The sequence below is a fragment of the Ctenopharyngodon idella genome, chromosome 15 (genome assembly GCF_019924925.1).
Source record: "Ctenopharyngodon idella isolate HZGC_01 chromosome 15, HZGC01, whole genome shotgun sequence".
NCBI lineage: Eukaryota > Metazoa > Chordata > Actinopteri > Cypriniformes > Xenocyprididae > Ctenopharyngodon > Ctenopharyngodon idella.
Window position 1 is genome coordinate 5,966,210 of NC_067234.1, and position 72,089 is coordinate 6,038,298.

Here is a 72,089-nt window from a genome sequence, read left to right on the forward strand (position 1 = left end):
ACACAATATTGCACAAAATAAAGCGCTCACGAAGAAGTAAGGTCTTCACTCTGTCCTAAACTCGTACAATCTGAACTACAGTAAGGTGGATATAGACCTCACCCCATTAAGTTATATTTGGTACTATACTGCCACCTGTTGGCACATTTGTGTAACTTAGAGCAGAGATTAAGTCGTGATCACGAGAAAATTAAGTATGTGATCACGAGAAAACAAAAAAAAGAAAAATAATTATAATACATGGCCTCTTAGGGCTTTCGTAATTTTGAAGGGTTAATAGGTGAATGTATTTTAAAATGACATTTCAGCATTTTAGTGGTGGTTGTGAACACTAGGCGGCGCAATTAGGCTTATAAAGCAACAGAAACGCCAGGTCGATGCTGATGTGCGATGCATTCGATCCTCATATGACTTAAATGTCATTAAACGATTGTTAGTCTTCAGATTTGCTTAATTTTAACACAGCAATCCGAAATAAATGTGAGTGAACGATTCAGTCCCCTATCTGTAATAGCAGAAAGTCAAGATGACTGTACACTCCTGTCACTAGGAAATAGTTTCAACAACGCGTTGGTGGTATAGTGGTAAGCATAGCTGCCTTCCAAGCAGTTGACCCGGGTTCGATTCCCGGCCAACGCAAGACATGTTTTTTCATAATCTTATACACTCTACACTAGAACTTCAATAGCTACACAAATCAATTATGTACAAAGGTAGCCTAACTTCTAAAGCATTCAGAGCTCTATTAACATACGCTATTACAAACAGCTTTACTTTCTACACTGTTCTGAATCCCACTGGGCTTGAAAGATCACGTTTAAAGAGACTATCTGCAGCCCCGCCTCTCTCCCAACTCGAGACTAGTGTTCACAAACAGCTGATCGTGCGAGGCAGAGCATCACAGTCCGCAATGTCATCCGAGGAGCTCGCACGGAAGCTGCAGCGCAGGCTGGACGCCGAGCAGCGTGACACCAAACCCGGCTCACCGGTGCAAACAGGAGCGGACGAGGAGGATCCGCCGCCGGTGAAACCTGCCACTGCCGTGAACGGCGACACCACCTCTGAACTGACGGAGAAACTCAACCGCAGGCTGGACATCCACGACGGCACGGCGAAACCCAAACAGATGAAGGTTTTCAATCCCTACACCGAGTTTAAAGAGTTCTCCCGCAAACAGATCAAAGACATGGAGAAAATGTTCAAGAGGTCAGTTTATCAGCGCCATTCTAAAACTCAACCGCTATTAAAAATATTTATGTATATTAAGATTTATTCAGGTGAATCAAGTTATGGATGTATTGAACATTAGACAATAGCAAGAGTGAAGTTTGTGTGCGACAGTGACAGAGAGAGTTTTGGGATCATTGTGTTCTTGGAGCAGAAGGAATGTCGATGCATCACTTAAATTAAATCCCTGATTGATTATTTTTGATCTTTTGTTTATCATTTTCTTGATTAGTTGTTTTCTGAATCATCTTATTAAATTTATATTCCAATTTACTGTGCTTTAGTGACAATTGTATTTCTAAATAGTATAAAATGAAATGGTAACATAAAATAAAATAGTGTAAATTAAACAGATAGTATTTGCATAGTAAAAAAAAATCTATGCATGGTTCAAAATCAGAAATTAACAATATGAATTAAAAAAATAGTTATGAATGTAACATTAAATAAGTAAAAAAGAATTATCTCTCTTTCAGCTTTAGTGGCATTTGTATTACAAAAACACACAAAAAAATAAGTTAAATAATAGAATATTATTTAAAAAAAAAAACAAGAAATAAACATTCTGAAGCTCATATTAAAATAACAAGAATTCTCTCTCTGAGCATCCTCATACAGTGCCAAAATAATGTTTTTCTCTGGGGTCTCTCTCTGAACAGCCATTGTCCTGATTTCCCTCATTATTTCAGTACAAGGGTCCACTCACAAACTCCACGTCCCCATGGAACCCACTCCATGAGCAACAATGCCATCTTTGTCTGTTTGTGCGTGTGTTTACGGGGACTTGGAGGAGTCTATGATGAGAGAGTCTCTTTGGTTTTCAATGCATTAAAGTTGAAAAATAAATTCCTATCATTAATTTTCATCATATTATTGGATATTTTTATTCAATCACATCAAATTCGAACCGTATCTCTAGTAGTGCAACAAAACCAAACAATAACAAATAGCAAACTATCCAGTGTTTGATATGAGGAGAATCCTGGGATGTGCGTTTCACCTCAAAGACTTTGTTTCTGCATGTCAACCTCTGCTGCCAGATCATGGTTTTGCCAGAAATATGCACATATAAGGATGATCCCAAAGTTAATGTTGCCTTACCGTAACTGTAAGATCAGGGAGATGATTTATTGTACATAAAACAGATTTAGAATCTTGCACTAGAAGCTTCATTAACTGTGAGGTTCAGTCGAGACTGTTAGATTATATTGTGTTAAAGGAAACCAACCCAAAGTGTGTTTTGTATAAAACAATGATAACAAAGTGTGGATGTCCCATAGAACTAGGTTACGTCAGGACTGCAAGATGTGTCTGTTTAAGAAGTGCGTACTCTGGCCCACTTCAGATCAGTTCAGCCCAGTTTCATGAGAGATGAAAAAAGATGTCATGTATAAGAGGAAAATGGGTCAAAAGAAGGATACAGCAGAGTTAACACGTTCATAAACACAACTCACGCCTACTTATGAATGAGCACAGTGTGATGGATGGATGGATGGATGGATGGATAGATAGATAGATAGATCGATAGTCTTTATGAGCCTTCAAATCAAACTTTGACTGCTTTGTAATTTATGGAAGCTTGTTTCCGTCACAGAAAAAAAAATAATAAAGGTAATTGTGACTTTTTATCTCACAATTCTGGCTTTTTCTCAGAATTGAGAGTTTATATCTTGCAATTCTGACTTTATAACTAACAATGGCAAGTTTATCTCATAAATTTAAGAAAAAAAAGCCAGAATTGTGATTTAAAAAGTCTTTTTAATTTTATATATATATATATATATATATATATAAATTTAAAAAACTTTTATATATATATATATATATATATATATGGTTCAAAAGGACTTTTTAAAGAAATGAATCATTTTATTCAGCGAGGACAAATTAAATTGATTTGATCAAAAGTGACAGTAGAGACATTTCTAACATTACAAAAACATTTAAAATGTTTCCAATAAATGCTTATCTTGAATAAACTGATCACAGTTTCCACAAAAATATGAAGCAGCACAGCTGTTTTCAAAATGTATAATAAGAAATGTTTCTTGCGCAGCAAAATATCATATCAGAATGATTTCTGAAGTATCATGTGACGCGGAGTAATGATGCTGATAATACAGCTTTATCATTACAGGGATAAATTACGTTTTACAATTTTTTTCAAATAGAAAACGGTTAATTAAAATCATAATAATATTTCACAATATTACTGTTTTCATTCTATTTTTAATTAAATAAATGCAGTCTTGGTAAACAGAAGGGACTTCTTTAAAAAAAAAAAAAAAATCTTACCATCCCCAAACATTTGAACAGTAGTGTATGTGATGTATTATTTCTATGTATAAGTGTGCATATTTTTTTATCCTCTCCATCCGTGCCACTTTAGCACAGGGAGGGGTGCTGACCTGGAATGTGGCCGGCATGCAGGGGGCAGGACCAACATGCCAATCTCATCCTCCTCTTTCTGTTTGTTATTCTCTCCTTCTCTTTCTCTCTCATACACCAGGTCAGTCTTTTTAACCCTGACCTGCTTCAAGTAGTTCATAATGACAGTTCTAAGCACATCTGCAGTTACCAACAGATCCAGGATCAGCCTGAGCCCTGTTACTGGACTGCAGCATTCTGAATGCCAGGCTCTATAGTTGAATCTCTGCCCTGAGCCTTGGCATCTATAAATACCACAGCAGGAAACCAGAGAGGACAAAGAAAACGTCCACACACAAACACATGCGAAGCACCCGCAATTACGTCAGGGCAGTTTGTGTTTTCATGCATCCACACACATTTTTGAGCTGTGTGTGTAGGAGTGTGTTCTGCCAGTTGCTGAAAGCAGTTGCTGTCCTGGTCAGCAGATTCCCAGTTGTCTTTTAATCAGGGCAGGCAAGTGTAAGCATGTCTTGGTGGGGGCTGTTAAAACAACATCCAACAAAGAAAGAAAGTGAGGATATTGCATGAAATGGTTAAATTGAAGGGCTTTTATGCAGTACTTTAATGATGAAGGTTGAGCTGTTAATGACCTTTCAAAAACAATGTGTGAAGGAGACAAGATTAGACAGCCATTCAGAGCAACAATATGAAACAGCCTGATAAACATTCACATCATCTCAGATGTTTCTCTCTAAAACACCGTAGGAAAAATGAAAACATATGAGAAATACATAGAGTAATGTAATAGTATAGAGCTCTAAAATGAATGTGGATTGCAGCTCAGATAGCATTACAATAAGGTTCCTTTAGTTAACGTTATTTAATGCGTTAACCCAGTTTGACCCAGTTAACAAACATACAGTATGTTCTAAGAACGTTTTGCTAACGCTCTGCTAAAATTATGAAAGTTCAACACAACCAGATTTTAAAAATGTTTGAAAAATTTATTTTTTGGGTTATACGAACAATAATGATCAAATATTCCCTATTTGATCATTTTGCATACATTGTGGGAACGTTACTTCTGAATATTCTCTGAACATTCTGAAAACAAGTCGTAACATTTAAAAACATTAGATGAATTAACAAGTAGAAGTTCCATGAACGATGTATAAATAACTTTTTTGTGCTAACGTTTTGAGAACATTATTAGAGACCATATAACTTTGAACAATGATTCTATTAATGTTACTAGTAAAATGTTTGTTCATAACTTTAAGAAAACCTTGCCAGAACATAAGCCAAAGTTCAGAGAGCATTTCTTGTTAGCTGGAATGTTAGCTCTGAAGTCCATTAAATAAATGTATAGGATACAACTTTTTATTGTAATACACTCTTAAAAATAAAGTTTCCAAATATTTTTTTATTTTTTATTATTATTATTATTTTTAACCAAATGATTTTTGGTTCTCCAAAGTACCTTTCAGTGAACAGTTCTTGTGTTTTTTTCTTAAAGGTGGGGTAAGCCATTTTTCAAAAACGCTGTTAGACATTGTTGATATTTGAAATCAACCCAAACAAACCCACCCCTCTCTTCATTGCTCTGCCTCCAAAACTCACCTTCCAATCCTAACCTGCTATGAGTCGGTCTCAATATCTTAATTTGCTGCTGGCATGCGAGGTGAGTGCACTAACAATGATGCTGCATTCTCTAGCAGTCATCAGTGTGCAGTGGTTTACCTGCACAACTCTCACTAGCTGGCCACTGTTACACACGCAATGTGAGAGTGGGTGTCTGTTTATCACAGCTGATGATGAATGAACAACAAGGAAGCACAAAAAAATTAATGTACAGTACACAAGAGTAAATACAAACAAGAGTTTGTTGTTAGTCGCAAACAACACAGCAGCTCCAGAAAATCAATGACACTCAAACCCAGTGTTACTCACGTGTGGAGCGGAATCAAAGCAGCCTCCGCATCTGTTTTCAGGTCTTCCCGCTTAGCTCTCTCCAGCGCTGGAAAGTTTTTCTAATATTAATGCAGGTCCTAAAGTGCTCGCCCAGTCATAAACCTTCATTCCAGAGATATTCTTTTTAGCTCTTTTATATTGTGTCTTATCTCTCTTTCTGCAGTTTTTCTTCAAATCTCTCTCTTGCTCTTTCTCTCTCCTCGCTGTCATATGCCCCCTAATGCTCACTGGTTACACGTTCGTTGTTGGTGTCAGCCCGACTAACTTCCAAACAATGTTTTTGAAAAATGACTTCACCCACCTTTAAGAACATCTTAATAATCTAAGGAAATTTTATAAAGAACCATTTGTGCATTGGGAAGGTTTTGTGGATGCCAGTATAGAACCTTTATTTTAAAGGGTTATTTCACCCAAAAATGAAAATTCTGTCATTAATTACACACCCTCAAGTCATTCTACACCCGCAAGACCTTCGTTCATCTTCGGAACACAAATTAAGATATTTTTTGATAAAATCAGATGGCTCAGTGAGGCCTCCATTGACAGCAAGATAATTAACACTTTCAAATGCCCAGAAAGCTACTAAAGACATATTTAAAACAGGTCATGTGACTACAGTGGTTCAACCTTAATGTTATGAAGCGACGAGAATACTTTTTGTCTGCCAAAAAAACTAAACAAAATAATGACTTTATTTAACAATATCTAGTGATAGGCGATTTCAAAACACTGCTTCATGAAGCTTCGAAGGTTTACGAATCTTTTGTTTCAAATCAGTGTGTATCAAACTGCCAAAGTCATGTGATTTCAGTAAACGAGGCTTCGTTACGTCATAAGTGTTTCGAAATTTTAATGGTTCACCACTGGGAGGCTTGACTTTGGCAGTTTGATACGTGCTCCAAACCACTTATTCGAAACAAAACATTCGTAAAGCTTCAGAGCTTCATGAAGAAGTGTTTTGAAATCGCTCATCACTAGATATTGTTGAATAAAGTCGTTATTTTTTTTTTTTTAGTGCACAAGAAGTATTCTCGTCGCTTCAGAACATTAAGGTTGAACCACTGTAGTCACATGAACTGTTTTAAATATGTCTTTAGTACCTTTCTGGGCATCTGAAAGTGTTAATTACCTTGCTGGCAATGGAGGCCTCACTGAGCCATCGGATTTTATCAAAAATATCTTAATTTGTGTTCTGAAGATGAACGAAGGTCTTATGGGTGTGGAACGACATGAGGGTGAGTAATTAATGACAGAATTTTCATTTTTGGGTGAACTAACCCTTTAAGATTGCAATGTATTTGTAAATATTGAAATTAACATTAGCTAAGATTAATAAATGCTAAATAAATACAAAGTTCTGTCATGAAACTCTAGATGGCGCTGGCTGATAGCTCCTTAACTCATGCTTGCAATCACGTCATTATCTATAGGGCACAGCTTCGGTCCTGCTGTATCAGTAGCCAATGAGATCGCTGCTCAATCTTTAAATACTGGTCAACATTTGCTGTAGCAGTTTGCAGCATGCTTTCAGAAACCCTGCACCTTCCCCAGCTCCACCTGTATAGTTCTGCTACGGGTAATTCATGTACACTATATTGCTCACAGCAGCATGTTGTGTATGTATTGGCAGTAGCAAGTCCAATATTTGCTCTGCAGCAGCGTAGCAGATCTATTCCGCCAAGACCAAACATATCAACATTGTCATATCTATTACCATGCCAAACAATCTGATAGTTGTCATAACAGAAGTATTTTTAATTATTTGTTCATGTAAACTATATACAGTGCATCAATGCAGTTAACTAATGTTAACAAATGGAACCTTATTGTAAAGTATAAGATAATTAAGTCTGAAGATTTTCAGAGAAATGAGTTCATAATGACATTTGACTTGATTTCATACTTAAATATCTTGAGCCCAGTTTGAAATGTCATTATCACTTCTAATAATCGTGAAGTTTTGATTTTTTTTTTTTTTTTTAGGAGGAAAATCTGAGACGCATGAAACTCTCTCTATTTTGCTGTCTAGGAGAATAAAATGGCATCTCATTCATGATTTTCTTTTTCTATGTTGTGAGGGAGAGAAGTAGAGATGAGACGATGCTCACCTGTACTTTTCTGCCACCACGAGCCTGTTCTTTCTAAAAGCATCACTCAAACCAAAATAGAAACACGTGCCCACTCCTTCAATCTCAGCCTCTCCACTTTCACACAATGTTCAAGACAAACACTCTCTCTCTCTTGCACACACATGCGATCCTGCTGGTTGGTGTGGCAACAGCTGGGTGAGACTCTATAAATACTCTCCTCCGTTAGAATCTCTTTTTCCTGCTGTTTCTGCCGTCACTCTCCACCTGCTGTTCTGCTGCCCTCCCTCTGCTGCGGCTGTATAAATCTCATGTCAACAGGCACTTCTAAGTGTCAGTAGTAGCTTGACATGATCCATATGATGCTAGAATGCAGTTAGCACTGATAAAAGTTCAAACGTTTGGGGTTGATAACATTTTTAAGGATTTTGAAAGAAGTCTTTTATGCTCCCCAAAGCTGCATTCATTTGATCAAAAATACAGGGGGAAAACAGTAATATTGTGAAGTATTTGTCTATTTGAATATATTTTAAAATGCAATTTATTCCTGTGATTAAAGCTGAATTTTCAGCATCATTACTCCAGGTCTTCAGTGTCACAGGATCCTTCAGAAATCATTCTAATATGATGATTTGATGCTCAAAAAAAATTCTGATTATTATTATTATCAATGTTTAAAATGTTTTGCTGCTTCATATTTGTGTGGAAACTGTGATAAATGTTTTTAGGATTCTTTGCTGAATAGAAAGTTCAAAAGAATAGCATTTCTGAAATAGAAATCTTTTGCAACATTATAAATATATTTACTGTCATTTTTGGTCAAATTAATGCAACCTTGCTCATTAAAATTGTTATTTACCAATAATGGTGAGATGAATTGTCGTCATAATGGAAAAACAATACAAAATGTCTGTAATTAATAACAGAACTTTAATTTTAGGTGAACTACTCCTTTAAAGCTGTTTGTATATGTATTTGTGTGTAGATTTGACTCTGGTAAAGATGGCTTCATCGATCTGATGGAGCTGAAGCTGATGATGGAGAAACTTGGAGCTCCACAGACTCATCTGGGGTTGAAGAACATGATCAAGGAGGTGGATGAAGATTATGACGGCAAACTCAGCTACAGAGAGGTATGCATGTGTGTCTTTTTCATGCTTACAGCTTTGTTAGGTCTATCATCATCCTTGATGACTGATTTGATTAAATCTTTTCAGAGATTACCCTCCATGGAAACCACTTTAGACTCTTACTCAAATGATCCTATCACAGCACATTTTTGAGAGGTCTGTAAGAGATAACGTCTCAGACTTGTTTTATCTCTGAATGCAGCTCTGATGTGGCTTCACATTTAAATTGCAATCAGATTTAATCACCTTAGTCAATTTTCACCTGGCGGGTGATAAAATGAGCCAAAACAATCCTATAGACTTACACGGAAAAGGGGCCACAAACGTATAGCAATCAGAATATCATAGGCCCTTTTTACACCTGGTAAACTTGGTGTCGTTTTGTTCGATCAGATCACAGGTAGATGAGGGAGACATTCCCGTTTACACCTGGTGTTTCTTCGAGGGAAGGGTCTATGGGTGGGTAAAGCTGCTTTTCCACCGAAATTACCTGGAACAATTTGTCCCAGGAACTTTTTACCCCCAGACCTGTTGCTGTCTGCGTTTCCATCGCAATCTAAAGTACCTAGTGGACTCTTCTTTCTTGCTTGCGCATGCGCTGTTGCACGCGCACCGTCCGTGCGGTCTCGAAATTTGGGCTGCATGCGGATGGGGTGTGTGGCCGGGCGCAAGCCCTCCGTATGACGAAAATTACATCATGCGGACGGTGCACGAACGCGGACGGCCGAAGTATACCTGGGGCTTAAGGACACTGGGCTCGTTTGCAGTGGTCCGAGCCCGGGCGCGATTGTTCCCGGTACCCCTGCAGCAAAATGCATGCCGGTTAGAAATGTGTCCGAGGGTGGGCCGCCTTGCTCTGATGTCATGCCGACGTGTGTCAAAAACCTCTCGCGAGGGCAAGGCGGACGTGTCGGATTCTGCAGTCAAGCGCAGTTGCTCCAAAGCCACTGGAAGACAAGCCTGCAACCTTTAGCCAAAAAAGCGTAACAGCTAATGCTAACGCTCAGTCTCTGGCGGTACACAGTGAAGGAGACCAGAGGCTGTTTTTTGAATGGATGTCAATGGATGAGGGGCTTCACTATGCTGATTAAACAGCTTTTGTGGGGAAATAGCTAATCATTTAATTAATCGACAGCCTGTTTGCAAATCTTTAGCATGTTTTACACTAAACAATACTTTAGTTGGGAACTATATGTAGATTTTAGCTTGATAAAAACATATTTTTTAAGAGAAGGCAGACTAGGGAATGTTGCGACTGGTGTCACTGCCATTACACGATAGACTGAGAGGTGAGCACATGATTAAGTTAGCCGCTACGCTTTCTCCAATGGTAACCCACACAGCAGGAGACTCCTAGGCGGATCCGCATTCAAGTCGCCAAACCCGCGTGACTGTCACATTCGTTTTGGTGCCGCCCAGAGGATCAGCTCCGCCTCCGGGCAGCGCCGTAAATTCTACTGTCAATCAGCGGATCCTGAGCGGACCCATGTCGGATCCGTGGACGCGCACGCGCCTTTACTGTAACGGTTGTATCAATTTGCGGGTCCGTCGCGGAGGTAAGGTTTTAATCGTGGATGCGGAGTGGATGCAGCGCGGAGCCATGGGCGGGTCCGCGATCCGCCTTCGTTGCAGATCCGTCAATGCGCGCAAGTGGACGCCGATACGGGTCCGTTCGCGGATACGTTCCGGAAGCCGCGATACCTCCGCGGCCGATCCGCCGTGGAATACTTTTGCTGTGTGGGAAGAGATACAGACAGACAGATACAGAGATACCGTCCCTAGTTCCTGCAGTGGAAGCGCAGCTTAAATCTATAGGCTTTTTCAGATCTTTTTTATGTAATGGACGAAATAAACTCAGGCAATTTACATATGAACACAAAAAAAGACAACACAATACATACGGACAGCATCAGCTTTCGTTTCTGCTCTGAAAGCCGCAAGACTATTCCCAACACTGTGAGCGCATGTTAGAAATCAGGAATAGTTAGAGAACATTGTGCTTGGTATGTTTTTCGTCTTCAAACCAAACTTGGGTCTTCAGTCCATAAAAGTTTAAGGGCCCTATCATACAACCGATGCAATGTGGCGCCAGGCGTGACGCAAGTGATTTTTGCTAGTTTCAGCCTGAAGCAGTTATCATTTTCACGTCCTGCGCCACGTTGTTTAAATAGCAAATGCATTTGCACCCATTTGTGTGCCCATGGGCGTGCTGGTCTGAAAACGAGGTGTGTTCAGGGGCATTGTTGGTGTGTTGCTATTTTGAGGCAACTGAAATAAACTGCACAATATTCAATGGTGCAATATTTGTTTTGTTATTTAAAGGGCATGTCAGTAATATGCACCTATATGTGGGTGCACAATGCGCATACACTCTGCTTATTACACACACACAGGGACGCACAGCAGCACACAAACATGCCAAATATTAAAAATAAAAGGATTACAATGTAAAAGATTATTATTGTGTGCATAAAGGTAAATGCTTTGGTGGAATCCGGCCTGTCATGTTTCCTTGCTAGAGAAGCGTTCGTTTTTTCCGGTTTCAAATTCCGCCATGTAAATAGCGAGCGCAACTGGCTTTTAAAGGAAATGGGAGATGAGACTCTGATTGGTTTATTGCACGTTATGCCAAAAACACACCCATGACTCATAAAGAGAATAGGGACAACTGTTTTAGACCATGCGCCGGGCGCGCCGACCATTATTCTTGTCGTTAAATTAGCAAAAGTGGATTCAGACACGCCCTAAGTGCACCTGCACCATGCGCTTTAGACCATGCGCTTAGATTATTAAAATAAGGCCCATAATCTCGTTTGGCTAGCGCACTTCCCATAATGTTTACGCATTAGGTCAGTAGGTGGAGAGAAAGCGGTCTTTTGCACTGTTTGAATGCATTCAACCACATGAGCGTTTACACTTCTAAAGCAATCCGGTCTAATGCGTTTTCGACTACCTCTGGAAGTGGTCGAAAGTGGACAAGCTCAAAACGTTTTAGACTCCATTTACATCTGTATTTCGAGTCATCTACTTGTGATCCGATTAGGCGTATGATATTCTGATATATTCTGATATATTTTTAAGAATTTAAGTAATTACTTAAAAAATTTAAGTAATATTTACCAATGCAAAACTGACTTCCGTAGATTAAAAAATTAAAAAAATCTTCAAAATTATATATGATTTGTTGGAATCAGACAAAAAAAAAAAGAATGAGCTACAACTGTTTGAAGTCGATAGAGTCAGCAAAGTCAATTTTGAGTTTTCTGAAGGCTATATGAAAAATATAAAACTTTGTTCCCATGGTACCACAATTGTTTGATTAACATTAATGAAACAGAAAGCCTATATATTAAGGCCTACTGTACCGCACGGATTTTATATTACGCATCAGAAACTAATTACTTTAAGCTAATTAGAATTGCTACAGGCTAACCCTAATCGACAAATACACCTTCTAACTTTTGTAAAAGTGACCTAAAATGGGTTTTCAAACTAGGGCCCGCAAGGGATTGACAGGGGGTCTGTGGAAAAGTCTAGAGAAAAACTATATATAAATAAAGAAGATTAAAATAAATAAGCACATAAATAAATTAGATTAAAATAAATAATTGCATACATAAAATCATTTAAAATAAATAAATTAATATAAAAGTGATTAAAATAAAAAAATAGTTATTAATCTATTAAATAGATTATATTGGATTAAAATAAATAAATAAATAAATGATTAATATAAATAGATAAATTAGCTTAAAATTAAATAAAATTAAATAAACAAATATATAAATAATATATTTAACTGTACATTACTATAGTGAGTAGAAAAAATATATATGTTACTTTATAGACACTAATTTTAAATTTGCAATACTAATTTTTCAGTGTATAAATTTGGTGTTTATAAAAGTTTTAAGATGGGGGCCCCTCACATGAGGATGCTCACATTTGGGGCCTGTGGCATCTAAAATATTGAAAACCCCTTACGACTTTATTTAGTTCCATTTTGATTTTTTTTAACTTGTGGGGCTGTCATATCCCCACACACACACACACACACACACACACACACACACACACACACAAACAGGTGATAGTGCAGCTGTGTCTTAAGCACAGTGAGTCTGTTGTGTGCCAGATGCTGCTCTGACTCTTGTGATTGGACAGATATTCCACATGGATAAGATTACACACACACACAAACACACACACAAACACACACACAAAGATTGTGCAGCGAAAGGGGGGAACCCCATATAAGGTCATTCTTTTGACCTCCCCTTGCCCTCAATGAAATCAGTTGTGTTTGGATATGATCAATTAAATAAAAAGGTCTCTTCAGTATATACTGCATATAATTTAAAGGGAAAATATCTGCAGTGCCTTTCAGTTTGAAATAAAAACAGCTGAACGTTTAGTTTATGTGCTGACATGCCAACTAAAGTCAGATGCTTTTGTATTTATTTTTAGAATTGCATAGAAATGCACCCTGACATGAATTGCTGATAACCTTTAAAGCTATTGAAACTTCTCTGTTATTCAAATCTCACAATCTCTGTGTCAGTTCCTGCTGATCTTCCGGAGGGCCGCAGCAGGTGAGTTGCAGGAAGAGAGCGGGCTGATGGCTCTGGCTCGACTTTCAGAGATCGATGTCTCGACTGAAGGCGTTCTTGGAGCGAGGGACTTCTTTGAGGCCAAGGTTTGTGGGTTTTTATATCTTTTCATGTGAAAGAGTTTTGATGCATGGAAAAGCACTACTCCCACGTGCTTCAGAAAATGTTTTTTGGCCTTAGTCTCCCCCTTGTGGTCATATAGTGTAAATACAGGCTGGCATCTACAAAGAACACATCAGCAATGTTACAGAGGAATATTTTTTCACAATTGAATCCCTATGTCCTAAATTTTTTTACTTAAGAAATTCTGATATTTTAATTTATGCTAACCTTTTAAAATATTATTATTTATTGTATTAAATCTAATGGAAAATTTGTGCAATGTTTTACATGTTCACATTAAATTTTTAGTTACATTTTACATTACATTTCAGTGTACTTTTTATTTATTTTTTTGTTATATTTTAATATTATTATGTATTCTTTATTATATTATATTATCTTTGTTTTTATTGTTTTATTTTTAATACTATTCTATACTTTATATTCTATATACTTTTATATTATATGTACATTTACATTATATTAATTATAATATATTATCTTTATTCAGCATTTGCATTTCTCATAATTATTATTTTAGTGATTTTTGTGTATTATTATAGTATTAATATTCTTAAACTAGATTTTATTTTTATATTTTCAGTTTTCATTTTTATTTTAGTTTAAGTTTTAGTAATTTTCTCATGTACTTTTGTCATTTTCATCTGTTTTTTATTTTCTATTTAGCTTTAATTAATATTCATTTCAGTTTTAGTTTCAGTAATTTTAATATTTTAAACTTATTCATTTCAGTTAATTCCCAAGGCAGCACTTCTCATTTAGTTTTTTTTTTTTTTTTTTTTTTTTTTAAGTTTGTCTTTCATATATTTTTATTTAAGCTTCATTTCAGTTCATTAATTTTTTTTTTTTAATAGTTTTAGTTTTCATTTGTCAGCTTCAGGTTTGGGACACACCTAAAAAATTATTAAAAACCCCCAAAAAATAAGCCTGCACTACACAGTTGCCATTTAACTGATTTTTAAAGTCTTTTAGCAGGACTACAGCAATCGTAATGCATTTATTTTTATGAAGACATATAATTAAAATGTGTTTTATTGATGTGTTTGTGGTAGGTTCAGGCTCTGTCTGTGCGCAGTAAGTTTGAGGCAGAGATACGAGAGGAACAAGAAGAGAAGAAGAGGGTGGAACTTGAAAGAAAACAACGGCGTGCTGCATTTAAAGAGCTGCAGTCTACATTCTGTTCATAAAGCACATGCACACACTACAGTTTAGCAAATTTATGCCTTTTAAAGAGCACATTTGACTTGCACACAAGCACAAACACGCATGCTCAAACACTGCTTCTTGTACCTCACACCTATGTGTAATCAAAACCACAGCGTAACACTGAACAAGTAGCATTAGCGTTATTAGTCACTTACAGCTATCCTGAAATATGCATGAGGAATTTGTTTCGCTGGTGACGGCTGACGCGAGAGATGAAGCGAGTGAAATTTCAGGAGACTTGTAACGTAGGACTTAAACAGCATGAACTCTAATATACTAGATTGTGCTTCTATTTTAATCATCTAAGCAACTATATATTTTTTAGAAACAAGAAGTTTATTGTAAAATGTTAATCATAATTTTAAATAGTTGGTGTTGTGGACTAAATATTGATTATGACCAACAGTGGAAACAATGGAAACAAAGGGTCAAGAAATCTGTTTATTTTTTATAGATTTAAATCATGCATTTTGTTTCTTTTTTTTTTTTACTTTTTTTTCCTACATATTTGCCACCTAAATATATGTTTGTTGTTAAGTTTTGGTAGATTGTGTTTGATCAGATGTTCATAATATGCCAATTACATAAATCCTATTAAATCACTGTATTTTTTCAAAGAAATATTTTTTGTAGCTGCTTTATGTGTCTGTTTTATTCCATATGTGCAAAATGGAATAATTGTTGTTATATATCTGTGACATTTATTCTGTCTGAAATGTCTAGTGTATGCCAGTAGGTGGCAACACTGGAATGGGCCAACAAAACAAGCACAATAAAGTATTTTGCTGAAATAAGTTGCATTTAACTATCTAAGATTTATTGTTAAAGAGACATAAAATGTTTTGTATGAAGGGATAAAAGGCATAAAATGTTCTTTAAGGATAAAAAAACACAACCACAGTCTACACAGATATTTTAATCCAGTTTTTGTGCTCCACATATCAAAATAAATGCATTTCTTTTACAGATCAGTTGCCACTCAGTGTAGCTTGTATTCAGAAAACTAAATTACTACACAATTCTTTTCCAGCCTTCCACAGTTTAATAATCAAGCTTTATACATATAATAATCAGCCTTTCCTGATTGATTGACAGACAGTACATGTGCTATATAATCACCTACACAGGAAAAATCATACAGTGTTGTGCCACCAATGCGATTGTGCTAATGTATTTTGTTTTATTGCATAGATTGCATTGCACTGATAATATTGAGAATTTTCTTTCCCAGAAGTAATCTAGTAAATAATCTATTTATTTATCTATATACTTTATTATTTACATCATTGTTAATGTTCAGTACAGTATTCAGTCTCTTGAGCTAAAAGTCCATTTCATGACTTGTTTTGAAAGTTGACTTTTTGAAATTTGTCATTAGGCACTTAATAGGGGTGTTAATGAACACTTTAAAAGTACAGTTCAACAACAACAAAATGTATTTTTTTCAGTGACTAATGTATAATATTAGTAATGTGTTTATCTACTTCTGTTGTATGGAGAAAAAAAAAAAAAACACATGAAACAAGAGTTTTCATTTTTTGGGAGAATTATCTCTACCATTCATATATTTTGATAAAAAATACTTTGTAGACAAGGAGGAAACCTGTCCATATAGGGCTTTAATAATTTATCATTTAAAAATGGGCCCCTCTGACTCGGATGCAGATGGATAACACAATGAAAATGTCCAGGTGCCGAATAAATAAGGGCTCAAACATGATGGTGTCAGTGGATTCAGGGTGAAGATGGTCAGTAAAATTTCTCATAATAAAACACTGGAGATTCCTCTTATTTCCAGATGAAAACAAGGCCTTAAACATCAGTCATTGTGTGTTCAGCAGTACTGAAGGATGCAAGTGTGAATCATTGTGTCCATTTAGCAGCAAAAATGGTTTCCTAATGGGACGAGATGACATAACAGATCATAACTAACTGAGGTTGTCTTTTGGGATAAAAAAGTCATACATTGGAGGTTGTGTCATGAAATGAAATGCCCTTTTTATGAACGGAGAATTCATATGAAATCATACACCCTTGCATAAAAATACAACCACTGCTACTCCACCCGGTCACTGCCTTCCCCGTTAATCTGGACCACCACGTGTTCTTTCTCCAGTGCGTCAGTGGTGTGTGTGTTGGGGAGTGTGAGCGGACAGGGCTGTGTGTCAAAATAGCGCATGCTTTCGGTTTTGTTCCGGCCTTTTCCATGCAGGGACGTCACCCTGGCAAAGCAGCTGCCATACTGGATCTCGTCAGGCAGGTAGGACGTCCTCTTGTGGTAGCCAGAACCCGTGCTCTCCTGAGAGGCGGTGAGAAACACCACTAATTCAAAGTGTGATTGGCTGGTTGGGGCATTGTTTAGGGGGCTGGATGCAGTTATGGGGTGATAAAAGGTCAAAGGTGACAAAAAGAGGGGGCAAGGTCGTGACCCCAGGTTATCAATGGTGAAATCCATTGCGGTTTGATGGAGTTCATGATCGTCACGTTCTTCGTAGAGAATGGCACTCACGCACACGTCCACCAGAGGCCTTGGAAGCAGGTTACACACGCGGAACATCAAACAGCGTTGACCTCTGACCTCGCATACTACAGCATGGGGGCTGAACAGGATCCCACCACAGCGCTTCTGAGGGCGGGAGAACTTTGCCACAAATGCACCTGATGGAACAAACAAAGAATATATGAATCTGAGGAAATAGAATGAAAAGGAACTGAAATAAATAAAACATTTAAAAAAACTAAATAAAGCTGCAAAATATATATTTTAGTAAATTAATAATAATAATAAAACCACAAATGCACATGTGAAGTGACAGAAAAAAATATATATAATAATTTAAGGAAATAGAGTAAAAACTGAAATACAAAATAAACAAAATAAATAATTTAGTAAATAAAGTAAATAATTTAATGACAATAATTGAACATGTGTACATATATATTTAATTCATTAATAATAATAATAATAATAACAACAAAACCACAAATGCAGAAGTGAAGTGTGAAGTGAAGTGGCAGAAAAAAATATTTTTTAATTTAAAGAAATAGAATAAAAAATAAACAAATTAATAATTTAGCAAATAAGTGAATAATGTAATGATATAATAATAATAGAACATGTGTATTATTAATAAATTAAATAATTAATTTATTAATAATAATCATAACAATAATAATTTATTTAAAAAGCCAAGACAAACTGCGCCACAAATGCACATGAGAAGTGACAAAAAATAATTTTGAATAGAAAAAGGTAAAATAAAACTGCAAAATAAATAATTTATTAAAGTTAAAAAATAATTAATTAAAAATTATTATTATTGTTATTTTGGAAAAGGTACAGTGGGTACGGAAAGTATTCAGACCCCCTTACATTTTCACTCTTTGTTATATTGCAGCCATTTGCTAAAATCATTTAAGTTCTTTTTTTTTTCCTCATTAATGTACACACAGCACCCCATATTGACAGAAAAACACAGAATTGTTGACATTTTTGCAGATTTATTAAAAAAGAAAAACTGAAATATCACATGGTCCTAAGTATTCAGACCCTTTGCTGTGACACTCATATATTTAACTCAGGTGCTGTCCATTTCTTCTGATCATCCTTGAGATGGTTCTACACCTTCATTTGAGTCCAGCTATGTTTGATTATACTGATTGGACTTGATTAGGAAAGCCACACACCTGTCTATATAAGACCTTACAGCTCACAGTGCATGTCAGAGCAAATGAGAATCATGAGGTCAAAGGAACTGCCTGAAGAGCTCAGAGACAGATTTGTGGCAAGGCACAGATCTGGCCAAGGTTACAAAAACATTTCTGCTGCACTTAAGGTTCCTAAGAGCACAGTGGCCTCCATAATCCTTAAATGGAAGACGTTTGGGATGACCAGAACCCTTCCTAGAGCTGGCCGTCCGGCCAAACTGAGCTATCGGGGGAGAAGAGCCTTGGTGAGAGAGGTAAAGAAGAACCCAAAGATCACTGTGGCTGAGCTCCAGAGATGCAGTCGGGAGATGGGAGAAAGTTGTAGAAAGTCAACCATCACTGCAGCCCTCCACCAGTCGGGGCTTTATGGCAGAGTGGCCCGACGGAAGCCTCTCCTCAGTGCAAGACACATAAAAGCCCGCATGGAGTTTGCTAAAGATGGTGAGAAATAAGATTCTCTGGTCTGATGAGACCAAGATAGAACTTTTTGGCCTTAATTCTAAGCGGTATGTGTGGAGAAAACCAGGCACTGCTCATCACCTGTCCAATACAGTCCCAACAGTGAAGCATGGTGGTGGCAGCATCATGCTAGGGGGGTGTTTTTCAGCTGCAGGGACAGGATGACTGGTTGCAATCGAGGGAAAGATGAATGCAGCCAAGAACAGGGATATCCTGGACGAAAACCTTCTCCAGAGTGCTCAGGACCTCAGACTGGGCCGAAGGTTTACCTTCCAACAAGACAATGACCCTAAGCACACAGCTAAAATAACGAAGGAGTGGCTTCACAACAACTCCGTGACTGTTCTTGAATGGCCCAGCCAGAGCCCTGACTTAAACCCAATTGAGCATGGCTGTATTAGATCAAAAGGGTGCTTCTACTAAATACTGAGCAAAGGGTCTGAATACTTAGGACCATGTGATATTTCAGTTTTTCTTTTTTAATAAATCTGCAAAAATGTCAACAATTCTGTGTTTTTCTGTCAATATGGGGTGCTGTGTGTACATTAATGAAGAAAAAAAATGAACGTAAATGATTTTAGCAAATGGCTGCAATATAACAAAGAGTGAAAAATTTAAGGGGGTCTGAATACTTTCCACTGTAAGTTCGTGGGTACCACTGTAAGTTCGTCAAGACAAAGTTTGAATGATGCTTGAATGAAGTCTTGTGTGATAGTTTAAAGGTGTTTAAAAAGTCCTTACAGACAGATAGATCTGTTAGAAGTCACCTTTAGAAATTTGTATCTATGTTTTATTTATTTATTTCTAATACATTTATGGTTGACGATGAGAAAAACACTTAATTTCAATTCCATTAGCTGTGAGGCAGTTCATTTCAAATTCACACTCATAATTCTTAAATTCAGAATTTTGCTTAATCCTGGTCAGAAGTCATGGTTTGATGGCTTACATGAAAAATCAGCCCCTGCTGGTAGATTTTGTAACTACACCAGTATGGGGGCAAAGGCATCTTTTTCGAGACAGGGATAGCTGCAGGTCGGAGTAATGGGCGTGTCGAAAGGAGGCATGCCAAAAGGTGAATTGCTACAACAGAAACTAACTCCTAACCCTACCCCCACACCCTGACAGACAGCATTCACGACCAATGAGAAAGACACGCCCCTACCTTTTGGCACGCCTCAACCTTTCTTCACGCCCATTACTCAAACCTGCAGATACCCACACTTGTCTTTCTCCATTGACAGTCAATACTTTTCTTTTTTCTTTTTTTTTGAAAGAAAATATAATATTTTATTATAGTAAATGTTTTAGAAAGTGTATATAGACTACCCTCCCTGTCTGCTGTTTTTGATGACAAATCACAGGATAGTTGAGTCACATGAATCACATGGCATTTACAGCTCAGCTGATTGGCTAGCTCACAAAATCTGTATTCAGAACTGAGTGCCTTTGAGCCAAGATGACGGCATGCAGATTGTGTTCTTTACCCCTGGGCCACCAGTCAAGCAACAGTCATCAAGAGGAATATTTTAGGAAGTGTGTTCCTCCATTTCCCAGGTTTTTGACACCTGAGGACACACATGACCAGTGCGTTTATTGCTTGGGAGATGGGTATGCATGAGCGTGCATGAGAGTTCTGAATGTGCCCATTGTGAGAAATTCACAATGACAAAACTCTATTTATTTTAATCCCTATTCTCGAGGGATGTGGGACAAGCATCTGCGCCTCGAGGCTCAGGCCACACTATTCCCTTTGGTCATGGGAATAGCAGGTCAATCTGGCTGAGAAGTTCGAGAAACAGTTTGCTCTTTCTTGCGCCTCAATTGCAGACTCAAGCGATCTATTAGAGCAGGATGTGCTGTCTATCAAGTCATCCGATCCAGTTTATAGCATGTTGTTGGCACCATTCAGACATGGATGGCAGATGTGGTTTAAGAAGGTGAGGAAAGTGTGTGTACTGAGTCTTCTCAATCTGCCAGCCCTGCATATGGGGAATTGCTGGATGTCATGGTGCCATGCTACAGCCAGAATGGATCTGGCTTGGGGGCCTGAAAAACGGGAAGTCGCTTGTAGAAGGCTGGAAGAGTGCTTCCTGTTATGTTTCGCCTTTCCCCCATGAGCCTTGCATTCCTTCCCGACCTCCACACTGAAGTGGAGAAGTCATTGAAGAAGCAATATTCAGCCCAGATTTATCCGTTTCATCATTCAAACTACATGAATCTGGTGTTACATGAAAGGAGGTGTTGCAGGCCTACCAGGCAGATCTGCTAAAAGATCTGGATGAGGGCCAGGGACTGTCCCCTGAAGCGTTGCTGAACTGCTCCGCACCATGGATCTAGCTCTCCGGGCCACTAAACAAACAGCTGCTGCTATCAGTCGCTTGAAGACAGTGATGATGGTCACAGAAAGGCATCTGTGGCTGAACTTGGTGGACATCAGGGAGAAAGAAAATTATTTTCTTTTTGGCGCATCTGTTGAGACAGTGGTCGAAAAGTTTAGAGAGTCAAGGGCGCAGTCGGCAAGGAAATACATCCCGCACCAAACCAGATCCCCACCTAAAGCCTCTGTGGGTTCATAAAGCCTCTGTGGGTTCTGGCCTGCCATAGTCCGAGGACCGGAGGCAGGGCCAGAGGGAGAGCATGGCCACTCGCTTCTCCTCCCTTAAGGAGTCAAGTGCAGAGGAGGTGAGGCGCCAGGAAGACAAGACAAGATCTCAGGGAAATGTTTAATAAGAAGCGCTTCGGTAAAGAACAGAATAAAGAAATAACATCTCTCCTGTGTGGGGCACAAGAGGTTGTTCCAAGCTGAATAAAATCTTCCGCTCATGGCACGTGTCTTATGCAAATCTTAGGTCCTGTTTACATTTGGTATTAAGATGTGTTTTGTTTGATCGGATCGTCCATTTATGAACAAAAATGCTTCTTAATACCAGGTGTAAACAGGGACTTAGTAACAGTTCCCTCTTCATGAATTACGGCTCCGAGGTCTGTAGCCTTAGTGATTTGGCTCCCTCTGGTGGCCCGCCTACACATTCTGATGTGTAGAGTAGATGATGCAGGTTGATATATATACAGGACACTGTTTGTCATCCCCTCTCCATCTAAAGGTTCAGTGCTCCCCTATGGTGGCACAATTAATGTTTTCCCCTTGGGTTGAGTATACTGAACCAATTGCTATTTTCTAAACAAAGTTGGGTTCTAAAATAGGGTTCGTTCCCCTGTTTGATTTCTCTCTTAGGGGGAATGCAAAAGGAAACTAATTAGATCATGGCAATTTGTATTCCTGCTATTTAGTTTACTCCCCCTCACCAACTACTGAAATGGGTTTCTAAGTAGGGGTTTGCTTCCCTGAAAAGTGGGTTATGAAATGCCTGACTGACCTATTTATCTCTCATGTGAGTTGACAATGCTAACAAGTCGAAAAAGTTTGCCTAGGGAGCGTCCCTCCTTGTTATCTGTCACTCACTATGATCCAGTGCTGTATATAGCAGCCATTGTAGCTCTAGCTAGCTTTTTTCTTCTAATTCAGCAATGTTAACGAGTTGAGGAAGTTCACAAGGAAAGGTGATTCTCCTTGTTATTTTGCACCATTTGCATTTGAATGAATAAAATGGTGTAAATCTGCCTTGGTTCTGAGAATAGTGTCAAGCAGTGTGTCCCTAACCCTTCTTGTATAGGGTAATTTAATAGAGCTGCAGCTCCCCTGTGGTTGCCTGAGGGATAAGTTTATTATAAGAAACTGTTGCATTAAAGTATTTTGCCATTCTTGTGTTACAGCCTACTATATGAAAATTAAGATTCATTTTCCCCACAAGAAGTGGTAATGCCTTAGTTAATAGTGGAATATTGAAAGAAAAAAAGCCTGGCCCTTTTTTCCGTAGAGCTCTGCCTTTGGGGCTGCAGTAGCCCACTGGGGAGGGAGGAAGGTTCTATTGAGGACGGGACTTCTGCTATAGAGGCATAGAAGCTAAAGGATCTTCTATTTTTGTGGGAGATAATGACTTAGGGAATGATACCACTAGACAGTCTGTGTATGTACATGGTTGACTCTGTATGACTCTGGCTAAGTAATCTGTTGAGTCAATGTATGCTATGCCCACTATCTTTGTGTATCTTTGTGAGTATTTGTTCCCCATAGCGTCCATCCAAGACGCAGTGTATAGTTCCCATTCGAAAGAGATCATCTCACGTTCCGACTGTAACAGTGGTTCAATGAGAAGGGGAACAAGACACTGCATCTTGTTGCCATGCCATTGGATCTGCCTGGATGTCTCCTTCGGACAAAGAAGTTGATGACATTTATTACGGGTGCCCTATTTTACTTCCGGGTGCTCTGCTAATGACGTCATGGACTGTAGCCAATCACTCAGACTGGAGTGTTTTGGCTCATTCTAAGGTAATAAATATATAACGGTTCATTATGTAAGGTCTTTATACACCACTCAAAACATAGTTCTGTCAGGATCACTATCGTCAAAGATGACTGGCAGTTAGCATACAGTTTGGAATGGCGGTATGGTTCTGTTCTGGGCAAAAACTCCCTGCCCATCCATGCAGCCTAGCATGGATAAGAGAGGGGAGAGCAGCAATAACCCCCCTTAGGGTAAACAGAACAGAACCAAGTATTGCAATATCATTAATTTTCTTAATGACAATAATTAATGTAACATAATTGAAGAAATGAGTTTGATCAAAAGAAATATCAGAAGGTCAAGTCCTGACTGGACAAAGAAGGAGCTAGGGATGGAGGAGGGTAATTAGCTCCTGAGCAATGAGATAAAGCTGCTGATAATACTGAATGGACCATATATACGAATGCGGTGATAGGTGTCATATTCCTATAGGTCAATGTGAATCAGCTGAGTGTCAGCTGATGCGAGCTTGACTAATGTGACCCGCCAGAACTAACACTATACGCTTGATTTATATATATTATTTTGCATTTTTGTCCTAAATTTTACACACTGCACCTTTAACGTTTCCAATATGGCAGATATGTTGATGTACTGTTGCTAATGAACTGCAATCTAGGTATTTAATATCTACAGTATGAACTTAAAAAGCTGAACTTAGAACTGAACACAAGTACCCCTGATTTCAGTGCATACTGTTAAATCCATTTATATTTTAGTTCAATAGCAAGACATCTACAGATCATTCTACATTTCCTCTGAGGCCTGGACCAGGATCATCTGCTCAGTACAAAGCCAGAATTGTGATGCATTTACATTCATTACTCCATAGTTCAGAGGCAATACTCGTGATGAGTTTTATTTTAAATATATTCATCAATGAGACTTTTATTGGCATTTCTGTCTGACCTTAAAGCATGTGAACTCAGGATTCACATGGCTTACTGTACATACACCTTAAGTCTTTATCTAAGTCTTTGTGAGATTCTTGGAGGTAACCAATTGATGTCTTTCCAAGATACATGTTGATTTTAAGTTACAGTTCAGTTTACCCATAAATAGGGGAACGTGCTGAAATGGTCAACAGATATACAGTATGATGACATCTGGTTTAAGCATTAATGTAAATGTGTGATTTATGTGTTTATTCTGTATGTATATATTTACACAAATCTTGGTAAACATTTACACACACACACACACACACACATGCATACACACACACATATATATATATATATACACATACACATGCATACACACACACACACACACACACACATATATATATATATATATATATATATATATATGTTAACATGATTTAGTGGTAGTGGGCAAAAAATGTTTGCCCATCTTTCTGTGTAATGTTATATTTAACCAGCAATGTCAAGTGCTTCTTTTTTTTTAATTAGTAGCTTCATAAAAAAGAATTTTGGAATAAAAGGCACAAAATTAAAAAAGCTGCAAAATAAAACTGCTAAAGAAATTATTTAGTAAATAATAATAATAATAATTAATTAGTACTTAAATATATTTTATTAACCTCTGTTTTTTATTTATTTATTTATTTTTTATGCAGCCTTAATTTTTATTATAAAATTATCCCAGATATTTGTTGATTGAGCTTAACTTGTATTGAACCTTGAATATTCCTTTAAACCTAACCTAAACTTGAGTCATTTAAAATCTTCATTTCCAAAGGAAATGTATATCTCTTACATAGACCTGGTGCAAATTTCTACAGCAAAGTAGAAGACTGTGGTGTGTACCGGTGATGAAGGCCTCCAGCATGAGGCCCAGCAGCATCTGCAGGGCGAGCAGCACTATGGCAGTTGGACAGTCAGCGTTGGGGTACATGGTGCCGTACCCGATGGTCAGCTGCGTCTCCAGGGCAAAAGAGAAGGCGGCGGTGAAGCCCGTCACGTGTTTGACGCACAGCACGTGGCCAGGCGGTGGGGAGTCGTGGTTGGGCACATCCAGGTCTCCATTGACACGGGCGAGCAGGTACCACAACACTGCGAACAGCAACCAGTGAAGCAGGAAGGAGCCACAGAAAGCCAACACCACCCATCGCCACCGCAACGCCAGCCATGTCCCCCACATGTCCCGCAGGGCACCGAACCACGTCTCTCTGTAGCCTGGGGCATTGCCTCGCATCAGGCTCCGCCCGTCCTTGCTGACCAGTCGCTGACGTTGAGGTTTGGTCATCAGAGGGCAGGAGACAGCCTTTTGGTCACTGGTGGTGCTTGTCATGATGATGAAAAGTTGGCAAGCGGCTGACACCTGGAAAGTTATGCAAAGAACAGCTGATATCAGCTACACATTTCCATACATGTACATATGAATATCTGATGTTCTTCAAGAGATAGTTCAACCTCTAAAAAATTCCAATTCCTCTGTGAAAATTAAAACACATCATTCCTTATAGTCTTTTCTCACAGCAGCCACAATAATTAAACTCATCATTTTGATGGCGGATTGTCCAAATGACAATCATCAGTGACAACTGGAGATTCACCCGTAGTCAGAAGCAAAAGACTTCGGACTGCGGAGTGCCTACAGAAATTGAAATCTACAGGTAACACTAATACCCACTAAATACACATAGTCACGCAATGCTGATGTTGTTAACATTAACAATTTGAGGAAAAAGTATAACAATAATAATAATTTGCAGGGTTTGACATGATTCGAGCTAAGCGATTGTTATTTAATTATCATCGGCAGCGTGATTTATTGTAATGCTTTTTTCTCAGTTGGTCAAATCAAAAGTGGCAGACATGTTACTTACTCGTTCAGATTACATTTTCCGGTGAAAATTCTTATTTTGGTCATATTTATAAGATGTAGAATCTGTGATTCTGAAGTACAGTATCCACACCGATGTGGTGACTGACAGCAAATAGCAAATTAGATTAATCCACGCTGAGGAGCCATCCCAATGCACAACCCACGTAAAGATGATAATTACGCAAATAACTGCAATTGCAGGTTTCAAACAGAGATGGCGACAAAGAGAAAAAACGTACGCACTGCAGCTTTAACTAAAAGTGTTTTCATTTTTGGTATGTGAAATAGGGCTAAAATAAATTGAAATATAAATATTAGATGGAAAAACTTTAAAAATGACTTAAACTGAAATAAACATGAATTAAAGCTTACAGAATAATTATAAATATAATATAATTTTATATTATAAATCTTATAATATAAAGAACTAATAAAATTGACAAAAGCACACTTACCTAAAGTTTACTATAACTCAAACTAAAATTAAAATAACTGAACATATAAAAATAAAAGCAAAATATAAACAAATACTATAATAGTATATAAATAATGCTGAAATAACACTGTTCAGTTCATACAAAGCTGTTGTATTGCTTCAAGAAACTTATAGTGCATAAGTTGTGAATGGTAACACCATAGCTACTTTGTATTTTATTTATTTATTTTACACTTCTTTGGCACTTGACAGCTGTCATAATGAAAAAAGAATTTCTTTTTAGGTTTAGAACTACATGAGGCATAATGACAGATTTTCGGGTGAACTATTCCTTTAAAATTTCAATAAAAAATCTGCCATTTCAACTGCCAGGTGATTTAATTGGTGATGTTTCTCAGTGGGGTGTGTGTGTGGAAGGGACAGCAGGAATGTGTGTTTAATCCACTCTTTTTTTTCGCTGTCTCTCTCTCTACCAGACAACTGCGAGTAATTAGTCTGACACTAAAAAGCAAAGCACTGAAATAATAATAAAAAAGAAAAAAAGAACTCCAGTAGCACAATGTTTTTTTCATCGTGTCACATTGCTTAATGATATTACTTTGTGTGCTAGAGAACCTGACTAACAAGTAAAATGTGTCTATAAATATTATGCAGGCACACGAAATGAAAGTGCTTGAGCGTGTTTGGATGCCAGCGCTTGAGGTTAAACTGTAATAAAGAGGAGAGTGTCACATTTTAATTTAACAAATGTTAACTTGCCCTCCGGGTTCTCTTGCGGTGAGGAGAGGGAATGTTCCAATTCAGGATGTTTTCATGATGGGGGAAAATTCCCTTGGTAAAGATGGGTAAAATTTGCTTTAAATCTTTTTAAATTCTAGCATATTGACAACCTACTAGAATAGATCTTATAGCCTGACCTGACCTTGGTCTCTCCCTTGGGCTTGGGATTTCGAAACTAGGGAATCCCTAAGATTTATATATATTTTTATATATATATATATATATATATATATATATACACACACTATGGGGGCACGTTTGGTTATAAATGTTATTAGATTGACAAAATTATTATTTTTTTTCATACTTTAATTGAAGGTGCCAGAACATCCTGACCCAATTTAACCCCGGGTCCCTCTTCATAAAGTACTCTTTTGATTAGACAAGACCCTGAATATTGCCTGTACATCTAAACCTAAACTTCATGAGAGAATTCATCACATGATAAATCACGGTAGACCGTGAAGTAGATCTTGTAACTGTGTGCGTGCTTGCAGCGCATGTTATTCATGTGACCGCGTCTGGCCGCAGGGCGATAAAAACACATCTCTCTTTATGTATTGGGTTCCACAGATTAACTCCTAGCTGATCATATCAGCGCTACATTTAGCGTAGCACTTTCTGTGGACATCTGATGCTACACTATGTGTATATACCATTCACTTACACTAACCCTTTGCAGATGTAAAATAAGTCATTGCCACTTAACCATATTGTTTTATTTATCATAATCATTTATTTTATTGCAAGTAGTAATGCTAATGCTTGTCTTCATGCTAGATTTCATTAGCTTGTGAATGATGGGCTTTCAGTTGACAGTGTGACGCTGGTCATATTTACAGATGGGATTAAGTTAGTGTGAAAAATTGTTTTTTATAAGCATGCAAATGTTCATTCTTTCGTCTTTTTTCTTTCATACCAAAACAAATTTCATATCCAGGCATGATACATAATAGCAAACAGGGCTTTTTACACACATATTTCTGTTAAGTATGTTATATCAGGATATTTTAAAATTTAAATACATCTAGTTTGATTGAAATCTAACTAAGAACATCATTTTCTTAGCATTTCAGGATTAGTTTTTCTAGCAGTACTTTATTTTCTTTGATTCCCCCCTTTCATCAGTCATATCTTTGATTGACATCTCAGAGGGCTCTGCAATTATTAAGCTACCTCAATGACACCTCACCTTGTGAATGCTTACTTCGACACATGAGAAACAATAGCACAACAATGAGTAGCTGATTCCTGGATATAAGATTAACCTGGACCTTTGTGTGTGTGTGTGTGTGTGTGTGTGTGTGGGAGAGAGAGAGTTTGAGATGGTTGGCTTCGCTGTCAGTTACTGTAAGCACTGTACCTTCTGAACTTTAGCACATGTCGTGCATGGTTTACTTATGTGAACTTCAAGACGAATTAGAATGGAAAAAATGTGTTTTGTTTTGGTGACTTTAGTTACGAGTTTAACCAGAAATTTGGTCTGATTAAAACTGAGTGACTCTCCACTGCACACAGTTCAATGTGTCAGAGTGCAAATGAGTCTGGTGTGCTCATGGGTAAATGATTATTTCAAGTGTGTGTGTGTGTGTGTGTGTGTGTGTGTGTGTGTGTGAGATGAGAGTCGGGAAAGAAGAGAGAAGAAAATAGAGAGAGATATAAATATATAAATCTACCTTGGAAATGCAAAACAAATTCATTTAAATTCTGCTCCAAAAAGACAAAAAGCACCATAAAATTACTATAAATATGACTCAAATAGTCCATGTGACTCATATGATAGCTTTGTGTGAGGAATATAGTGAATTTTTTTCTTTACTAAAGAGCAATGCTGTTTGGTGTCAAATGACATCAACAACATATTTTTGTTGTCCATTTCAGAGTTTTGATGGAAAGGAAGACATATGGACTACTTTTATGGTGCTATTTTTGTCATTTTGGATCTTGTCAGACCCAATCCTCACTGCCTTTCATTTCCGGCCTGGTTATTTTTTTAAAAAAAAAATCATCTTTTGTGCTCCAGGGAAGAAGAAAAGTCATATTGGAACAGCATGAAGGTTAGTAAATGCTAACCATTTTTGTTTTGGGTGAACTATTCCTTTATGACCAAAAACATAGATGTCACAAAATGCATCCTTGATGAATAAACAATGATTTACTAACACACACACATGCAAACACAAACACTGCCCTGAGCTGATCCGGATGCTGATTTGTTTTCAATAGAGAGTCTTCTGAGACTGTGATTACTCATGGTCACCCAAGGAAAAATATCTTCTATTTTTCTTTTCTTGCTATAAATCTTATCTAATAATCTCTCTAATAGAGCATAAAACATTTCCAGTTTTACTCACCAAATTTCTCTCTTTGGGGTTTATTAAGGATTCCTCAGTGTTTTCCGACGAAGCGTGAAACCTTCTGAGAAGTTCAAGTGGGATCTAGATTGGGAGGAACCGTAGATCCTCGGCCAGAGTGTAAAACCAATTCAGATCCTTCTATAGGAGACACCAAAGAGTCAGATGTACTAAGGAACTCCAACAAACACACACATACAATGAAGAGAGCCGGCCCTGAAACTCATTGGTCACATTACTCAGCATGTGGCCAATTAGGAGTGCTTGAGAGAGGAGGAGAACACCTAGAGTCACTTCTCTGTGTGTGTGTGTGTGTGTGTGTGTGTGTGTGTGAGAGAGAGAGAGATGAAAGGAACAGTACAGTAGCTTGTCTTTCTCACCCATCTTTCTAAAGTTGCTTTGACTGCTAAGCTTCTCGCAACTGTTTCTCTTTCGGGTGAGGAGCGAAAACAGATTTTGTCCTTTTTTTGTTGGTCAGCGTGAGTGTTTCTGCCTGAGTGCTTGTGTTAATGCTTACGTAATATCTCTCATTTACAGGAAAGGGTCACAGCATTGCTGATGATAGTTTGATGGTTTTGTGATCACATTTAATTAAGTTCTTGGTTATGTTTCAAATGAGACATATGCAAGATTACTGGGGTCTAGAGTTGTCAAAAGTGCCGACTTCTGTACCACATCGGTACTGAAATTTTAAAAATGTGACGCTTTGAGCTCTATTGAGTGGATTTATAAACACCTCTGATTGGCCATTGTGTTCACATGCTCAACAGATATGTCTGTGATTGGCTTCAATGATCAACGCTTCAAAAACGTTGTAAATAGTAATCAATGATGCTCTTCACCAAGCACTTACACAGATACACATGGGAGCGTTTGAAAAGCAGGCGTCCATCGCGGACCAGTCCGCTGATAGACGCCTGCTTCCAACGCTTTCAAATTCAAACATTTCTGTGTGCTTATAAACACTACTGTGCGTTGAACATTGTAGCCAATCAAAGACATATCCAATGAGCGTGTCAATACAATGGCCAATCAGAGGTGTTTACGAATCCGCTTAACAGCGTTCAAAAGTGTCACTTTTTTAAAATTTCAGTACCGATTTGTACCAAAGTCAGTACTTTTGACAACTCTACTGGGGTCTATTTCTTCAGCAGTAAAATGTGAGAAGGTCAAAATTCTCCATTGAATCTCAGTGCTATCTAGGAGCAACGACTGGAAAATTATAGAGATGATAGTTTGATGGTTTTGTGATCACATTTAATTAATTTTTTGGTTATGTTATGTTTGGTATGTTATGTTTTTGGTTATGTTCTCATCAAGCGTTTCTTGTTAGAAACGCTTGATGAGAAATGTTTGAGTTCATATTGAGATCTCTGTCTTTTGATTCCTGACTGTCCTGAGCACAGTTTCAGACACTGTTGAGATCTCTTCTGAAACTCTAAATTAGACATATGAGATTACTGGGGTCTTTTTCCTCAGGAGTGAAGTGTGAGAATCTCCAAAGTCTCCATTTAATCTCAGTGCTGTCTTGGAGAAACAACTGAAATTAAAGAGATCTTGTTTGTGATTTTAATTTCCAGTGGGCAAGACCCACTTCAACTCTTGTAAGTAACTAGAATTGCACTTTACTCAGCACTAAAATGCTAATAAATTATATTTCTGGTAATGATGTGAGGCTAATTGACACATTTACAATGGAAATAGCTGCTTGTGGGAAACTTTAGAGTTGTAACAGGAACGAAATGAGAGCTCCACATAAAATAAAGCATTGAAATATCAACAAATAAAAATGTTTTTATGGTGATTTATGAACAGCTTCCTCAGGCAGGCTCATCATTTTCTGTGCATGGCATTTGAATACAGAATGGTTGCATCACACAGCTGACGGTCTCAGTTCATTGCAATGATAAGAAATCTAAAGGTGTTCATTGTGAACTAGATAATAGATAACAGCTAGATTCTGTAGTTAGCTAAAGAGCAAGCAATATTGTTAATTTACAACTGCCTTGCAGGAGAACATAGCAATTACGTATTTCTTGTATTCATTTGTTGGATTGTCATTGTCTTTCTTCAAGTACTTTCCAAAACATTTATTCACGATAAAATGGATATTTTTTTTCTCAAAATTGCTGCCATTTACTCACCTTGTGTCGTTTCAAACCTGCGTGACTTTCTTTCTTCTTTAGAACATCACAGGAAAACTTCAGAAGATCGTCTTCCATGAAAGCGTCGACCATACAAAAGACATAAGAGTGGGTAAAAGATATTAACCTATATATTATAAAACAAAATAGTTGCATACATTATTTTGTTTAAGAGTTCACATACCACATTTTGCCTCCTCGAGCATCAATGACCATTCGCAGCCTTTGTGAAACTTGTGCAGTCTCTTGTTCTGTGGCAAAGCTGGGCCTCAACATCTTTGAGAACTGTGAACAGAACTCAGACGTGCAGCGCATGCAAGGCACTAAAGAACTTACATGACCTGGAGGTTTTTGTCAACAGCAGTAATTTATAAACCTTACTGCTCATTCATGTAGTCAGAAGATGTAAATGGATGTTTGAAGGATTTTTTTAGGATATTTGATCATCAGCTATGGAACGTCAGAACAGAGGAGCCAAAGGACGAATTACAAATAGAATAATCATGATCACTGAGCATGTTTAAATGCACACCAATATGCTGATAACCACCAAAAATCTTTTTTTTTTTTTTTTAAATAGGCTAATCCAATTTACCAGTTTATGTGCAAATCAATAACCTGTCAATTCAAGTAAACCATGTTTTAAAAAAACAGGTTATTGCCCTATAGTGATGTCAAAACTTTAGCATCTACTGTATTTCACTCAGAGTATTCTATGTTATGTGAGTTGTGATGTTAAATAAAGCATTAAAACCCCCCAGAGTATTTCAATATGTCAGGGGAAAACTTGCACAGACTCATTCTCCTCTTAAATTTGAAGTTTCTACACTGTAAACCCGAATTAGTTGGGCTAACTCAAAAAAAATTGAGGTAATGAGTTACATCAAATATTTTGAGTTATGCTGTTCCCAATTTTAAGCAAGCAGAACTATCAAGTTTTGAGTTTGTAGTACTCATGCATGTTAATTGCTCCTAACTTGAAGTACTGAGTTAGCTAACTCATACATTTTGATTAACATAACAGATTTAGTTAATTAACTTTTTTATTTTGAGTTCTTGCAAATCAAATGAGTTATTTACTTCACTGTAAAACTTAAGTTGTCAGAACTCAAAAAAGTTGAATGAGAATTTTTTAAGAAACTTAAAGTTTTGTGCATTTTTATTGTTCATAACTTGAAATATTTGAGTACACTAATTTATACATTTAACTTAAAGGATTAATTCACTTTCAAATAAAAATTATCCCAAGCTTTACTCACCCTCAAGCCATCCTACACTCAAAAAAATAACTCTTTGAACGAACATAAAAAAATCATGGAAAGGATTTCCACATGATTAAGTTGCTTTATTTCAGCATTATGCAATTCTGTTATTCCAATTTAATGTACTTACGTTGGGTCAACACAGCCAACTTAGTTTTTATTAACATTAAAGGTTTATTTTTACTCTATGCAAAATCCTTGAGTTGTGACAAAACAACTGACTAAGGAAGAATCTATGTAAAATAGTTATGTCCAACTTACTCAATTCAATCATGGACAGTGGTTCCACATGATTGAGACAAGTAAAAACCAATAGATTCAACCATGTTAAATTAACTAGAATCAATTGTGTTCATTTAAAATAAAATAAATAAAAAGCAATAAATAAATAAATTGTTTTCATATACATTGATTTTTACAATTAATTCTTCTTGTTTAATTTTGTGATTTACATAACTTTTGTGATGTTCTGTGTTAGAAATCTAGATGTGATACTGGATGCATCCTAAATTGCCTTAACCAAAAACATTGTAAAGCCTAAATTGATCATAAGTCCATTGGTGGCAATGGTTTTACAATCAACATAGGCTTACAATGCTTTTGGGAAATGCAACCCAGAGCACTACCACAGTGATTACATTCTTATTAAAATAATTTGAAAGTTTGTTAGCAGGTCCTCAACTCAAGCACAAGTGCAACAATTCACCACAATGGTAACCCTAAAACTATTAATTAACAGAAACTTTTAAATACCAACATAATAGAACAGTAAACATTAAAAAGTCTTTCCATTTTCTCATCTTCCTAAAAACTGCTTAAAATAACACTTTATTTCAACATTTACACTCCTAGTTCAGCCCCTTTGCAAAGCATGATGGGAAGTAAAAATCCTGTTTGATTGAGTCCTGGTTGGGTTTACTTGATTGAAACATGTTATTCCAATATGAAAACATCAAGTTAAGTCAAAGAGTAATCGTTTCAAGTCAATTTAACATGAATCAATCACATTTAAACTTGAAACCTGATACAATGGCGTTGAATCAAAATAAGTTGTTTAAATAAAGTGAGCAGCATCAAAAAATCATTTTTTTCAGTGTAGGTGTATATGACTTTCTTCTTTCTGATGAACACAATCTGAGAAATATTAATAAATATCCTGACGCATCTGAGCTTTATAATGGCAGTGAGCAAGGATCAATGAGTATGAGCTGAAGAAAGTGTCTCCATCTACATTAATCCATATAAGATGATGCCCCAGGTTAAAGAGACACTCGTGGGCTATCTCTCCCCTGGCAGCGCATCATCCTTGAAAAAGCCTGTTCTTCCCTCCAGACCATGCAGAATCGCATCTTCGCTGGTGGGCTTTTCAGGCGGCAGGTCAGGCTGGTGCTTCTTGGGTGTTGAGAACTGACAGAAAGGCTACAGAATACAGTTTGCATGGCAGAATACCTCCGTATTTCAACGCCTCCAAACCAGAACAGGTGCATTTGCTGACTCAAAAATGGCAAACTCTGATTTTAGAAATTTGCGGTTTGAATAGTTCTCTCAGAACATTCAAGTTCAAAACGTTGATGGTCAAAATGATTGTGTCTCAAATTCAACACAAAGATTGGTTTGTCACGATCGACCTCAAGGACGCGTATTTTCACATTGAAATTCTGCCACAACAGGAAATTCCTGAGGTTCGCTTTCGGGGGCGAAGCCTACCAATATCGGGTTCTTCCATTCGGCCTAGCCTTGTCACACTATACATACACGAAATGCATTGATCCAGTACTGGCTCCTTTACGACTGCAGGGCATCCACATTTTAAATTACATAGACAGCTGGCTGATACTCGCCCAGTCTCAAGAGCCTACATTGAGACATCATCCAAGCTCATCTTCAAACCCTGCGGTTGAGGCTCAATGCCAAGAAAAGCCTTCTGCACATGAGACCATTTCAGTTGTGGCTCAGAGCTAGGGGGATTTCATCCGAGGGCCAATCCCCTGCGGTGAATAAGGGTTACGCGTTGCGGGCTTCATACCCTTTTATTGCGGCTCGGTTCCTCACTTTGGGTTCCACACTAGGAGCATGTTGTCGCTGCAAGATGCTAACAACAGATGCTTCCCTGATGGGCTTGGGAGTGGTCTTAGATGGCCGTCCAGCCCAAGGGGTCTGGAGAGGCCGTCATCTCGATTGGTACATCAATTGCCTCAAATTGATGGCTGTATTTCTGGCCCTGAAATACTTCCTCTGGCAATTAACCCACACCGGCATGTCCTGGTGTGGGTGGACAACACGGCGGTAGTCGCTTATATAAATCGCCAGGGCAGACTGCGTTTGTGCGGTCTGAAAAAACTAGCGCAGCAGCTTTTGTTTTCAGTTCCTGTCCCTCAGGGCGATTTACATTCCTGTAAGCATGAATGTGGGAGCAGATTTACTGTCCAGACAGGAGGTCAAACACGGGGATTGGAAGCTCCATCCCGATATGATCAGTCAGATCTAGGAAAGATTTTACAAAGCAGAGGTGGACCTCTTCGCTTCTCAGGAAACAGCGCAATGTCCCCTTTACTTCTCACTGAATCCTCCTGCCCCCCCCGGGTCTGGACGCCATGGCCCATGCATGGCCCAAGAAGTGTCTATATGCATTTTCTCCGATCGCTCTGCTCCCGGGAGTCCTGGCCAAGGTCCGTCAACAAGGGGCATGCCTCTTGTTGATAGCGTTGGCCAACCAGAGTCTGGTTCTCAGGAATAATATCTCTCCATGACGGCTCGCCTTGGGCAGTACAGAGCAGGGGGGGATCTCCTGTCTCAGGCGCAGGAGACGATACTCCATCCCTGGCCAGAGCTGTGGAACCTTCATCTGGCCCATGAGGGAGACCGGCTAAGAGATACTGGACTTCCAGCGGATGTAATAGAGACTATTCTGAGTGCCAGGGCTCCCTCCACTAGAAGAATGTACACCCTTAAGTGGCTCGTCTTTGAAAGATGGTGTACTATGCATCATGCAGACCCAGTTCACTGCCAGATTGTTTCAGTGCTGGAGTTTCTGCAGGAGAAGCTGTCAGCAGACACATGTCCTGCTACTCTCAGAGTTTTTGTGTCCACCATCTCAGCCTGCCATGCTGTAATTGATGGGGTTTCAATAGGGAAACAGAGAATTGAGACATTTGCAGGCTCTGTCGGTTTCCCCATCCTGCTTATACTTTGCCCCACGACTAGTCAAGGCTATTTTGCACCCTCCAAAGGTTTCTTTTTCGATCATGCATCGTATCATTCTTGAAGCCTTCTTCACTGGAGCAGGAGAGACACCACTTACTGTGTCCAGTTCGTGCTCTTCAGGTTCACGTCCTCCGCACAAGCCAGTGGCATAAGTCAGAGCAGCTGTTCATTTGTCAGGGGGACCGTAACCGGGGAGTGGCCTCCAAGAAGCAGACTATGTCACATTGGGTGAGGGATGCTATCGCCCTAGCCTATGAGGAACGCAGTCAAGCTTTGCCTCTAGGCATGAGGGTTCATTCTACCAGGGGGGTTGCGTCCTTCAGGGCTTTGGCAAGAGGCACCCCCTTGCAGTAAGTATGCGATGCGGCAGGTTGGTCCTCTCCGCACACATTTATTAGATTCTATAGTTTGGATGTTCATGTTACTCCTGGCTCTCATGTCCTTGAGTCGACATCTCAAGCCCATGTCTGAGGCCTTTCTCGTGTTTGTGCACACACACTACACAACCTTGAGAGGTCCAGACACTTCCAGTACGGCAGCGTTGGTATTCTCGTTCCCATAGCACTTTATCAGCGCCTCTAAAGATGTGTCTAGGACGTTCTTCAGACAAAGTGACCTGATGAGCGCACCTGTCTATTTTAAGCCTCTGACATGCGCATTCCGATGACGTCATCATCAGAGGTTATTTAAGCCAAATTTTTGGCATGTTTGAACAGGGTCAAGTAACCCGAGACGTTTTCAGCACTTTTTACTGTAGAATTATTTTTTATGAACTGTTGAACTTGGCACATTACACATTGCATAATGAGCCATACTGCGGCTTCAGCCCATTTCGTGGCGCATTTCTCGGCCACCACAGAGTGGCACCACATGAGTCCATTATAGTATTATATAGCTATTCTAACGAAATACAAATTTTCAGGACTTTTTACTGTCAAATTTTTATTTTATGAGCCATTAAACCTGGCACATAATGCACATTGCATTTTCTGCCCAGTGCTTTTTCTCTGCAGCCTTAGAGGGTGTATTAAAGTGGACATTAGCCCATTATATTAGAGCTACTCCTCCTCTAACGAAATCCAAATTTCAAGCAGTTTTTACTGTAGAATTCTTTTTTTTTTTTTGAAAAAAAACTTGGCACAATACATAATGCACAATGAGCCTCCTATTACATTTTCTGCCCATTTAGCTTTAACCTTCATGGGCGTTGGGGGTTATTGATGTGGTCAGATAGCTTAGCTATAATTCTTATGCATCTATGTGGTCAGAAAAGCTTAGGCGTCAACCAACGCAGTCAGAGTGGGAGTCACTTGAGGATAATATTGCAGGTGTTGGGGACACCTGGGTTAACTTAAGTTAGGTGTTTAGGGGAATTTCTACCACATCTGTACTGTACATAAGTCATAGAATATATTTACCTTTCAAATAAATCTCTTTTACTGGGACTCTGCTTCGTCTGTCTGTCATCTGTCTTCAATTATTCAACTAAATTGTCAAAATAAAATTTTAAATAGAATAGTTGATTTAGTATTTTACATTAATGACACTTTAAAAATATACAATTTTAGTAAAAATTATATCAAAAGTTGTAACGATCGGCCCAATCGGTCTAGTTTACATGTATTTAAAATGGGGCCAGATTAAACTGTGTGAGCTTTTGGAGTGTTTAAAAAAGATGAGACAGATGACAGAAATAAAGTAAATAAAGTGTATTTACAATTTCCACATGGAACTTAAAACAACACAATAAAACTAGAATAACTTAAGCTGTTTAAAAGCATGGGGTCCATTAGCACCATACCCTAAAACAGTCCTTAAGAGTCCTAGTAGCGTGCTGAAAGTCCCAATGTGAAAGTGTCCACCGGTGTATATACAAAGTCCACAGAAGTGTTAATCCAAGTGAAGGTGATATGAAGCGCTGGAAAGGTAAGTCTGTAAAAACTACTCCTCAATCCAGCTTGTGGTCGTTTTGCTTGGTGACCTCGTTTATTTGCCATGCTACCTCCTTTATATTGGCTTACTTCCTGATTCCTGTCATGTGATCAGTCACATGACAGGCAGACCCAGACTCATTTAAAGACATACACACATAAAAGTAAGAGGAATAAAATGGACTAAAATGACTAAGACAACATGTAAACCTATTAAAACTCAAATATATATAAAACCATTATGATATATATTGAGCGGTACAACATGTGTTTCTATTTATTTCCTATAGGTAATAACACATTGGCTGATGCATCATTATCCAGCACATGCTAAATTTATATCTAAATAGTCTAGGCTATGCTTCAGTTTAAAAGTAAATCCACATTGTCCTAATGGGCGAAAATCTAGTTCTGTCGATCGGTTTATTCTTAAGCCGTTTATGATCTTACGCCAATAAAGGAAAATGGTTTAATGCATTTACATGACGTGTTGTCGGTTTATTAAGCATAATCGATTAAAGAAAAGTGCATGTAAACCAGGGGCGGGCAAACTTGGTCCTGGAAGGCCACTGACCTGAGTTTAGCTCCAACCCTGATAAAACTCATCTGCCTTTAGCCTTCTAGTAATCCTAAATGAATTGATTAGCTGGTTCAGGTGTGTTTGATTAGTGTTGGAGCTAAACTCTGCAGGACAGTGGCCCTCCAGGATCCTGTTTGCCCACCCCTGATGTAAACGCACTCACTGAGAATATCAAAGGTAAAACATTCAGGTAGTATTTGTTATTTAATTTATACTGGTTTTAATCTTTTAAAAGACTTTGGTTTCTGGACTCTTATTATTGTAGCCTACAGTAATTATAGACCAGGGATGGCGAACTCCAGTCCTGGAGAGCCTCAGTCCTGCAGATTTTAGCTCCAACCCTGATAAAAACTCACCTGCCTGTAGCTTTCTAGCAACCCTTCAGACCTTGATTAGCTTGTTCAGGTGTGTTTGATTAGGGTTGGAGCTGAACTGCAAGACTGTGGCTCTCCAGGACCGACGTTAGCCACCCCTGTTATAGACCAATGAAAAGTATAATTGAAAATAACCGTGATAATGAGAATAACAAGGTAAAACATACAGACACATAATGGAAGTACATGAAAATGTGCTTAATTGTGCTTAATTGTGAAAAAAAAAAAAGAAAAAAAAGTCACATAACGTAAATCGATCTGTTGAATTTGAGTAGGTGATGATGATAATAGTTAGAACTAGATAGCAGACTTATATCAGTCATTATCCAGTATTAAATATTTTATTTGTGTGTTGTGCAATATGTTTCACATTGAACGTTTTAAGCATAAATAAGAGTGATTTGTTTTGTTTGCATTGTATACCAGCAGATGGCGCACAAGCCAAATCTAACCAATATTCAATATGTACTGGAAGAACTGTGGTTAATAAACACTCTCTCTTCACTGTCACTTATTGCCCCCACACAACAAATGTTTCACAGACACTCTAAAGCACATATTGCACATTTTAGCAGAGACAAATGTGAATACACACACATACCTATGAAAAGACTGTGAAAGGTGAAAGATCAGAGGATGAGAATTTTTTTTTTTTTTTTTTTTTTTTTGCTGTGTGTCTGAAAACTGCAAATTATGGGGTATTCAGTTACATTTTGCACACACATACAGGCAGATATACACAAAAATACTTATTTTGATTTAGACAAAAGCCTTGAAATGGTTTGACAACAGTAAATGGACTCAGATGTTAGAATCTAAAGCTATTAGAAGATTTGTATTACCTATATAACTGAAACTGTGTAACTATATAACTTATAATCAATAATTCATGTTATCACTGGTCTGATGAATACTTCACAGTTAATGTGCTTGGTTTCACTTCTGGCCACAACAAATGAATTTGGGAATAGTTTAACATATATCTTGTTGACAGTGTGTTGTTTGGCAGGAGGAAGAGCAGAAACTCGGCTCCACACCTTTCCTGTGTTTAGTCCTTTTTGAAGAATTCTGTAATTAGAGATGTTAACCTTCTAATTACAGTTGTGAAACTTAGTCAGCTTGTGTTTGCCACTTGATATGAGGCTTATCAAACTCATTTCCTCATCACTTTCCTCATTAAACATCACAAGCCTCTGTGTGTGAGAATGACAAATAAATCCGGAGGACAAATTATTGCACAGTGGCTCTTTCAAAGCTCAATTGGAGATTTTGGTGGTTTTATTTATGTTTTAACCTTGTCCCTTTCTACTAAAATTCCACAGGAGTAATAAAAATAGCTACAAATAAGACAATTGTTGACATATAGAATGAATAAGAAAATGAATGGGGATACCAGCTCAGATCATCTGGCCTTGGAAGATTTGATGAGAAAAGTTTTGTGTGTATTAATATCAAAGTGTTTACTTTAATATATGGTTTTGTTGGAATCTCTTTTGATTGTAAACTTTGGTATATTTTGGCAAATCTGAGCACAGATGCTTTTCTAATCTTTTTTGAGATGTCTTCTAATCTTTTTGGTTCCTTTTCTCTAGAGAAAAAAACAGAAAAGTAGGAGTCTCCATTTGCTCTTCATTTGCTGTCATTTGCTGCTCTTCAAACAGTTGGGATCTCATTTGTGATTTTTCTTTCCTTTGGTCAGGCACAGGGTCCAATTTAGAATGACATTCTTTTTGTTTGCACTACTACTGTACGTGCAATTGCATGAAAATACATTTAAGTGCTGTAATAACACTGCAGACAAACAATGGACTATAGGGATGTTATTAAAACAATGTTTGAGTAGCATTTGCCTGCTTCCTAAGATATATGCACATGCCTGACAAGAACAATTACAAATTCCTAAAGCAAGTGAAAATGCAAATTTTGTCAGTTGACTTGTCCAAACACACACACACACACACACACACACACACACACACGCACACACACACACACACACACAGAGGCTGGTTTTGTTTTAACTTCGTTCTACTGTTACTGTGAAACCAGGTCACAACACAGAAGGAACACTGTCCGACCGAGAGCGAGAAAGACTGAGACGAAGGGAAAGAGAATAAGAGAAAGTGAGAAAAAAAAGTAATGGAAAAAAAAAAATGTCTGTGAGCCAAAGAGAGAATGGAAAGAGAGATCAGATACAGCAACTGGAATGTAAACCAATAGAAAACTTACAAAGTAAACAAGATTTCTGACGGTGTCTGAGAAAAATATGAGCACTGCTTTCCCATGTAAAACTTAATGCTAGGGTGTTGCTATGGCGTAGCTTATGTGTTTTGAGTTATTTTGGTGCTTTGCTATGAGGTTGCTAAGGTGCACTGGATGATTAATAGGGTGTTCTAGCTTGTTGTTTAATGAGGTCAAAAGAGACTCTATAATATTCAGAGTCTTAAGAATGGTCTAACCAACAGACAGTAAGCGGTAACACTATTTTGATAGTCCACTTTATGCATTCTACTGACTATAAGTAACTTTGCAACTACATGTCAACTTATTTCATTAACCTGAACCCCAACAGTCTACTAATACACTAATGAGAGTTAGTTGACATGTAGTTGGAAATTCATGAGAGTTAGTTGACATGAGGTTGCAAAGTTACTTATAGGTAGCAGAATGTCTAAAGTGGATTATTTATTTAATTATTTATTTATTTTACAGTATGTGCACTTTCAATGTACTTACAGTGTACTGCTGATCAAAATACTGAGTAATGTAAGGTAACGACATGGGTTAAGCTTAGGTTTAGCGGTAGGTTCAGGGTTAGTACCTAGTTATTACCCAGTTAGTGTCATAAGTAAATAGTATGTACATGAGTACAGGACTGTAAAATAAAGTGCTACTTTAAGTATAAGCAGTACTAAAACTATCTCTGACAAATGACAGACCGGATGTCATTCATTTGCAGTATAGAGTAATAGAGGAGCTGTGTGGAATTCCAATCATTTGCATATATGGAATTTTTGGAACTTATCAAAACAATAAGCACAAAGTGAGAATTAACAATACTTTTGTATTATTCATTAACATTATTTCTGCAAGTTGGTTGGTAATTGTGTCTTAAAAAAATAATTATTTTATATTTGTTAAATAATAATTTTCATTGATTAGCCCTAAAACCTACTATGTTTTTCTTTCCAGATGTATTGGCAGCCATTTGTTTTGTGTGGATATATTCATACATACATTCATTATTCATTCATTTTAACAGGTTGAATAAGCAGAAGGTAATGACAGCTTCATGACCAATTTGAAAGTTCTGTATGACAGCAACTAGTGGGCAAAATGTGACAATCGTATGTGATTGTTAGAGTTAGTGGAAAGGCAGCTTCAAAGTGATATTCGCCTTAGCAAACCTCAAATAAAGACTTTTCTGTAATACACTATATTGCCAAAAGTTTTGGGACGCCTGCCTTTACATGCACATGAACTTTAATGACATCCCATTCTTAATCTGTAGGGTTTAAAATGGAGTTGGCCCACCCTTTGCAGCTATAACTGCCTCAACTCTTCTGGGAAGGCTTTCCACAAGGTTTAGGAGTGTGTTTATGGGAATTTTTGACCATTCTTCTAGAAGCGCATTTGTGAGGTCAGGCACTGATGTTGGCGAGAAGGCCTGGCTCGCAGTCTCCACTCTAATTCATCCCAAAGGTGTTCTATCGGGTTGAGGTCAGGACTCTGTGCAGGCTAGTCAAGTTCCTCCACACCAAACTCGCTCATCCATGTCTTTATGGACCTTGCTTTGTGCACTGGTGCGCAGTCATGTTGGAATAGGAAGGGGCCATCCCCAAACTGTTCCCACAAAATTGGGAGCATGAAATTGACCAAAATGTCTTGGTAAGCTGAAGCATTAAGAGTTCCTTTCACTGGAACTAAGGGGCCAAGTCCAACCCCTGAAAAACAACCCCACACCATAATCCCCCCTCCACCAAACTTTACACTTGGCACAATGCAGTCAGCACTGTGCGCCTCAGCATGCGCTGACCCTGCTCTGTGATTTTACGTGGCCTACCACTTCGTGGCTGATTTGCTGTTGTTCCCAATTGCTTCCACTTTGTTATGATACCACTAACAGTTAACCGTGGAATATTTAGTAGTGAGGAAATTTCACGAATGGACTTATTGCACAGGTGGCAACCTATCATGGTACCACGCTTGAATTCACTGAGCTCCTGAGAGCGACCCATTCTTTCACAAATGTTTGTAGAAGCAGTCTGCATGCCTAGGTGCTTGATTTTATACACCTGTGACCATGGAAGTGAATGGAACACCTGAATTCAATGATTTGGAGGGGTGTCCCAATACTTTTGGCAATATAGTGTATCTCACTGAATGTTGTGTATAGAGAATACTATATTTCAAGAGAGTAGTCACTTCACCCAGTCTGAAAAATGTTCTGGTTGTTGCAGTAGTCCAATGTTTTTTCCCCAATTCTAGCTATATGCAGAATTTTTCAGGGAGGTTGGTTGTTTTTTCAGTGTGTTCATTTTACTAGAAACATTCATAACAAATGTCAAGTGTGCCAGTCTCTAACCTGTTCCCAAGACAGATTTAGATGATTCTACTCACTAGAAAACAGTCAGGTTTCTGAAATCTTTAAAAACTAGTTAACATTTGCTTTCAGGTCATGTCTTGTGGAGCAGAATGACTCACATGTTGATGATTAAGAGTCTCTGGCATTATTTGAGTCGAATGGGCCTCGTCTGTCGCCGCAGGAGCCCGATCTCGAAAGTAGGTTCTTTAAATAGATATCCAGACGTTATGAGATTCCCTAGAGGGTCGAAATGGGAACGCCGCCTCCTTAGTGACCACCGACACTTTTTCTGATGATGACTTGACTCACCTGATGGAAAGAGAGAGATAGAGAAGGTGAGATACAAAAGGAGGGGTTGGGTAATTATTCCTCTGTTGGGGTCAGGAGGATTATTAGCCTAAAATTACTAATTCTGTCAGGACCACTATCGTCAAATATGATTGATAATTGTATAAAGTTTGGATTGGCGGTATGGTTCTGTTCTGGGCAAGAATCCATGCAGCCTAGCATGGATAAGAGCAGGGAGAGCAGCAATAACCCCCCTAGGGTAAACAGAACAGAACTAACATATATGTTCAGATCATTAAAGGGTTAGTTCACCCCAAAATGAAAATTCTGTCATTAATTACTCACCCTCAACCAAACCTGCTACATGCGCGAGAACAAACCTCTTCCGGAAGTTCAAACGTGAGCTTCAGGAAGAGGCTTTTGCTTATATTCTCTGATCAATGTTTATATGCGAGTAAAAGCCTAAATTAAATCTGTTCGTCATAACAAGCGATCTATTCTCTTCAGAAAATTTGGACTAAACCACTCGATTCATATGGATTCGTTTTCCGATCTCTTTATGAAGTTTTTGAAGCGTCAAAGTGGAAGTTACAAAGGCAGTCAATGGAAGGAAATCTGACAGCATTCTGTCATCAAAAATATCTTAATTTGTCTTCCGAAGAAGAACAAAAGTCTTACGGGTGTGGAACGACATGAGGGTGAGTAATTAATTACAGAATTTTCATTTTGGGGTGAACTAACCCTTTAATGTCAATAATTTAACATGTACACATATTCAACAATTAGTCTGATTCAAAGAGGAATCAAAAGGCCAAATCCTGACTGACAAGAGGAGGAGCTGGGGATGGAGGAGGGCAATTAGCTCCTGAGAAATGCGATAGCTGCTGATAATACTGAGGATCTTATATATTGATGCTGGGATAGGCGTCGTATTCCTATAGGTAGATGTGAGTCACCTGGGAGTCAGCTGATGCGAGCTTGACTGACGTGACCTGCCAGAACTAACGCTAACGTTTGATTTCTACTCAAGCTGCACCAAATGTTCTGCATACAGAAATCAAGAAGATGTGGAAAAGGACACATTTTCCTTCAAGCAAGTCACTCCTCAGAATTCATTGGGACTTTGTGTGCGTGTGTGTGTGTGTATGTGTGTTTGCTGAGGCCCAGACAGTGCTGGCATTGTTTGTGCATTCAATAAAATGAGTGAATCACCAAGAAAGCATAACAGACCACAAATACACAAACACACACACACACTAAGTCTCTGACTTCATTGCAAATAAAAAGTGAATCTGATGCCCATTTTCTTTCGCATGCCCACTCTCTGTGTGTGTGTGTGTGTATGTGAGTGAGTGAGAGAGAGAGAGAGAGAGAGAGAGAGAGAGAGAGAGAGCAAAAGAGTTTTTAAGGATATTTCAACTTTCTTCTGCTTGACTAGGTCTGACTAGTCATTCTGTCATCTACCACATGTAGACAGTAGGACACAGAACACTGTCTCTTTCTGTTTGCAGTTACAGAGAGAACAGTTGCATCACTAACTCATAGTTTTGACCTAACAATTAGTAGCTCCATTGCTTCCCACAAGAAAAACAGTATTCCTCAGAGGTTGCTCTTTCATGTATCATCAAATATGTTTCAATTAGATTAGATTTTTTCAGCATTATGTAAATTTTATTATTCAATTGATTCAACTTCTATTTATTGCACTATTTATTATATGCGAATGTGTGTATTATTCCATATTTGGTACTACTTCATTACAGTCACTATTTTTTCCACTCACACTGTGCTCCATCATCACTCCTAATTTATTTAAACGTGTTTATTTTTTCTCTGTCTACCTCGTTATAGACCTTGAATAGGTCTGTTGTATCCAGTTGCTTGTCGTTATTATAAGAGATTTTGAGCATGTGAGCATGTACAGTATGTGAACATGTTTGTGTAAGAGAGAGAGAGAGAGAGAGAGAGAGAGATAAGAGAGGAGGGGAGAGAAAGGGAGCTGTATAAAGAAAAAGAAAAAAAAATGTTTGAGTTTGTTTAGAAATGTGAACCAAAAAGCAGAGAGCTAGACATTCCTGAGCTTGAGCAGCAGCAATTTGTCAAACAGGGATGGAGAGCATCTGGTACTGGAGAGCAGATTGATGTAGTCCAACACTTGAGCTTATGGGTAATGTAGTCCCTATTATGTTTTATTTTTGGCTGTGAAGAGAAAAATGAGTAAGACTCAAAAAGGAAGTCATAGAATAGTTTCCAAAGTGGTTGAAGCGTGAATGGTGTTAATGTGCCAACTCTGCTCTTTGTGTTTATTTGGGCCGAAAAAATGTTCCTCATCAGACTGCTCTCTCTGATTTTTAGAGCCTATTTACACTTCATGTGTCTTAATCGTTTGAATTGCTTTGCACATTTTTGGTATGCACATAAACGCGTCTCCTAAAAAGGATAAAAGAATGATTATTACTACTATTCTCAAGGTATGCTCAAATATAACAGAGATCAGTTTAGTGATGATGACAATACTCTTTGCAAGTTTACATGGCCTAAAAACCTGATTCCTGATCATCTTTTAATGCATCTCAAGTGTCTTTTTTTGTTTCCGTTCATCTCTTTCTCATTATTCACCCTGTTTTCTGAGAAAATCATGGGTTTAGATTTTCTTGTCCCTCTTTTGCCTCTCATTAAATTATTCATTTTCATGATTTTTGTATTGTGTCAGTGGTCATGCATGCTTTAGTGCAAGAGAGAGTGATTGAGGGATCTACACAGAGAGGAGGGTGGGGTTGGGTGGTTGTGGCTGTTGTGTAAATCCAGATCTGGTTTCTGAGACTTCTTTTTTTTTCCTGTATAAAACTTTAAAGGGCTTGTTGCATTATTCACTACTTCAACCACAGGACACACACACATACATGCTTACATTGAACCACTGAGAGCCTGCTTCTTCTGCCTTTGTGTGTGTGTGTGTGTGTTTTGGTTCACTGAATGTTATAGGTGATGTTTGACTTTAATGGCTGTAGTGGGAGAGTGTGTGGTGATTTAACAGGACTTGGGGGAGTATTTGGCTGAGCTTGGTCAGTCTGCTGGATATCATTATGAACTTCTGGCAAGTAGTTATTATGTTGAATCACATACGACAGTGAAAGATGGTTATTAGAAATCCACCAGGATATTCTCATGTTCACGGCATGCGCTCACACACTGGCACGAGTACGCTTAATTCATTCTGTTGTCATTAGTTCCATGGTAGCAAATCTGCGTCCAGTGAAACTTTACATTCCACATTCAGAAGTAGAATAATTTACCTTACAGGATGATTCTTGGATATACTGTTTATTACAGCAATAAACATATTACTTAAAGAGGTGAAAGTGTAAGTAAATTAAAGAAAAGGGGAAGGAAAGAGTGGGAAATGTCTGGCTCTTATTTGAGCGTCACTGTTGGATCAGCAAACACCCAGGCCCAGTTGTACTCCCACATCTCTGTGTTAAAACACACACACACACTGGAAAAAGAGTCCTGCTTGCCTTAGTTTAAGCATTTAATATATTAAACTGTAAATTTTATACACTCATGTAAAAGGCAAGCCATATTCACTTCAACAGCAATTACTTACAATGCAAATGACAAACAAAACCATGTTGATACTTCCAATTACTTTTAGTGCACTCTTATTTTCATCAATTCTGTTTGCATGAGAGTACACATTGTCTTATATTTGTTGACTTCTTATTTGATATATGTGACCCTGGACCACAAAACCAGTCGTAATTCGCACGGGTATATTTGTAGCAACAGCCAACAATACATTGTATGGGTCAAAATTATCGATTTTTCTTTTATGCCAAAAATCATTAGGATATTAAAGAAACATCATGTTCCATGAAGATATTTTGTAAATTTTCATACCGTAAATATATCAAAAAATTATTTTTGTGAGTGGATGTGCATTGCTAAGGATTTCATTTGGACAAAAGGCAATTTTCTCAATATTTTGATTTTTTTGCATCCTCAGATTCCAGATTTTCAAATAGTTGTATCTCGGCCAAATATTGTCCTATCCTAACAAACCATACATCACTGGAAAGCTTATTTATTCAGCTTTCAGATAATATACACAAATCTCAATTTAAAAAAACTGACCCTTTTGACTGGTTTTGTGGTCCCATACACCGATCAGACATAACATTATGACCACCTTCCTAATATTGTGTTGGTACCGCTTTTGCTGCCAAAACAGCCCTGGCCCGTCGAGGCATGGACTCCACTAGACCCCTGAAGGTGTGCTGTGCTATCTGGTACCAAGATGTTAGCAGCAGATCCTTTAAGTCCTGTAAGTTGCGAGGTGGAGCCTCCATGGATTGGACTTGTTTGTTCAGCTGTTAGATTTTGCTGTATTTGGCCGAGCGGCTCGCCAATGTATTAGATTTCTCTAATACATAAAATAAGTAAGCTTGACCAGAGTTCTTGAGGGGAGAAGAATTTATTGAAGGTAGCAGTGTAGCACAGTTCTTCAGCATCGATGTCAGCGTGTCGGCCTTCAAAAGATCTTAACCCAAAGTTCTGTCTGTGGGACAGAACTTTATACATGAAGACAAAAGGGCAATAGAAAACTGTTAGGACCTCCTACGCAATCTACTCTGAGCAATGCTGTTTCTTTGTCATTCACACCCATCAGTTTCTGTGGGCCATACGTCTGTATGGGCCATTTGGTTCACACCTTTACAAACACAGACAGAGTTGATTGCATCTGTGGCACAGTCACAATGTAAATGCATCTAACTAAAGATAATGAAAATACACATAATCTTTCACAGCACATCCCACAGATGCTCCATTGGATTGAGATCTGGGGAATTTGGAGGCCAAGTCAACACTCCAAACTTGTTGTTGTGCTCCTCAAACCATTTCTAAACCATTTTTGCTTTGTGGCTGAAAGAGGCCACAGCCAACCAGGGAATACCGTTTCCATGAAAGGGTGTACATGGTCTGCAACAATGCTTAGGTAGGTGGTACGTGTCAAAGTAACATCCACATGGATGGCAGGACCCAAGGTTTCCCAGCAGAACATTGCCCAAAGCATCACACTGCCTCCCCTAGCTTGCCTTCTTCCCATAGTGCATCCTGGTGCCATGTGTTCAACAGGTAAGTGACGCAGACGCACTCCACGTGATGTAAAAGAAAACATGATTCATCAGACCAGGCCACCTTCTTCTATTGCTCTGTGATCCAGTTCTGATGCTCACATGCCCACTGTTGGTGCTTTCGGCGGTGGACAGGGGTCAGCATGGGCACCCTGACTGGTCTGCGGCTATGCAGCCCCATACGCAACAAACTGCGATGCACTGTGTATTCTGACACCTTTCTATCAGAACCAGCATTAACTTCTTGAGCAATTTGAGCTACAGTAGCTCGTCTGTTGGATCATACCACACGGGCCAGCCTTCACTCCCCACGTGCATCAATGATCTCTGGCCGCCCATAACCCTGTTGCCAGTTCACCACTGTTCCTTCCTTGGACCACTTTTGATAGATACTGACCACTGCAGACCAGGAACACCCCACAAGAGCTGCAGTTTTGGAGATGCTCTAACCCAATCATCTATCACAATTTGGCCCTTGTCAAAATCGCTCAAATCCTTACGCTTGCCCATTTTTCCTGCTTCTAACACATCAACTTTGGTGACAAAAAGTTCACTTGCTGCCTAATATATCCCACCCGCTAACAGGTGCCTTGATGAAGAGATAATCAGTGTTATTCACTTCACCTGTCAGTGGTCATAATGTTATGCCTGATCGGTGTATATTTGTAACTTTGCAATATTTCATCCTATCCAAATTTAGTTTATGATCTCAATCAAATGATGCTGAGTTACACAACTGGGTGCAATGAGCAGAAAATCTTTGTGGGTTTTGTGTGTGTCTGGGAATGAACTGAATAAAAGAGCAGCATATTTTTTGTAGACACGACCTTCTGTCTCACTCTCTCTCATTTTTAATGTGGTAGAATAATTGAATTATTGAACGCCCTCTGTCTCATTCTCAGCTATTTATAGAGAGATGCTCAAGGCAGAATTTTGTATCCAACTACTTTACTAATGGTAATCTAACATGTAGTGTCATAACTGCTGGCATACTCCACATATTAAACTGCTGTGATTGTACCTCATATTCATGATTATGTTTTCACACTGTTTAATATTGCATTCACTGCGATTTTTATCCTGGTATACTAGCAGCACACTGCTTCACACACACTGGAAAACAATTCACTGTCAAGTCAAGAACAAAACTAATATGGCAGATAAATGCAAAAAACATGTTCAAGATAAACAAAGATGGATGTTTTTGTTCTTAAAGTCTTCAAGTTTAGTTCACAGACAGCAGAAACCGCTGCTGCAATACAGTATGGTGATGGTGAACGGTATGTGCCAGTGCTTTATTGCACAGATGAACAGTGCTAAGGAATTCTGTGTGGGCGTCATATGGTTTGCTGGTTGTCATGCTTCCTGTTGGAGCCGTTGCTGTGGCAGCAGAGCTTTCCCAGGCGATTTGGCAGGCATCTCTGAGCCCGACCGATCGATTGGTGGAAAACTGTCAGCCTACAGGCTTTTACTGATGATGTCATCAGTATTGATCTGTCTGTAGGCTGAAATGAAACTAAATAGAAAGCTTCTTTTCTTCTTATGCATGTGAATGAAATGACAGCAGGGAGAGCTGTGCGATGCAGCACAATGTTCTTTATGAACAGAAGTGTTATTCAGCTGTTGATACTCCAAATAATATAGGGAAAATATATGTGTGTGTGTGTGTGTGTGTGTGTGTGTGTGTGTGAGTGTGTGTGTGTGTGTGCCATTGACGAATACAATTTTTGTGTAAAAAGTGTAAAAAAAAAACATAATGGAGAAATAATTAATTTTGAAGTTTTATTAATGTTAACAATGAGATCATGTGGTTTTTATGATCAGTTAACACTGCTTTTGTCATTTTTTACAAGATGGACAAAATTTGTCACCAAAAAAGTCATTTGGTTTAACCAAAATTGCGGTTTTACTGAATGACACTTTTGGTTATACCAAATGGCGATATTTTCAAACAATGCTAACAGGCTGATATCTAGCTAGCTAGCTAGTTAGCTTGCTAGCTAGATAGCAAAAGGACAATCAAACATTTTATATTTAGTACAAGTTTTTAAAATATTACAACATTTTCCATGTTTTATAGCGGTTGTACCGAATGACCTGATGTTTCGGGACATGCGTATGAGCAAGTGAAAACATGAATTTTTCAAATAGTTAAAAGTTAGTTACTTTGCTTCACGACCATGTGGTCCTTTGCAGGTGTCATGATGATGTCACATCCTGTCACATGATACTGATCGCATGACTCGATCCAAAATGGTCCCTTTATATTGGTTACTCCAAATGACATTAATAAATTTCATTTTTCCGGACATTCTTTTTCATAACAAAGCAACGACTTCTACACATAATTTTAATACCATTTTGCACTATGTTAATATATGATGTTATAAAATCATGCCAGAAATATAAAAAATATATACATTACATTTTAAGATATTTTAATCACAAATGAAATTGCTGTATTGGCCTTTGGATGGTTAAACCAAATGACCTTCTGACACTTCAAAATATTTAAAATACCTTTATATGTAGCTAAATATAATTAAAACCTTTTTGATTCAATAAAAGAGATCTAGTTGAATTACCTTACATACTTTGGATGTCATATCTTTGTTTTTTATTATTATTAAGGCCTTTGGACAAAAAATAAATAAATAAATAAATAAATGGCCGTCACGTCATCGACCTATATATATATATATATATATATATATTACAGTACTGTTAATGTGTTTTAATAAGGGAAAAATCCACTTATAATTTACAGTGAAATCAGTAAAGCATGTTCCCTAATTCCCTGAATGACACACAAATTTGATTATTTTTTATCTAAATAATAATTATAAATGTTTTCCCCTTATTTTTGTTATTTACATTTTTGTTAACACTGTGCACATCTATATGTTTACCCAAAGTCACTTTCACAAGGATGTAAAAAAAATAAAAAATACACTATTCCTATTTTGTTCCTTAATTGTGATTAGTACAATTTTTTTTTTTTTTAACATTACCATTTTAGCTATTTTACTTAGGCCTATAGATTAAAATAATTTTCTGCTAAGCATATGGTGGAGGCAAAAAGAAAGAAAAAAAAAAAAAAGAAAAAAAAGAAATCTGACTTTAAAATCATTGCAAGTCACTCTAAATAAAGGACAAAGATATTAAGCGAGATGCTCCACACTTTGCACACTGCAGTCTTCCTCCTCTTTCTCGTATTCTACTCTTGTCTCCTTTTTTACCTGCTGGTCCCCTGGCATTACAGTATCTTGACACAAAGATATCTTTGTGCTTCAAGCAGTCACAAAGTGCTCAGAGTTTCGGCATCAAGTTCCCTCATCAGGGAAGAACAACAAGGGCACATAGAACGGATTATACTTCTTGCTCTCCTCCAATACCATCGGGGCAAACAGAACGAGAGAGGGAGGGAAGACAGGTGTGCTCAGTCTGTAATGAACTCAGTATTATAGGATCAGAGTAAGACAGGCATGGATTACGTCTGTTTTCATTAGTATTAACATCATTGCTTGTGTTTCAAAAAAGACCAAGTCTGTGAAAGCGTTTGGGACTGTTCCTCAAACTTAAGGACGTGGTTTCTACATTATTCATTGTAAGCAAGTTAAAATCTACCTTTTCTCTCATAGCTGTACATTTCGCCACTTGAAGCTCTCTTTATCTGTCACTCGCTCCCCTTTTTCCTCTGTCTTTCCCTCAGAACCAATCCGTCGTTAGCGGGAGGAGTCCCACCAGTGGACCTGAGGGACGGATAGCAGTGTTTCACGAGTTCGGCGAAGCGTTTGACGACTCCAATAGTCCGAGGTCCGGTGGGGGGGCTTATCGGGGAGGTCGACTCCGGTACAAGCGAGCGACATGCTCCCTCCTCAGAGAATCTCGTGCCGAGAGCGGAGAGCATTTCACTGGCGGACCGCCTCACCATGGACCACGTAAGTGAACTCTTTAGTATTTTACAATATAGACGCTTCGTTATAAGCTTTTCCTCAGAAAGATTCTTACTTACCGTATTCTTCGTGGGAAATTGTGAGTTTAAGTGACATTTAAACGATCGTGTAGTGTGAGAGCTTGACAATTTCCCGCTGGATTAATAACGGTCGCCTCTCTCCATCTCTCGTGCACGAGCGTGATAAATTATTCCGGCGCGAGAAGTGTGATGCGTTCCTCCTGAAATTCCTCACCGCTCAGTTTACTGGGTTTCAACGAAACGAGTCGAGTTTCATTCTGTCTCATTCAAATAGGAATGTCAGAGGTATTTCATGCCATGATGGATATTAAAAACATGTTAAAACATATTAAATGTATCCTACGTTTTCAAGTTGTTCTAATATAGTCTATTTAATCAGCTAGAACTGTATGTTTGTGAATACAGTTTCTATAAAAAAGTGTGGGTATATATTGCCTTTTCATTCATATCAAAACTAGACTTCAGTTCTGTTACAGATAAACAGTCTATTAATTTAGCATATAGTCTGCTTGAGAAAACAGTTCTTTGGGTTCGACTTTACCTTAGCTTAAAGGATCATGTTGCTGTTGGTTAGGTTTAGCAAGTGCATTATACACTTCAAAATTAAAAAAGATTCTTGAGACACATTTGGAGTTTCTAAGATCCCCTCTGGAGAACCTCTATGAAACCTTTCAAAGTGTAAGCATATTTCCCTGAGAAACTTACAAGATAAAACCCATTATGTTCATCATAAAAGAAAGATTTTGAGGCACTTGAAACAGGTATTGAAGTTCCCATTGTACACTACAAAAGCAGAGGCACCAGAAATCTCATGTTACTTTAAGTGAATTGCCAAATTACTTGAAGTAAAGTGGAAACTTTGATCTAAAGTGTTACCCATTTATTTATGATATTAAATACGGGTGTGCATGTGTGTTTTGTGTGCATATGTGGTATACATGTGACAAGAGAAGAAGTTGAACTCTCCATTCCAGATGTTTCTGTGGCCAGAGGGAATGTGAGAGGTTTTGTTAAAGAGTTTTAATTTTTTCCTCGTGTTTGCATGTGTTTTTGTTTCTGTCTGTGTGACCACAGCCGTCACCAAATCATTGTTACGAGAGAGAGAAAACAACAACAACAACAACAACATAATGACTGTATTGTGTTGCTTATAGGTCAAAACATGTTGATTCTATTCAGTACTAAACATGCTTATATTGTTTAAAAACAAAGTCTTTATATGCAAGTCATTGCTTACGTTTACATGCACTTGTTCAAGAGTTCATGTACTCTTTTAGAGAGGAAAAATACAGGCTGTTCTCATTATAGGAGTTCAAGCATGCCATAAGAATTGTTTAAAGATGTTAAAGACTTCACTTATTTATTCATCTTTTGATAAATTAAATGCACATGACATGTTCCTTGCAGACTTAATTGCAAACACTGTTTATGTATGGTTCTTATAAAGCTTTATTTCACATATTTTTGAAAATATGTTTAACTTTGCAACCTTGATTGCATTATCTATGAAATCTATTTTGAAAAAGGATCCAAATTTGGAGAACAAAATTGTATGTACTGTAAGCTAACGCATGAACCTTAAACTGGATCTCTTGTGCTTTGTGTTGAAGACAAAAAATTAAATTAGGCAGAGAGGCCTAGTCGTTTGCCATAAGCTGTGAAGTCAGCTAATCATATTTTAGGATGTATAAATGAAGCTGTCAAAGTTTTTCATGTTAACGCAGAAAAGCACTCTTGTCTGACTATAATTTGTACTGCCTTTTGTGAATTGACGTGGTTCTTGAACAGTTTTGCTGGAGAACTTCAGGACTGCTGTTTCAGCATAGAGTGGTTTCCTTGGTTAAAGGCAAAACATTCTCAATCATTATCTCTCTCTCTCTCTCTCTCTCTCTCTCTCTCTTTGTGTGTGTGTGTGACTTGATGAAAGTGCAGTCAATGACAGCAGCAGTCTAATTCTAACCTGGAAAATGACTGTCTGTAATTCATTTATGCTGATCTGTAACATGACTCAAACCAAACCACTTGCTGTGGCCAAATAAAAACACAGAAGGAGGCAAGAAGGGAGAGAAAAAGAGAAGGAGGAGGGAACTACATTGCTTAAATTTATGCCCTCTAAGGAACACATTCTTTTCCCATTTTGCAACCTGCCAATTGAACTGCAATAGAAAACGAACACTCACAAAGTCCCTTAAGGTGAAACCATGACAAATGCAGACCTAGGTGCAAAATATAAGATATTCTGCTTTAAGAAAAGGGGCAACCAGTGAGACACAAACATCAAGCTGAAAACAACCTGCTCACTTTTGAAATGAATGTAATATTTATATGTATATAGCATGACATAAACATTTTATTGTGTGTATATAAATAATGTTATAATTTTTTGCTATTGTAAAGATATCATGCCAATAAACATCTTGAAATTTGAGAAAGGGAGTGAGCTGAATCTTAATCCAACCCCTAACAATGCTTTGGTCTGCTAAAATAAAGTCTTCCGGTAAAACGACCATATGGATTAAATTTACGTCTAAAGCGTAAATTATGTCGTTTTGCCGGAAGCTATAGTTATTTTACTTTATAAAGTGTTAAATATGGATATTTTCTTACACAAACGCATTGCTTCACTTCAGAAGGCCTTTATTAACCCCCAGCAGTCGTGTGGAGTAGGTTTATGATAGATGCACTTTCTTGAGCTTCAAACTGGTGGTAACTGCTCACTGCCATTATAAAGCTTGGAAGCGTTAGGGTGTTAATTAATATAACTCCGATTGTATTCGTCTGAAAGAAGAAAGCCATATACACCTAAGATGGCTTGAAGGTGAGTAAATCATGGGGTAATTTTCATTTTGGGGTGAACTATTCCTTTAAATCCTCCAGTGGCTGATACAAAGATAGGAGCTGGTTCTGGGGGTGAAAGGCGTCTGCTGCATAATTTTGTTTTTGGGTCTGGTATTCTGTCATGGTGCAGGCAGTCAAGGAGAGGATAAAGAGAGGTGGATGCAGCTATACTTGACAATAAAGACAAAAACCAGACAAAGAACAATGGACACTCAATGCAATTTGTATATACCAGCTAATGAACTAAAAGGAAACAGGTGTGTTACTAATCAAAAACTACGGTAACCAATGATGAACGTGAACATAAGAACCAAAGAAACAGGAGCAGAAACCCAGGACAACAGGGTAATGCAAACTAGGGCTGCATCCGAAAACCTAGCTGACTTGTTGCCTCACTGCCCTATCAGGCAATGACTTGTAAAGGCAGCATTTGTGCATGAAGGTACCTCACAAAACTGATTTCAGACAGACTTCTGAGGCAGTGTAACAGTTTAATGATCTACTGCAAAATAGCGCAAGCTTTGGCGAGAACTAAACAAATATGTAATTACTACAGTAGTAATTTCTCGCTAGAAATTACATCAAAAGTGGAAAATATTGGTCAAAAAATGTATATTTACACACAAACTGACCAGCAAACACAAATTTTGGATGCCATCTTTAATTTTCTACCTCAGCTGTCACAGAATGGAACACACAGGATTGTGGGATATCAAAGGCAGCAAAGGATACATCTATGCTGCCTTCAAAAATTGATCAGAGGAAGATATCTCAGGAAAAAGAAAGCTAGCACTGGATGTAGACGTGCCTTGATGCCTTCCTACCTTGAAATGTGTCCTCCGAAGGCAGCATTTTCCAGTTTTCGGACGCAGCCTAGAAGTCCATAGAACAGAATTCTAAACCTGACAAATAGTGTATTGTATTTAAACCGACAGTGACTCTTTATTACTTACCATTTAGATGCTCTTTACCCAGAGTGTTATGGTACACTAAACCCTGAGACACTCCTTTGTCGCTAGCTCCTGAGATAAATGGCATATTCAATGGTGCAATTGTTATATTGCTATGATACCTTTACAAAGTTTGCGTCACTGACCACAATGGTTAATAATATGTTTAATTTATATAGCGCCTTTCCCAGGCTCAAGGATGCTTTACAAGGTAAAATATAATTATTTGGGTTAGTCTACTACCCAACTCCACTCTATTTTCAAATGATCTCCCACTGTGTGTGTGTGTGTGTGTGTTTACAGGTGTGTGAGAGTCACGTGTTTCAGTCGGCTGCGGTTTATGTGGTTCGCTCTGATGGTCCTGACTGTCCTCTGTGTGGCTCTGCAGATGCTGGGAGTGGTCCGACAAGCCAGGTTATGCATGTTTTATGAAAAACTTTGTAGTAACTTTGGCTACATGAATCCGGACACATTTGAAAACTGTGATCCAAAAATACACAAAAAGACTAAGTCTATACGAATACATTTTTAAATGCTACTTAAAAATAGTCACACATTCCGTGGATCTTATATCCACTGGCAGGCTGTTCCATAATATTAGAGCCTTCACTGCAAAACCTCTGTCGACTTTTGTTCTATATCTGGATCTTGGAACAGCCAACAAACCATGACTAGAAGGTCTGAGAAATCCAACTGTTAAATGAGGTCTTAAAAGTTCCGCTAAATACTTAGGCGCCAAACCACGTAGTGCTTTATGTCAATAATAATATCTTAAAAAATCAGTTAGGAAATGAACTGGTAACCAATGTAATGAAGCTAAAACTGGAGTAATATGAATAAAAGACCAAGTTTGTGTCAGTAATCTAGCAGTAACATTTTGTACTAATTGAAGCTGTGATAAAGTGTGTTGATTTAAAGTAGAAAACAGCATTTCAAAAATCCAGACGAGATTAAATAAAAGCTTGAATAAGCTTCTCTGTGTCTTTAAAACTGAAAATATGTCTTATTTTAGGAATATTTCTTAACTGACAAGCACAACTGAACCAGTTTCTTGACTTGGTATTCAGAATTCAAATTGGTGTCAAAGTAAACAACACCCAAACACCCTGCTGATTATTGGGGAACACCTTATTAAGAGCTGACTCAATATGACTTTTATTAGAGCCCTGACCGATTATCACATCTTTAGTTTTATCAGTATCCAATTGCAGAACATTACATGCCATCCAGTTTTTATATCTGCTAAGCATGATTGGAGGACATCTAAGCTTATCAGATCATTAGATCACAGTGACAAGTATAACTGTAAATCATCTGCATAGCAGTGAAATTTTATATGATGTTTACCGATTACAGATCCAAGAGGTAACATATAAATTTAAAACAAAATTGGTCCCAACAGGGAGCCCTGCAGAACACCACAATTGATTGTAGAAGGGGAGGATAAATCATCTCCAACTGACACTACAAATGTTCTATTTAACAAATAAGAATGAAACCAGTCCAACACCCTCCCTGAAACTCCCACCCATCAATTTAATTTATAAATTAAGATTGAATGATCAAAGGTTTCAAAAGCTGCAGTCAGATCTAACAAAATTAAAATACCCTCCAGCATCGTCTGCCATCAGTAAATCATTTATCACTCTTAAAAGGTTTTCTGTACTGTGGTTTTCTCTAAATCCTAAGTGAAATTTCCACATCTGTATGACAACTGGAAGGCTTCAGCTGCTGAACAAATTTATAAAGATCCTGTTCTGATATAGGTGAAACAACACCTCCCTACAACCTGATTGTTGAACACAATGAACTGAAGAAGTAATTGACACCCTTATGTTAGTGACCTTATCCATATATATATATATATATATATATATATAAAATCGGACATTAAGCAGCAGGTTAAGCAACTTATTGATGGTTTTGAATAAAAAAAGCTGCACTATGGCAGTTAGTAGTTATTAATTTTGAGAAATAGGCAGATCTTGCAGCCTTAACCGTCTTATTAAAATGCACTAAAAGACCCTTCAAATGCTCAAAATGAGCAAGAAGTTTTGTTGATTTCCATGCACGTTCTGACTTCCTGCACTCTCCTTAAATTATGAATATTTTCATTCATCTAAGGTGCTTGATTTCCTACTGACCTTGTCCTTATTTTGACTGGAGCAATTGAGTCTAATGTTGAAGAACATAAATAATTAAAATAATTTAACTGATCAGCTGTAGAAGCATCATAAGCCCAGTTATCAATCTGAGTAGAACATTTCTTAGGTTTCTTAGGTTTTTCTGCAATTAATGGAATATCAAAAACAATACTTTTATGATCTGACACAAAAATATATTTTATTCTCAAATTACTCTGCATTAATCCAAGAGTAAAAAATAAATCCAGCATATGACCATGACTATGTGTAAATATTAAAACGTCACAAATTAAACGACTGGGTAATATTTAAAAATTCATCCTCCACATGATCATCAGCTCTGACTACATAATTAAAATCCCCAACAATAATCATCTTAGTTGAGGACTAAATCGAAGAGCATTTCAGAAAATTAATTCCTGAAAATTAGAGGGACAATATATCACACAACAAAGTGCTCTTTATCTAATATCTTAAAATAAAGTACTTCAAATAAATAATAAAAAAATAGTGACACTTTGCTCAGATCACATAAAACTACCTTTAAAAACGATGGAGATTTCCTTTGATTTTTCCGGTGGTGCTGAAACAGCCAAGAGCCCTCGACCGAGGGAGAAACTGAATAAAGCTGCTTGGAATAATGCTGGTAGGTTCAGTACACCTGTTCAAGATTCTAAAGATGGCGTGTTCAGTCAACGGATACATTTGAATATTTTTTACACCTCAACTTAGAAGAGCATCTATAAAAAAAGCTCAGTTTTCACTGGAAAAAAATGGCATCTCGATGTAAACGGAAGGCTAAAACATTGAGAAAAAGATGAATTTTCAAATGTACCTGGATTGATGTATACATAGCCTTATACATAGAAAATTAAAACCACATAGGGGGAGACTTTTCAACTCAGATTTAACAGCTTGCATTGGATAATATTTCCGTTAAAGGCAATATACCATAAAATATTACTGATTTGTGAAGGTTCCATAAGGGTCAACATCTAAAATTTACTGTCTCTTTCTCTCTCAGGAGCTCCAAGGTTTTGAAACTTGTGAGTAAACAGCTGATCAGAATGCCTGCAGAGATCCATAGACCCATGAAACGCAAAGACTGGGAAAACCTAGAAAACCTTTCGGCTCTCTCAACAGCCATCGTTGAGGAGCCAGTCGACCAGCATTCTTTCATACAGAGAAGAGACGAAAGCGAAAACCCTCATTCAGAAGAGGAACGGGAGCAAGTCTTGGAGGTTGCAAGAAAAAAGTTTACTAGCACTACCAAAACAGTTCCACCAATGGAGGCGAACAAACTCTTCCTTGACCAAAAAGTGGCTAAACTATTTCCGCATCAGCCGCAGAAGCCAGTTATCACCAAAAATAACCATGAAATTCAAAAACCACCACAGTCTGATGACAATACTGATAAATATACAGTAAAATCACAAGCTGTCACGTGTCAACCCAAAAACCACATTGTCTTCCTCAAGACACACAAGACTGCCAGCAGCACCATATTGAACATTCTCTATCGTTATGGGGACAGCCATAACATGACCTTTGCCTTGCCGCTGAACATGCACAGCCAGTTATTTTACCCAGCATTCTTTGCAGCACACTTTGTGGAGGGTGTTAGGACTCAAAGCGTGAAAGAGTTCCACATCCTGTGCAATCATATGAGATTCAGTTCACAAGAGGTCAGTCCAAAGGGCACTTTACTTCCAATTTAGAGATGTACCAAAGCATCCATCCTAAAGTTGTTGCAGGATTAGATGAATAAAAGAATGATTCATGATATTAAAAGTGAAGGGTTTGAACAGAAGCCCTAAAATGCTGTGGATTGGGAAGAAATGAATAAAATAAATACTGCATAATATAATATAAAAATGGTGGAATAATAAATAAAGAGAATGTAATCACTTTTTTTTTGGAGTCCGTCTGGTTTTTGCTGCACAAGATTAAAAACATATGCAGTGCATTTGGTCAATGTTTTTGAGAATTGATAGACTCCAAATAAAAAGTTATTACTTTTTTTTTTTTTTTTTTTTTTTTTTAATCTGTATTTATAATGTCATATTTATTTGGCCTTAGATTTAATTGGTTAAGCATACCATTAAGCATCTTTGAGGTGAAGAAGTTTGCAATTTTGTCAAGACTCACTGTGGTGTGAATGCAATCCTGAATGTGTGCAGACCCCTTAGCAAGCACATAAATCATTTGAAACAACTGACTATTTTAATTTTCATGAGGAAGACGAAGCACCCAGTGCTAAATGGAGGTAGGCAGGTGCAGATCCGAATGATTTAGAGGACATTTGCACTGATTGCATGGAGATTGCGTTCTGTGATGGAACTTCAGTTAAGCGGGATATGTTTATGAGTCTGAGACAAAGAGCAAGAGGTCAAAATTTCATCAAACTGTACATTTTATTTGTAAGTTAGTCAAAAAACAGTGTTGGAAATCTAAAAAAAGATTGTATTCGTAAGTTCATACTGTATATTTTTTTGACATTCAGGTGAGGAAGTTGATGCCTAAGGACACATTCTACTTCTCCATTCTTCGGAATCCGGTTGCGATGATGGAATCCCTGTTTGTTTACTACAAAGCGATCCCAGCATTCCGTGCTGTAAAAAGCCTTGAGGAGTTCCTGATCCAGGGTGGGCGGAGCTACAATGCTTCTGTGCCTAATAACCACTATGCACGTAACATTTTGACCTTTGACTTTGGTCTGGATAATACAGCACCTGAGAACGACACAGAGCTAGACAGACGTAGCGCCGAGGTCATTGCTGCCGTGGAACGCGACTTTCCGCTGATCCTCATCTCAGAGTATTTTGATGAATCACTGGTGCTTCTAAAACACGCCCTCTGCTGGTCACTGGATGATGTTTCATCTTTCCGCCTCAACAGTCGCAGTGAACGCTCTCGCAGACCCTTAAGTGCAGAGACCACAGAGCAGGTAAAACAGTGGAATTCACTAGACTGGCGATTGTACCAGCACTTTAATGTCACTTTCTGGAAGCGCATAGACTCTACACTCGGACAGACGAAGCTCCAACAGGAAGTAGAGCTTCTGAGGGCAAAGAGGATGAAGCTTGAGCAAATGTGTTTACAGGAAGGAGGGGCAGTAGATCCTGCGCAGGTCCAGGATTCATCATTAAAGCCGTTTCAGTATGGTGCAGCAGTTATTCAAGGTTATAACCTCCGACTGGGGTTAAATAATGATACTCGTCAGCTTTGTCAGAGGTTGATTACACCTGAACTGCAGTACACGTCAGCCTTGTACACCAAACAGTTCCCTCAGCTGGCGGCCGCACGTGCCGCTGCTGCAAAAAGGATTGCAGCCTCCAGAAACATTGCAACGCACAGAGCTGTTAAGCGCAATATTGAAACAAATGCGCACATAGCAGTGACAAACAATACCTCACACAACAATACAAATATAACCATTGCGGATAAACATAGCTTAAACATTTTAGCTAATTCTGTTGTTCATAGTGAGAGACAAAACAATTTTGATGTACACAGTGTAACAAAACAGTATAAGAATAAAGAAATAAAACGAAACTCAGATAAACATATCACACAAAAACACTTTATAAACTCAAAGGTACCACAAGAATCTGCTTTGTTGTGATGAATCAACTGATGAAAACTTAGAACAGAATTAGTTAACTCAAAGGAACAGTCAGAAATTAACATATTAAGGAGATTTCACGTTACAAAAAAAGTCAATTTTCTATCGTAATTAGTGTAGTGATATATGAAGTCACTTTCAAACCAAGCAGCTTTCTGTCTGTCAAAGTGGGAGAAATCTGCGTAAAAATTTTTTCGCCCTCACACTCGACTCCTGATCACATAGATTCCAATTGAAATAACTGGATTTAAATGACTGCGAAATTTCTCAGAGTAACGGTCAGTGCCGTCCCAAGCATGGGGCGGGGCCAAGTGCGAGCCAGTTCTTTTAATGAATTGTTCAAAAAGACAAGTTTGAAAAATTGTTCACTGATTTGAATCAACATCTGAATCACTTACTGCACTGCAAGTTATCTTTATTTTCAGTGATGTCCATACCAAAATGAAGCAAGATCTGCGTCCGTATCATTACTGACTGAAGGCTGATTTAAATACTCCTTTGTCGCACCTACGCCGTAGGCTACACGTCGGTTTTCATTTACACTTATGCAATTACACAGGCAGACCACTAGCAGGCAGTGTCCACGGGCATATTGATGGTGTAACCCACAGTATCAAGGCAAAAGAAGAAGAAGAAGCAGCTTGTTGTGTTCTTTAGCCTTGTCCTAAATAGCACCCTAAACACTCACGGCCTTCCTACGAGTCCGCACTTTTGTGACGTAACGTTGCTTTAACTGTCTGGAAGAAGTCTGCCGCGGAGCTCGCACCAGTGCGGGCTCAGCAAAAGTGCGCATCGAGGGCGCATATCAGCCGCAAAGGGGGCGCTCACGAGCACCCTTCTGAAGCCTAAAATTGACAAATGGGACACCCTACAGTCTCGTGGACTTAACGGACACGCGCACGCGGCAGCCATTGTAAGTCTACAAGACCGAAAGTACATAGAAGTGTGCCATTTGGGACAGGGCCTTTGGCTGAATCCCAAATGGCACACTTCTATGCACTTTCGGTCTTGTGGACTTACAATGGCTGCCGCATGCGCATGTCTGTTAAGTCCACAAGACCGTAGGGTGTCCTATTCATCATTTTAGGTTTCAGAAGGGTGCTCGCGAGCGCCCCCTTTGCGGCCGCTATGCGCCCTCGATTCGCACTTCAGCTGAGCCAGCAAGTTTGCGAGCTATGCAGAGGACTTTACCTGGCACTCAAAGTGGCATTACGTCACAAAAGTGCTGACTCAGAGGAAGACCGTGAGGGTTTAGGGTGCCATTTGGGATTCAGCTGTTGTCGGAGTGCAGCAGCCCGTGATGGCAGCAAATAGACAGCAGCTGCGTCCGAAATCGCATACTGTTGAGTAGGTACTACATTTGAATTTAAATTTACTTTACAACCATTAAAAAAGTATGTCCTATATAGTACGAATGTGTGTAGTATGAATGAATTTGGATGTACTACATCCGCCATTTTGTTACTGTCACATGACCTACCAGTGTCAGTTATGTCCCTTCAACTCCATTCACAAATCCTTTCCTGTGGTCTCATGGGATTTCGAAATGTTTCGAAACAGTTATGACGTAACAAAGCCTCGTTTACTGAAACCTTGTCAGTTTGAAACAAGCTCTGAACCAATGATTCGAAACAAAAGATTCGTAAAAGTTTCAAAGCTTCATGAAGCAGAAGTGATGACGGTAAATAGACAGCATCTGCGTCTGAAATCGTGTACTGTTGAGTAGGTACTACATTTGAATTTAAATTTACTTCACGACTGATGAAAAAGTATGTTCTATATAGTATGAATGCGTGTAGTATGAATGAATTCGGACGTACTACATCCGCCATGTTGTTACTGTCACATGACCTACCAGCGTCAGTTACGTCCCTTCAACTCCATTCACAAATCCTTTCCCGTGGCCTCATGGGATGGTAAAATGTCCATTGTATGCCCACTTCAGAATCTCACTGGAAGTAGTAAGTCATCCGGGTACTTTTCACCTACTGTTTTTCGATATACTGTGAATTCGGACATACTACTCTGTTCGCATACTGTTTTTTGTGTACTATATAGTAGAGAAGTATTCGATTTCGGATGCAGCTAGCGACTTTTGTTGCAACTTAAGTTGTTAAATATCAAAGTGTATTTATGTCGCAAGAGGAAATGCGATGTTATCGCAGATTTCTGTTGGGCGGGGGAGGGAGGGGTTCTAGCAGGTCAATCATCGCGCTTGAATTGACGCGTTGTTACAGTTTTGGAGAAGTGCATGTCAGGCTACGGCATAGGCTACGCATGCTACACACAGCCTACGACGTAGCTACAGACGCAGAAGTATAAATTAGCCTTGAGTGTCCACACTTTTTTTAATACTTTTTTTTTTTTTTAATATCTAAGTATTCATTAAAATGACATCCATCAGCAAAACCATATCTGGTACTTGATAACTTTGGTTCTTAAAATATCACAGGATATGATTATATGGTGTGAGATAATAACATGTCTTGTTTCCCTTGATTGCACTTTCTATTCTGATAAGAATCAACTTTTTTTTTTTTTTGAAAATGACTTTCCATTTTAGACCGGGTTATAGAGACTGTTCAGCTGTTTTATGTGTTTTGGAAAATGCAAACCTTTCTGTACCACACTGGCTAAATATGACTTCTCTAAAACCAATGGTTCAGGTTTCCATTATGAGTCAGAAGTTTATATAACAAGGATAAAGTATGTGTTTGACCTTTGCAAAAGTACAAATCCAGCTGAACTAGGTTTTTGTTACAGCACTAATTGGAAATTGAACTGTGACAGCAGTGTTGTAAATAACTTGGAATATATACATAATCTTTCTAAATCCAGCTATTTATTTTGTACCATGTGGCTTTTCAAATAGATTTGTTGTTAAATATGACACTGGAGAAAGTGGAAAATATGTCACTGACAATTTCAGACTCATGAATGAATCAGAGCCTAATGCAAAATATATTGAATGGATCTTTTTTGTGCTATTTGCGATATTCCAGTGTCTTTCTGAACTGTCTCAGAAATACAGCGGCCTCTAAAAGTATTTTGACACTAAGGACACAACCTTAAAAATGCATGAGTTTGTCAGTGCAGTGGCATATTGTGCACATGCTCGGGACAAATAAGAGCTGTCGGCTCAGGTTTGAGTCTGATCTGGGTCATGATTTGATCCCATTTTCTCTTTCTCTCACTTTCCAATCTGCATTTTGCTGTCCTATAAATTAAGAGCCCAAAAAAGCCCAAAAATAAGCAGAATGTATGAACTTCTTTGTATTAGATAAAAATATCAAATCCGCAAACAAAACTTCTCAGAATTAATTGGTGTTGATGTGATTTTTATGAAGTTCAAGTTTACATATACTCTTAAATAAAGGTTCCAAAAGGGGAGTGAACAGTTCTTTAAAGAACCATGTTTTTCTTAGTGTGAAGATCTTTTTTAATAACCTTAATAATCTGGAGGACATTTTTCCACCATAAACATCCTTTTGGGTAATGGAAAGGTTCCATGGATGTAAAAGGTTCTTCAGGAAACCATCAATGCCAATAAAGAACCTTTATTTTCAAGAGTGTATTATGTGACTACATGTAGTCCAAATACTTGTTTGTTCACACCAAGAACGATAACGACAAAGATATGCAGTAGTTCTAAAAATCGTTCTAAATATAAAGCATATATATAATCAGGGCTTAACATTAACTTTTTTGCTCACCAGCCACTGTGGCTAGTGGTTTTCCAAAGTTACTAACCACTCAGCAATTTCACTGGCCACAATTTTGCTGATGGGAAATTACATTTTATATTATTATAGTTGACTTTGACATGCTAAAATTACTTGATTTTGAGTCATTTTACTTGATTAGCTAGAATTAAAACCCTTTCAAACTTTCAAATGCAGATTCACCACCTAAATCAAGACTAGGCCTACATGGTATATCAGCTGGTACAGGTGGGCAAGGGGTGGGTAATATGACCATAATATGATACATTTTATAATTGTATAAGTTATTTTTGTTAGGCTATATAAAAAGAACAAAGAAGCAAATTACAAATAAATTAAATAGCCTAAACTCTTTTTTCAGATACAGTATGTTTATTTAACATTTATTTAACATCTTTTGTTGTTTGATTAGCATTAATAACAGACAGGTATTTAATTGGGCTGCTGAATGCATACACCTAATATACTGACACATATCCAGTTTTTACCAACCTGTTTACGTAGCCATAACCGACTGTATTCACGCGAGACACTCCACACGATGGACATTTTGACATTTGTGTGTGCGTGTATTTGACTATTCAGGCGCAAGGGATGATCGCGCGCGCGACAGAGAGAGACAAAGAGCACACGAGAGAGCGCTTCTGTTGTGTGTCATTCAACGCAATTCCGCCTATCCCGCCTTCACTAACTGCAAGTTAATCGATAACGAATTGTGATCGGATTGTAATTTTGTGCTATGACGAGCTTGGCTACCTTTGATTAGGCTGTAGGCTGAAATTAAATTCAACCCGCCAAAGTGGCTAGTGGGAGTGGCAGTGGCTGTCTTACCCGCCACAGCTGAAATCCACCCGCATTTGGCGGGTTGGCGGGTGTTAATGTCAAGCCCTGTATATAATATAAACATATAATATAAATAGCAGAGTACACACTACAACTATAACAATAACGGCACAGAGAAATGTCATTGGAATCACTTTCAGAATATTTTTTTCTCAGAAGATGAACGATAGTTCATATAGTTCATAGTTAATATAGCTAATATAGTTATCTTTATAGTTATCGTTCTTGTGAACGGGCCTTAAAGGTAGGCTATAGTTCACCCAAAAATTAAAATTCTGTCATCATTTACTCACCCATGTTGTTCCAAAGTCACTCATCTCTGAAACACAATTGAAGATGTTTTTAATAAAATCTGAGCGATTTCTGTCCCTCCATTGACAGTCTACACAACTACCACTTTGACGCTTCAAAAAGTTCATAAAGAGATTGTGAAATGGTTTAGTCCAAATTTTCTGAAGAGACTCAATCACTTTATATGATGAACAGATTTAATTTAGGCTTTTATTCACATATAAACATTGATCAGTGAACATAAACAGAAGCTCAACTGTACCTGCTTGATGCGTGAGAACAAAACTCTTGTGGAAGCTCAAACGTGCTGCGTAACACACAAGAATGAATTTTACAATCTTTTTATGAACTTTTTAAAGCTTTAAAGTAGCTGTCAACAGAAGTACAGAAATCACTCAGATTTTATTAAAAATATCTTAATTTGTGTTCCCAAGATCTTACAGGTTTGGAACGACATGAGGGTGAGTAAATAATGACATAATTTTCATTTTTGGGTGAACTAACCCTTTAACAAATGTCTTTCTTTAAAATAGACTGCTTGGTTTGGCATTTTCTTGTGTAACACAATGACACTAAGTGTGGTCGAAGTGTCCAAATACTGTATTTAACGGAGCATCTGTTTCTCACAAGTGGAACCCTAATTAATGTAAATGTTCTGTATTATGATTGATTTAATAGAATGGTCATCTACAAGACCAGCCTGGAAACCTAATACATCATTGAGGCCAATTTGAATGAAGAAAGCAAACTGATACTAAGGGCTAATGCTGATTCCCAAGTTTTACCAGCCTACCAGACTAAGACCCTGAAGGACCTGGACCTGGATCATTAAACCAGAATGACTTACCAGCCTTCATGAAAGATCATTTGAACCAAAGTCTCAGAGCTTTAATCTCAAAGCCTGCTTTAATGTTAGGGAGTAATATACTTTACATGTGCAGCAACTTATTTCAAATCTCTGAAATCTATTTTTGCAACTGTTTCTTATTTATTAATAAAAGATGATTCTCTGATGATGGTTGTCTTGGTATATTATCTGTATGTTTTCATCAAAAACAAAACAAGTATAAACTTGGCCCTGAGGTCACATATTTTCTATTGGAATGGGTTTTGTGGCGCAAGTAAAGAACCCAACCCACAGCCTTGTGTAACAGTGGATTTGTCACTTCAAGCAAAAAAGTGTTTGAAGGTAAACTAAGATGTTTTTCATTAACATTGTCCAAAGGATGTATTTGGATAGAGATAAAAGACTTTTTAATCATGAGCTTAGATTATAGTAGAGATCTGTGTTTAGGTCACCTCTAATCAAACAAATGCCAGCCTGTGGCAAAATGTCTCAGAACATTAAACAAGAAAAAACAATCTAAAACTATCTGCTTCATTAAAACCAGTGATCATGCAGACAGCTGTTTTCAGAAGTGAGTAACAAAATCACCAAATTTGCACAAATAAACAATTTGAATGACTTTAAAACAAATACAAGTGGGCAAATTACATTAACTTGACCACTTGTATGCAAGTTTTAAAACTTCACATGCTCCACATACCTTGCTTATGAGTGTCTTATCTGTATTATAATGTGCATGCATGTGTATATACTATTAAATATTTTAAAATTACTAATTAATTAGTCCACACAGCTTACTAATCCCTTTAAATGAAAAAATAACAATTAGCAATTTACAAATAATAATAATAATATGATATATATAATAAATTATATAAAAAAATTATATACTAAATTATTATTATTATTATTATTATTATTATTATGTACAATAATAACATACAATAATAAAAAATGGATCCCATCTGTCACTGGCAATTAAATATTTTAATACTAATCATCAATGTGGTTGTGGAGTCCATGCACTTTAGACACAACTTGCAAATCTCTTTTTATAATAATAATAATAATAATAAAAATTTACAACAACAGCAACAAATAATATACAGTAAAATAATAATAATAATAATAAACAAATAAAAATTTACAACAGCAACAAATAATATACAGTAAAAAAAATAATAATAATAATAATAAACTATCTATAATAAATTATATATAGACCTACACTAAGTCATTATTATTATTTTACTCTATACTGTACATGATAAAAACTGTATTCCATCCGTTCAATAACTACACATCGAAATGACAAGTGAAACAACTTTTATTTTGTGTTTGAGGGTTTTCGTGGCGATGATTGTCGCCATCTTGTGGAGACATTTGAAGGTAGGCTACTTTACCGCGATGAACTGCACATGGCTTCTCTCTCCAAACAACACAACAGCTGAGGTTGTCATTTCAGGTTTGCATCTGCAGAACCATTGGAGATTAATCAGTCGGACTAGTGTTGGTAAGTAGCAGATGTTGCATGGCTGCTCAGCACAAAGTGAAATTAGCTGTGCAAAAAGTAGGCTATAGTTACCTCAAAACTTAATGATGAAAACCAGACATTCAGGCCAGTTAGGGGTCTAAAGAGAATTTACTGTCGTTTTTACCTGCTTTTAAGAATGATTTATTGATTCTTTTCTTAATGTTTGGTGAGGAAAATAGTGTCCATGTGCAAATAGAACCCATATAAAAAAATAACATCTTCTCCACAGAAACAACGGTTTCTGCCAAATCATTGAAAATGAACGAGGCAATTGCAAATCTTCCAAAAAATGTGAGCTTTCAAAAATGCTGTCATTTTGTTTATTCACTTTTTATAATGACAGTGATGGACAGCATCAAATTACCACAGTTTTATTGTACTGTTAATGATGGTAGCAAAGGTATTTGTTTGAAACTGTGGTAACTTTTTTTTGTTTGTTTGTTTGTTTGTTATATTTATAATGTAACGTCTTTTTTCAGACAGCATTTTTCACATGCCTCCTGTTTAAACTTTGAGTCACTTTAATAAAATATGAAATTCTTTCATGTTTCTGCTTTTGATCATTCCACAATTGCCAGAGAAGGAGAGAACTGATTACTGGGGACACTTGACATTTGATATTCAACAGTGTTTTGATCTGCCTGCATTGACACCATTGTATGCGAACTGAACTGAGCTGGATGGTGACATCACTGTTTACTCCAGTACTGAATTTACTTAAGATGGATAATGACACCATTTTCTTTAAGAGCTGCTGTGCAGCCAAAATTACATACCAGTTATCACTGTAAAGCTGCTTTGACACAATCTGCATGGTAAACAGCGCTATATAAATAAAGGTGACTTGACTTGACGTGACTATGCATATTTCAAAAAAAGAAAAAGAAAAAAAGGTGAAGCTGATGTTGTAATGATCATAATGCTGCAGGATGTTGAAAACAGGATTGTGGATGTTTTGGAATGTAATTTGCTTGACAGACAGGTGTTAAAAACATCTTGATCCTTTTAGGTTTATATCTTTTAGGTGTGTTGCATTTGTAGGAATGTTGCCTGATGTAATTTTTTACTTTATTTGCACTGGAGATTTGTCGTGATGTAATCTGGTGTGCCTGGAGAAAGAAATGAAATATTGAGGATCAAGTAAAAAAAAAATACAAAAGACTAGAAATTAGGAAGGGGTTTAAGAGAGACGTATCTGATTTTTTTCTCTTTTATTTGTCATAATTAAAGCAGTTCAAAGTTTCACCCTCCCACAGCGTCTTCAGCATCCACAGACATGGACTGAAAGCAGCAGCTGTTATGAAACACCCACACGATCCGCAGTAATATAGTCATTAGTGTCAGAGTTTCAGCGTGAATCATGAGACCTGAAAAGCATATGCATTCACATTATACTAACTGACAATCCAGCAACGAAACAATCCACAAGTTACTATTCAATGTCACATTTTTCTGAAAGTATAACCATAATAGTTAAGCATTAGTCTTGACAGCATGAGACTGGAGGGATGGAATCATTACCGACCTGTGCAAAGTTATAATAACCCAGTGAGATAGTTCACGCAAAACTTCAAATTCTGTTATCATTTACACATTCTAACAAAAATACACCATAAAATCACTATAGGGGTTTTCAAACTGTGGTGAAAAAAAAAAAAAAAAGATTAAAATTAAATATAAAAAATATACATTTAATAGTAAATTTCAATAGTGAGTAGATAAAGCACCTGTGTGTTATATTTCTGAAGCCTGTTTTTTTTATTCGCCTAAGCTGTAGCTTTCAAATTAAATATGAGCAAATTATGACAGGATTTTCATTTTTAGGAGCACTGTTTAAGTTTTATTTAAGCCCGAACAAATTCTGTCTAAATGTTTACAGCATAATTAAAAGGACTGGGACAATACTATCGATGCATTGCGATTCGTGGATCGTTTCTGATATTTTCCAAAAGCATGGATAAGCTCAGAATCGATTTGTTTTGAACAGCAGATGGCACTCTAGGCTATTTTTTAACTGCATACTCAAATGCTCATGAAGAAGACAGCTCATGCTTTCGGTTGAGTCTGGGAATGTAATTGCACCTCAGAATGCTTTTATGACGCAAGATTAATGTAAACAGCCCACTGCAAACGCCCCTGTAATTCGCTTC

At 37.7% G+C, this 72,089-nt stretch overlaps 3 protein-coding genes and 1 non-coding gene across 5 annotated transcripts; 3 read left to right on the forward strand and 1 right to left on the reverse strand.

The window, feature by feature from the left end:
- Positions 1-567: 567 nt before the first annotated feature.
- Positions 568-639, forward strand: trnag-ucc (transfer RNA glycine (anticodon UCC)). The gene has a single exon. It is a non-coding gene; the product is annotated as a tRNA-Gly (tRNA).
- Positions 640-840: 201 nt separating this feature from the next.
- On the forward strand, positions 841-15,518 carry efhd1 (EF-hand domain family, member D1). The gene is made up of 4 exons (XM_051863531.1): positions 841-1,206; positions 8,641-8,788; positions 13,347-13,481; positions 14,571-15,518. Exons 1-4 carry the CDS (start codon positions 911-913, stop codon positions 14,703-14,705), a joined length of 714 nt encoding a protein of 237 aa, XP_051719491.1. The 5' UTR covers positions 841-910; the 3' UTR covers positions 14,706-15,518.
- kcnj13 (potassium inwardly rectifying channel subfamily J member 13) lies at positions 15,193-38,277 on the reverse strand. The gene is made up of 5 exons (XM_051863530.1): positions 31,995-38,277; positions 31,811-31,881; positions 29,667-29,807; positions 25,076-25,589; positions 15,193-17,382 (listed from the first exon to the last, which is right to left on the reverse strand). Exons 4-5 carry the CDS (start codon positions 25,557-25,559, stop codon positions 16,781-16,783), a joined length of 1,086 nt encoding a protein of 361 aa, XP_051719490.1. The 5' UTR covers positions 25,560-25,589; positions 29,667-29,807; positions 31,811-31,881; positions 31,995-38,277; the 3' UTR covers positions 15,193-16,780.
- Positions 38,278-51,885: 13,608 nt separating this feature from the next.
- gal3st2 (galactose-3-O-sulfotransferase 2) lies at positions 51,886-63,453 on the forward strand. 2 transcript variants are annotated; one of them, XM_051863806.1, is made up of 5 exons: positions 51,886-52,776; positions 52,882-53,110; positions 57,237-57,347; positions 60,102-60,762; positions 61,581-63,453. In XM_051863806.1, the coding sequence occupies exons 2-5, from the start codon at positions 53,037-53,039 to the stop codon at positions 62,700-62,702; spliced, it is 1,968 nt and encodes a 655-aa protein (XP_051719766.1). In that variant the 5' UTR covers positions 51,886-52,776; positions 52,882-53,036; the 3' UTR covers positions 62,703-63,453. The 2 variants fall into 2 exon arrangements, with proteins under 2 accessions (XP_051719766.1, XP_051719767.1); XM_051863807.1 differs by having other exon boundaries at positions 51,886-53,110.
- Positions 63,454-72,089: the final 8,636 nt, after the last annotated feature.

Coding starts and splice junctions, on each gene's coding strand:
- efhd1 (XM_051863531.1), top strand. CDS start 911: ATGTCATCCGAGGAGCTCGCACGGAAGCTGCAGCGCAGGCTGGACGCC. Junction 1,207..8,640: donor ATGGAGAAAATGTTCAAGAG/GTCAGTTTATCA, acceptor ATTTGTGTGTAG/ATTTGACTCTGGTAAAGATG. Junction 8,789..13,346: donor GCAAACTCAGCTACAGAGAG/GTATGCATGTGT, acceptor TCTCTGTGTCAG/TTCCTGCTGATCTTCCGGAG.
- kcnj13 (XM_051863530.1), bottom strand. CDS start 25,559: ATGACAAGCACCACCAGTGACCAAAAGGCTGTCTCCTGCCCTCTGATG. Junction 17,383..25,075: donor GCTGGAGGCCTTCATCACCG/GTACACACCACA, acceptor TTGTTCCATCAG/GTGCATTTGTGGCAAAGTTC.
- gal3st2 (XM_051863807.1), top strand. CDS start 53,037: ATGCTCCCTCCTCAGAGAATCTCGTGCCGAGAGCGGAGAGCATTTCAC. Junction 53,111..57,236: donor ACCGCCTCACCATGGACCAC/GTAAGTGAACTC, acceptor GTGTGTTTACAG/GTGTGTGAGAGTCACGTGTT. Junction 60,763..61,580: donor TGAGATTCAGTTCACAAGAG/GTCAGTCCAAAG, acceptor TTTGACATTCAG/GTGAGGAAGTTGATGCCTAA.